Source organism: Vanellus vanellus, assembly GCF_965231255.1.
Source record: "Vanellus vanellus genome assembly, chromosome: 6".
Classification (NCBI taxonomy): domain Eukaryota; kingdom Metazoa; phylum Chordata; class Aves; order Charadriiformes; family Charadriidae; genus Vanellus; species Vanellus vanellus.
In genome coordinates this window covers 43,142,164-43,203,111 of record NC_138911.1, presented here as the reverse complement: position 1 = coordinate 43,203,111, position 60,948 = coordinate 43,142,164, and the positions used below count along the sequence as shown (strand labels likewise).

Genomic DNA, 60,948 nt, shown 5'->3' with positions numbered 1-60,948 from the left:
CGGGCGCCGCCACAGCCGCGGCGAAGCCCTCACAGCCAACGTTCCCTCCCGCCCGTGCCGGAGCCCCGCGCGCTTCCCTCAGCGGCCGCCGAGCGCGTGAGCCCCGCCCCCGCCCGCGCGCTCCCGCGCGACGGGTGCCGCCCGCCGCTCGCCGCCGCCGCCCCGCGCGCGCCGCGCCGCGCCGCCCCGCCCCGCCCCCGCGCGCGCAGCCCCGCCTGGCCGCTGGGCTGCGGGCGGGCCGGCGGGCGCGGAGCGCGGCGAGCAGCCATGATGGTGGGTCTCGGGGCGGCCGCGGTGCCGGGGCGGGGCGGGGCGGACGGGCGGGTGGCTGCGGCCGGGTCGCTAACCTGTGCGCTTATGTCTCTTCTTCCCCTACGCCCCCCTCACCCCTCCTCTGCCGCCACCGCCACCACCTTCCCCTGCCGCCGGCCGTGCCCCTCCGCGTCCCCCCGGCCCGCTCCGCCTCCTCCTCCTCGTCGCCCCCAGCAGGAAGGCTCGGACGACGGCCCAGATTTCCTCTCCGAGGAGGACCGAGGTGTAAGTGCCGCGGGGAGGCGTTAGGGACGCCGGTGCCGGGGGTGATTGGGGGGGAGGGCGGGCAGGGGTGGCCCCGCTCCCCTGGGGGGGCCTCCCCGGGCTGCCCGGGCCGAGCCCGCTGGGGGTTACCGGGGCGGGGACGGGGGATGCCGGGGGGCGGCGGGCAGTGAGGATCCCGGTTGTTTGTCTGCCGGGGGTCTGCTGGTGTGGAAAGAGCACAGCCGCCCTCTGGAACTGGTCCCTGCCCGCCCCTGTGTTTTGCCTTGATTTTTTCATTGTTCTGTCACCCAAGTTGTGGAAGGACAGTCCTTCAGTGCTTTCCTTGGAATAGCTTGAGTGGGGCTCATGTATGCTGCTGGAGGTGCCTCTTCTCTCTCTGATCCTTCCCGGCTCTGATACGTGCCCCCCATGTCCCCCCGACACACCCAGACCTGGTTGACCTGGTCCTGGTTGACCAGCCCTGTGGAGAGCACCGGGTTCCATCTTTAACCGAGAGCCAGGCCCTGGGTGAAGTAGTCCTGCCCTCTCCTCTCCCTCTAGGCCCCAGAGGTTCTCCCAGAGATGACAATGGGACGTTGACATTGCAGGCGCACACTGCATAATAAACTCTGTATTGAAAAGAAGTTCTGTTGGGGGGACAGGATGCCATGATTATGTTTCTTACTGAGAAAAACCTTTTTCTCCGCCCTGCTGTTTCTGGCCTTCGTTTCTCTTCTGACTGCTGCATCCATCTTTCTTTACCTTGCCTGCCTTACTTAAGCAACAAATCAGCTGATCTAGCATAACTCATTCAGACCAATTACCCCTATCGGTTAGTGTCTTGAGAAAGACAGACCCTGAGCGAGGTAGGAGAGCAGCTTCTGGGTTGCTTAGGTTGCCCTGGCCATTGCTTCCTATTAAAGCGGCTACATCCAGTATATTACTAAAAATACAAAATCTGAAAAGCACTGTGTTGGTATACCCTTTTATCCTGCACTCAAGTGTCGAATATAATGTTAAGTGCTAAGTGATTTTTGACTGTATGCACATGGTAGGAATTCAGTGCATTTTATGTTTCAGTTTATGACCAGAAATTAAAAAAGGAATTCTGGTATTGTATTAGGCCAATTCAGCCCACCATAGAGCTTTTGCCTTTAATTGCACAGCTACTTTAGTAAGAATACTGGATAAAAAATAAAGAAGGTGGAAATTGTTCTTTGAGTGTCTTCAGAACAAGGACTGAAGAACTTGTTAATTATGGAGTAACATTTTACATAGGTTGTCCCTGGTATTTAGGAACAGGCATTGAAGTGCACAGTTAAGTTGCCTTTATCTGAAGGTGCAGGTAGAGCATAACAATGCAGATCTGATCCCGTTTGAAACTTGTTTGTTTGGTTATTAGTTTTCCCTCTGAGGCTACAGGTAGTCAGAGTTCACAAGGTAATTTGAAAGCCTTAAGAAATCTCTTAGCAGTCTTGTTTGTGCTGTTGGACAACTTACATCATCTCAGTTGGCCAAGTGCAGTCCTTTTTTTTTTTTTTTTTTTTTTTCCCCTCCCCCATCTTCATCCAGAACTGCAGAATTAAACCAAAACAGTATCCTTCTCCTTTGCCTAATGTTTTTAGGTTTCTTATTTTCAATTGCTCTGGGGTTTTAATTTTTTCTCGGCTGTGTAAATCCCTGGGGCTAAAATGCAGGTTGTTACCTGCATGATTTTGATTGGGATACAGAAAATCTAATCAAAAGCAATACTGGCAGTCTGTTCATGAATGGATTTGCTGTGCTTTAATCTTCAAAACCATAACTTATTTTTTCATCTTTTTAGCAATAGTATCCCTGGTTCTGATTTGTCACCTTCCTCTGTTTGCGATTAAGAAATGAGTAGGTCAAGCCTCTATTTGAAAGCATGGGTGACAACTTCTGGTTAGAGTAATTGAGCTTTGAGTTTTGAAAATCAGTACTCTTTCCTCTCTAGATTTCAGATATCACTATAACAACTGTACTTTTAACTCTTCAGAATCATGTTGGTCAGCTACAGTTGTGTTAAGTTTCACGTGGGGGTGATGGGATGAAAAGAGGGCTGGAAGTTATGCTGATGCCACATAAAACACTAATTCTCAAACAATTGTGTTATACCATATGGAGCCTTTTCCGGAGAATTGTAAAACAGAGCACTGAGAATCATCTTTGAGGAAGTAGCAGTGGGTGGTCTGTAGAAGGAACTTATAATAAGTGGTCTGCATAAAATGAACTTGCGGGAATTGCTTTTCTAAAATCTCATTTAGGAAGATACTATTGAGTTCTCTTGGAGTAACTCAGTTCCTGTTGGGCTTTTTGTGTGATCTCTCTAATGTAAACAATACGTGCTTTGAAAGGTGGTATACTAGTACTGTCTTGTGTATTTTATATCTGTATAAACTTTAGCCGACTTGGCCAGTGCTCTTGTCTACTCATTTAGGGGAAATGAGCTATTCCTTAGAGCAGGTCTGCTTGAAACTTAATGCCCTGATGACACTTTGTAGTCTGTTGTTGTAAAAGTATTATTGTTTATCTTGCTCTGTGTATTTATCTGCCTGTAAAGAACCTGCTGAAAAAAAAAGGGTCCTTTTTCTCTAACATCTTTGAAAGAGCTTAGAGTATAGGAGTTACTGTTGTTAAGGGTTGACATTACCTAGAAATGTAAGGTTTGCTTGTTTCCTTTGTCTCTACCGGTTTCCTCCCATTATCATTTGAAGTATAATTGATCCTTAAGCAAGGGCTTAGCTGCTAAATCCTCTTCTTGCATTGTGTTCTTGTTTAGTACTGTAACATTGCTTAGCTCTTGTTTTGGCTTCTGGTATTTTCTAGACCCTTTGAATAAAATGGGCTTTCTTGGTATATAGCATAGGAAACCGTAAAGCAGCTAAATTAAGTTAGCTTTTGTTTTGCAAGTTGTTCAGCATGGGTGTAGAGCATGTATCTAAGCATAAAGTGACTGTGCTATGTTGTACGTATTAGATTGTTGGGAAGGGGGGCAAGATACAAAGGGACTGTATCCTACCTCAGTTTTTTCCAGAATTTAAGGTACTTTTATTTCTGTTTTCATCCAAATAAGACTTTTCATCCACATCAGGTTTTGTAGCATTTTATTTTTTTCATTTTCTCCTCCCTTCATCCCTAGTGAACCATCCTGTGGGGCGATTTTATTTTGGAAGTACTGATGAAGAGATTGCTTAAGTTGTGTGATGATATTGTTTGTGAATTTAATTCCCAGTAATGCAATATGAACCATTGTGTCACATGAATGCATTTAAAGTCCTTCAACTTTCTGATTGTCTTTGACACCTTTCATAAATGCTTCATTACCATTGTAGATTAAAATGTTCCCTGTTGGCAGTCAGGTTACACAGCATAATTTAACATATGATTAAACTCTTCAAAACTGTTACAAACTTAACTCAGTATAAATCAAACAAATAGTCCTTTGCAGTTAGTTGTATGTCACGAGTGAAGTTGTCATGTTTAGGTGGTTTGTAGTTTTCTAAGCACAGCTAAGCATTTTGTTTCTAAAGTTGTGAATAGTGCATATGGCCAGGGTGTGCTGCAGTAGCGACTGCATAGTGACAAATTTGAACAGCTGTTATACTGAATCTTAGAATTTTGTATTGTACCACTTTTATAAAAAAAAAAAAAAAAGTGGAAAAAAGGCATTTTAGTAGAAATTTTTGGTGGCCCATGAAAGACTACAAAAATACCGTTTGAATAATTCATATGATTTGCTGAGATTACTCTGTGTGTGTTAATATGTTCTGGGGGACCAGAGAAAAATAAACAGTACCCCAGACAGTGTAACCACCAAGAACTTTTTTACAAACTGAAAAATGTGGTGTCATGACATAAGGCAGACATTGCTATGTCAGATTATATTTTTGTTTCCTAAATTAGATGTTAAGCACATTGGAAACTCAGTGGGAGCTAGGAGATTCTGCCTCTGAGAAGTGATCTGCCATGGATCGTTGCATGATAATGTGCCTTTGTGTGAGGCAGTGACCCTCTAAACCTTGGGAAAACAAAACAAAAAGCGATGCCTGAATCACATGTGTGAATATGTTACTGTGCGGTGGTATTAACGATTTCCAGCTTTGCTGTAAGGAAAAGCTATTACTATTTGTGTAATAGCTATTGAACTGTTACATTTTGCTAGCCTAGCAGAATATGCTAGACTGTATGATTTTGGTTTGCTTTAATATGCTAATTCTAAGATGTGTTAGTCTGGTTGCTGCTACATATGCAGCAGAGTTGTCCATGCATTGAGGGTAGCAAGAAAACTAGAATGGGAGCTGACTGCTGTGATTTAAGATAAGGATTAAGATAGCTGGTGGAAAACAAGATGTGGCAGTTGATGCTTCTCTCCTAGTGCTGTTCCAGTGCCTTTCAGCATTACCTTCAAAATCTGCTCATGTGTAACCTTTGTACTGTGTATTGCCGATACTTAAAGCATTTTTGTACTTGAGTAGGGACTTCAAAATGGAGTCCTGAAAAATTTTGTGGGGAAAAAAATATGTATATTTGTATGGCAAAGCATTTTTGTAATGTAGAATGTGACATTTCTAGAAAAAACGCAGCATCAAAGAAAACACTGTCTCAGTAAAAAGTAAGCCTCATGAGCATGACGTTGAATTATTTTTTGACAGTGTGACTGGGGAAGATTTCAGAGGTAGCCATAGCATGTGTCAAAATATTCTGAATATCTCTTGATCATGGTGGTAAGATTGTCATGGGACAAATTGCTCTAGAACAAGAAGGGTGCGAGGGTGAGGGGACTTGGATTTCCATTTGGGGTCTATATGAGGTTCTAGTTTCACCAAGTACTGTTGAAGCCTTTGATCCAGTTACTGCCAAACATTGCGGTGCTCAGATAATCTTCCAATTTTTTTCATATTTGATCATTGTCTCATTTTATTTTTGATGTGACTTTGGAATGATTTTGTTTCATGTCTTGTGGAAAAAATATGCATATTCCTTGCACTTTTACCATTTCACATGCTGATTTTGAAGAGATTGAAATCTTGATTTGTTTTTTTGGGGGTTGTTTTTTTTTTTTCCCCCCCTCTTTCTTTTCAGAAAAATATTTCCAAGGAGACTTAGATCTGTGAAGTTCAGGATGTTATTTTTTAAGCTTTTTCAGTATATTGTGGGAAATGTTAAACAAAAGAATAGTGTAAAACAATGTGAGTAAACCAGATCTTTAATAGCTCTTGCTCCTTTAAATATAGGATCATTTTTCTCCTTAGTTGTACCTTTCCAACTCTTAGTACCTTTATAATTACCTTTACAAGTACATTTACTTACATCGGGTTGTCGGTTTGGGGGAGTCGGGGAAAGAGAAAAATGAAGAGAAAAACCTACTGAACTTGCTGCTGTCTGTAAATGTACTTTGTCTTGATCATCTCAATTATTAGCAAGTTAACAATATACAGAAATAATAATAGTGCACTAACAAGGAGTATGGTAAAGGAAACTATTCGAATGGTCATGTGTGCCATAAGGAGTACTACTGAAATTTCTTTTCCACTAGAAGTAACCTTTTAATGTTGGGGGTTTCTTGTAATCTATCTTCAGTTTTTTAAGGATGTTCAGCATTCAGGATCAGGGTTCTTCTTAAGAGAAGAATAAGGGAAATATAATTAACTTTTTTCATTTAAGCTAAATAGATTTTTCTTTGTTTAGCTTAGAGCAATAAATGTAGATCTCCAGACTGATGCTGCTCTGCAAGTGGATATCTCAGATGCACTCAGTGAGAGGGACAAAGTGAAATTCACTGTCCATACAAAGGTAAAAGCCTGGGTTTGTACACTGAACATTTTATTAATTATATAGAAAAGAAATTTTGCTTAAACTGTTTATTAAACAAGTGTAACACAATCTAAAGGAAATGAGAAGTAGCATTATCTCATGTTTAAGAGTGCGTAGCTGCAGTGCTTAAGAAAAAGATGGCTAAAAAGTTAAGAGGTTAAAAAACTTTGTAGAAAAAAGCTACGTTCAGTTTTTTGTACTGATGTGTTGTCATGCCATTCCTATGGTTATTAATTGGCCTATTTGCAGGTAGAATCTTTAGTATTCTTCAGTATAGTTTTTTATTAGTTTAGCCATGGTTTCACATTCTAAAAATATATTTCATAATGGAATTACATTCGAGAATAATTTTCAGTTACTGCTTGTTTATGGCTTTTCTTCCCTTTTTTTTTTTTTTTTTTAGATTTGAATGTTTATTGATTGCAGAATCACAGAATAGTTGAGATTGAATAAAATTTCTGGAGATGATTTAGTCCCTTCTCTTCCCTCACTCCCACCATTAAATCAGGGTGAAACAGAACCCATTTCTCAGGACTTGTCTGTGTGGGTTTTGAATATCTCTAAGGGTGGAGACTCCACAACCTCTTTGGGCAACCCATTCCAATTGATTGCTGCACTAATTAAGACAGCGGTAATTAATGCTCTATGAACTTTTTCAGTGAAATCCTTACTTGGATGATTGGGTTATTTTTAGGGGGATATTTTTGTTGTTCCTTCAAGGTGTTTTTCATATAGTAATGAAAAACATTGTGGGTTTTGGTTGGGGTTTTTTGGTGTGTGTGTGTTGTTTTGTTTTGTTTTGCATAATTCTTCCTACTTTTCCCCTTCTAGAGTTCCTTACCAAATTTTAAACAAAATGAATTTTCTGTTGTCCGGCAACATGAAGAGTTTATTTGGCTTCATGATTCTTTTGTTGAGAATGAGGACTATGCTGGTTATATCGTAAGTATTACAGTTCTTTTCGTTTATGTGGACTGTATCAGAAGTACTCGTGACTGCTTTTAAATACAATGGAAATGGCAGGTGTTCGTGCCTTCTAAAATCAGATCAGATGTTCTAATACTTCATTTTATGCAATTACACAAAATTAATGGTTGAAGCAAGCTTGGAGGAAAGTTATTGTAGTTGTCATACTTTCTTGCCTTTCACTGCTAAAGAATGAGTAGTTTAATCTGTACCCGAGTGTATTTTTAGTCCAGTGTGTTAAAAGTGTGGGAGATAGGCAAACTGTATAACTTGCTGGTATTGTTTTTGCAAGCTAATGTTTAACTTAGTTGCAAGTTTCATGTTGCCTTTGTTTTATGGCAGAGTGCAGTAACTGAGCTCTAGTAATTAGACTTTTCCAGTTTTCATCACGAAGGTCAGAATCATGTTACCATAAATCAGTTGGAGGGGTAAAAACCAATGCAAGCACCATCTAGAACTACAGGGAACCTTAATACACAACTTAACAATTTATGTTTTGAAGTCTATTTCAGGCCTCTGGGGAATAGAGGTCCCAAAACAGTCACATTACAAGACTGCCTATTAAAAATGGGTGTTGCTGTTCATACTTCAATTACAAATAGAAATATTTGTCATCATGGTGTGAAAGTTAGGTATTCATTTTCTGTTTTGGGGTCTGTCTACTGATTCAGAAGATAAACATCTATTTCTAATAGTGGGTACATTATGATGAGTATAATCTGTGATGTGTCATACCATTCTTGAGCTAGTCTTTTTTTTTTTTTTTTTTTTTAGTCAGAAAAGCTATTTGAAGTGACTAGGCCTTCAGTGTGGTAATAACTACTTTCAGACAGTTGATTGCATAGATGCTGTTTTTTTCTTTCTTGTAATGCATTAATGTAATGGGCAAATATCAGTGAACTAAAATTTAAGGATAGTTTAGCTTTGTTCTGTGTCCCTTTACTGATAGGAATTCAGGATTAGTTTGACTGTGGTGTTTTCTCTTTCAATTTTAGTATATTATATTACAGGATTAACCTAGAGGCTTGTTTACTGTGTGCTTTGTTATTTCAACAGATGTATCTTTAATGTCAACAGTGCTGCAAGAAAGAACTAGTGCCCGCAAGCAATATGGAATTTATTTATTTATTTTGTTTAAAGTTTTGGGGAGTTATAAATGGATGGTGTGAAAACAATTGTGGAATTTTTTTTTCTTTAAACAAGAAAAAAACCTTACCAAATAAGCTAAAACAAAACTAATTATAAAATAAGGATTTCAAATTTTAATTCATTATAGTGGGAAAGCTAGGTATTATTTGGTTTCTGTTGTAATTAAACTACTGAAGCCATTAGTTAAGTCTTTAGTAATCTTCAAGGACACTTGGCCAAAATTGGTATAGTAATGCAGCATGTCTAACTCATGAATGAGAGAATTTATCCGTAAATGCTGTAATGAATGATGAAAGAGAGAGGCATATATTAGAAAGCTGCAGGCAATTTACAGTTCCTGTACTGAATGAATGTTTTTTGACTGAGAAGATAAGCGGTTAAAAAAAAATTGATTCAATTCCAGATTCCACCAGCACCACCCAGGCCTGACTTTGATGCCTCAAGGGAGAAATTGCAGAAACTTGGAGAAGGGGAAGGATCAATGACTAAAGAAGAATTCACCAAGATGAAACAAGAACTGGAGGCGTATGTAGACTTGATTGCTACTTTTTTTTTCTTTTTTTTAATCCCTCAACTTTTAATGCTGTTTGCTGTCCCGTGTTTCTGATTTCACTGTAATGGTTCCTTGTGAGATATAGGCTTGAGAATTCAGTTGCTCCATAACCAGGGTTATCTTAGTGATCATGATCAGAGCCATTAGGAAAATTGTAGAAATAATTTCATGGAAGATATTCTGAAAAAGGAAAAAAAAAATCAACTTGTTCTTGAGCATTCTTTTATAAGGAAAAAAACACAGAACACCTGCAAAGGGAGGAGGTAACCTCTATATTTTTTTTAGTTCTGGTGTTCTACATTTTATAAGCATAATGAAACTTTTAAGTTTTATACGTGTAGTGATTGAAGTAGGGATTTTTGCATGTGGTTGGTACTGTAAACATAGATGCCAACCTTCTGTTCCCCAAGAAATATGGAGATTACTAGAAAATACTTTTTTTGACACTCCCTTGTTTTTGCACAAGGAGAATAACTTCCTGAAAAATAGTATTTTCCCTTACTGCTAATTTAATGTGTATTGAAATATCTGCTCTAAGGCTTTTTGTTCTTGGGTTACGCAGTGAAGTTTCTCCTTGCTTCATCCACTTTCCTTATCATGCATTCACTTCTTTGATCTTTTTCCTGTCATTGGTTTCAGTTTTCAAGTGTATATTTACGCTGCTTCTAGACTGCTTCTATCAAGAGCTCTGAATTGGCAAGAAAAGTACATAGAACTCTTAGAACTGCTGTTTTCCCTCCGAACTCCAGCTGCTGTGAGCACATGTCTTAAAAAGCTCTGTATTACTGTTATGTAAAGTGTAATTTATAGCAGAGTAGATATACACTTCATATGCAGAAAACTGGAAATTTAGCAAAACACTATAGATTTTAAAGAATCTGTGGTTTTCCAGCGGCCCTGATCATGATTCTCTTGTGGTCTGGTTAGGGGTTGGATAACACAGAAAACTTTGGGTTTCTTCTACTGCCACCTCCATCCTCTGCATCCTCCTTTTTTGTCTTCACTGAATGACTACTACTCTCACTGAGATCAAACATCTCCCAACACTGGCCCTGCTGGTTTGCTGGTATGTAAATCTTAACCTCCTTGCACATAGTGGAAGCAAAAGTGTTGATTATCATTTCACTGTTTGACCTCAGAATGGGGAAAAGAGACCCTTCCTCATTTCTAGACAAGTTACATCTTATTCATTGAATCTGCAAAGCAAAATGAATTTTAGCAAACTTGTATTGATAAGAATGCCTTCCTCTTAATTAAATCACAAATGAGTAATTGCTTTCAAGTTGAGTTGGCTGAACTGGGCAGCTATGCCTTTGTCATGGTTAAATGTGATTTTTTTTTTTTTTTTTGATTGCACCTACCAAATGCAGCACTGGATTTCACTTCTAGAACCACTATGAAGCAAGACAGCCCAAAAAGGCTAGGTGCTTTAACATGAAATAAAAGACTGCTATCTAAAGAGCTAAAAGAACTACATGAACATTTAAATAAGTAAGGAGGGTGCAAATAGGCAAGGGGATGGAGATGGGGAGGAAGGAATTTGCACATTGGCTACATAGTGCCTAGTGACTGTAATCTGTGTCTCAGTTTCTTGATTTTTGGGGAGTTGGGGAAAGGACAATAAAACGAGGTTACACTTTCAGCAAACCAGTCTGTGTTAGCTAGCCTTAAAAACCAGAATGTATTTGTTGAATCTGCATTAAAAGTCTCTCCATAATATGTTAGGGCTTCAAATTTCCCCCTAGTATTAACATTGTACTACTTATTTATCTATGTATCAAATAACAGAGTGATAACCCATACTATATCAGCTTATAATTTTGTATCCTTACTGAGGATCTCTTAAAGTTGCTCACTAGGTTTATCTCAAACTTAATTGCTTCATGGGAAATTCTTATGTATGTCTTGTTTCTTGTTTTCAGTGAATATTTGGCAATATTCAAGAAGACAGTTGCAATGCATGAAGTGTTTTTGTGTCGCGTGGCAGCGCATCCTATTTTGAGAAAGGATTTAAATTTCCATGTATTCTTGGAATATAATCAGGATGTGAGTATTGAAAACTGAATTGCTGGCAAGAGAAATCAAGATGTACTTTTATGGTAGGATGGAAAATTGATTAAGAGGGCTTTACCTCCTGGAGCAAATTGCATCAATTCCTTCATACCAAACATATTTGTATTGTAAAAGTTAGAAATTCATTTAGTCTGTAGGAGTTCATTTTGCTGCCACCTGGGGAACCAAATGCACTGTGTGCTCTAGCCTCAGCATCAAAAATATTAATGAGAATCCAATAGGTTTTGGATTTAAAAGATTAGCTTTTGGTGGTGATTTCCCATGATGTTATACTTGTCCACTCTTTGATTATTTTTTTTTTTAATTATTTTTTTTTTTTTTGTGGGGAAGGATGATACAACAAAGATGGAATGCTAATTTTTAGGATTTTGAGCCATGGTTTAAATTCTGTTGTGAACAAAACTAGAGAGGATTTCTAATGAAATGTTCTGATAAGTAAAGCCCTTTTGTTAATAATGTAGGTGAAAATTTGGTTAATTTTTTTTCTAGGTATTGGACAAGTGTGGCTATCCACATGTTACATACTGAGTTGCTATCTAATTTTGAGTTACTGGAGAGGACTTTCTGAATTCCTAATAGCTCTTTGGTGTTGGATTTGGTGGTTGCTCATATTCTGCAAACAGTTTTTAGTTGCTTTTTAAAATTGCAGAAATCAGCATTGAATGTGGAAAAAAAATCATTGCAAAGATTGGCTCAACTGAGTACATGCTTAACTTCAAAATATGTTTACAGACAATCCTCATGTTGCTTGAGGTGGAAATGCTTACTGGTTCAGAAACTCAGTTTACCCAAACTGGTAGAATTTAGATGGACAGGAAGAGTGTGAGGAGGCTGAAACCAACATTATCCTCAGTGCAGTGAGGGGTAAATGCTTCTGTAGTTTCTGAAAATCAAAGATCTGCCATTCTACACTTAACCTAATATAACCATATTTTGCTCTTTTGACTCAATAGCTATACTGTGCGTGATAAATACTGTATTATTGATAACTGAAATGTACACCTTGTACATTTGGTATTATCTGTAGATGCTAGAATGTTGCTGATTTTCCTTTTCCTCCCCTGGAATAGTATTTTAGGTGATAAAGAACAGTCTAGTAAATGAGGTAGTCTGTCATTCTGGGTGCATGGTGCCCTGTACCCATTAATGCAGAGTATAAGACTAAGCAGAGGCAGGAAAACTGGTAGCAAGTTGTGGTATGTAGCTCTGTTGTGGTTTTGTTTCTTAAAGCTTTTATTGCCTCCAGAAAATGAACTAACTTGATAAATGAATTTATTTTTCAGTTGAGTGTTCGTGGGAAAAATAAGAAAGAGAAACTTGAAGACTTCTTTAAAAATATGGTTAAATCAGCAGATGGTGTCATCGTTTCAGGAGTAAAGGTGATTACTGCTTAACATCCCAAGATTTAAAATGTATTAACATTGTTGTCCCCTTTTTTTAATGAAGCAGAATTTTACATAGCTACAAAAATGGGATTTTTGTAGCATTCTGAGTTAAGAATGAGGCAGAGCATGGGAAGGAACCTGTGGCCCTGGATGCAAGATAACCGAGAGCTATCCGATTGCTTCCATGAAAGAAGGCTTTCAGTACTCTTTTCCCCTGTTTTATGAAATTAAGCATTATTAAAATCCACAGATAATTGATAATCTGTCTTTTGTTCTGTCCTGTCATTTTATATAGTGGGAAGGTGCACTAGCTTTGGCAACTGCTGCACACACACACACACACACACACACACACACACACACAAAGTTGAAAGATTGGTTTTATAACAAGACTAAATTTTGCAGAAGATTATTTTGATCTCCTTCCCTTCTAGTGGTAACTTCCAATTTGCAAACAAATTAGAAGAGCTAAAGTTCCTAGTTGTAAAATCAGTTTTGAAACTGCTGGGAGGTGGATATAACCGTGCATTAATTACAACTTGGACAAAAATATGAAGTCCAAATAACCAGCAGTTTTAGTAATGAAAACACGTTGTTCAAAGCCCCTGTTGTAGGCTATTCTGTGGTATTGAGCATCTGTGCTATTTTAGAGAGCTTTTTGAAAAAATATAAACCAAATATATAAAATTGTAATACAGAAAATATTAAAGTTTAGCTGCATTTACCAGCTTGAAAGAAACCTGTCATCAGGATCAGTGTTCCTGAGCTAGAAATTCGTATTGTCTCTGCTGTGACTGCAGCATCTGTGCAACTGGGTGTCTTTCTTCCCCCTTCCCCTTTTCCTAGGTAGATGTCCTTTTATTAAGTTCTTGACATTTATTCTATTTTTTGTCATCAAAGTGGTAGTTAGTAGTGAAATTCTTTCCTTCACTTCAGGTTTAGTTATCTAGAGCTTTAAGATGCTTGTTAATAAAACTTCAGATTGTGATAAAATAAATGAAGAAGAAATCAGTTTACATAAATGGTGTTTTAGACAATAAAAATTTCATGTCACAGTAACAACTATATGCAGATGTACTCTGCAGTTGCTCTGTACCGAGTGAGTGAAATCCTGTTTTTTTTAAATTGTTCTTGTTTTTTGTAGGATGTGGATGACTTCTTTGAACATGAAAGAACATTCCTTGTAGAATATCACAACCGAGTCAAAGATGCCTCTGCCAAATCTGATAAAATGACAAGATCACATAAAAGTGAGTTCTTTTTCCAGCATGAAAATAGTACTAGTTAAAGTATACAGAAGTGATTAGTGGGGAGCAGTAATTTTTAGTTTTCTTTTTGCATGTGAGAAGTTACTTAACTTGTCCAAGTGTAGCCTTTGGATAGTCTAAAGAAGTTCAATCTGACTTTCAAAGTTCAGCCTTTGCAGTAATAGACCAGATGGAATAAGAACAGCCTGAAGCGACACTGAAGATAACCTGATTCTTCGTGCTGTCCCTTTGAAGAGAAACACGCTTTATGTAATAATATTTTTTTTAAGTTGGTGTGTTAGTCTTTAGAGTGTAAAGGTGGGTAATATAGCAGTGCATGTGATTTTACTCCTAATGAAGTTGTTCTGGATTAGGTGAGCTTGCATTCATCAGAGTGCAATTTCTTGGCACACTAGGCATTACGTTATCTTGCTGAGCTGTGAACTCCTGTTTGGGCCATTAGTTCTAGTCCAGGAAGTCAGGTTTCCATTTTCCAGCCTTTTAGAATGGAGACTGGAATGTGTATATTCAGTAGCTTGGTTTGCAGGACCCCTTTTCTTACTGAGGTGAGATTTTCCACTTAGCTATTGATTTCTCTTCCTGAGCTGCGTGCTAGCTAACATGATTTCTGGAAGCTCTAGATAGTCTTCTCAAGTGCAATGCATTTATTTGAGAAAATGGAAAATCTTTGGTTTAGGACTACTGTGTTTGGTTTAGGATTACTGTATTTTGAGAAGCTCAGAAAAAAGCTGACCTTTATTGCCCTTGATTTTATATTTTTGTGCCCAGATAAATCAAAACTGAACTACTAGATTCCATCTACTTTCTTGAAGGTTGTGTCTGATGAACAGATTCTGTATTTGCTATCTACAGTAATATAGTTCACACAAAACCAGACCACAAACCTTTTATGAGTCTTGATTGGTAAGGACTCTAAAGTGGATATTGAATGAGACATTAAACCAAGAATTTACTGAGCTCTTCAGATGCTTCTCCTCCCATTGTATGAAGACTGAGTCTTTTGTAGCTTTAGTATCTATGCTAGGAGATGGGGAGAGGCAGTTATGACTTAATGAAGTACTAAGGGACCCTGTGTCTTCATTCAGTTCCCATCTGATGTGGTTTCTGGTGTTTTGTTTGCTTTCTTAAAATGAAAATTGAACTTAATTCATGGTACTTAGGTGCCAAACTTTAGTTCATGAGCCAGCCTTTTGCGTTGGTTGTAGAACCAGCAAAAATGTTAGAAATTAGATTGTAGAGGATCTGATGGGAAAGGATTGAACAAACTTGTGACAAAGCTTCACTGGTTTTCAGACTCAAATCACGTAAGATGTTTATTGACAACTTTTATCAAACTGCTAATTGGGACAAATGGCACCTTTTGAAATTCTGGCTAGAGGAGTAGAGCAACGACCTGGGAAGCCCATTTTGGAAACTGGCAATCTGCAGTTTATGGATAACTTATGATCAACAGAGAACGGCAGGGCTTGCAAAGCTACTGACTTCCTATTTCCAGCCAAAAATCTATTTTAAAGTTTAAATGGGAGGAAAAGAAGGGATGGTTAATGGCTTCCTAATACCATTTTTCGCTATAACCAACTTCAGTGTTTCCCTTGGGATGTATGGAGTAATGAATTGGGTGGAAGGTGACCCACTCAATCTGTTAAAACAAGGTTGTGTTATTTAAAAAAAAAGATAATTCTGCTTAAAGGCATATAAACTTCAAAAATAACAAGTATATATATTTTCCTGTTCATTGCTTGGATCTATTAGCGTTTTCGTCATCTGTTGAGTTTATACTAAAAGCTCTTTAAAAAAAGCCATCTGTGCAAAGATTTGATTGTTATGATTACTATATAGCAATACCTCACTAGTCAAATTATGCAGCCTTCTTTACAAACCCTGCTTCTAATTGCATTGTTTAAAATGCTTTAACACTAATGCTACTTCAACCAGTGACCACTTGTTGATGCGGTAAGGATTTCCTGAAAATTAGGCGTGCGCTCAGGAAGGTGTTGTGCATATAGTGCTGTAGTTTGGAGTTTGTATTCAATTTACTTCTCTCAAACACAGCCTTACTCTTTGTTATTGTTTGACTGTGATTTTTTTTTCAGATAGCTTTATACTTTAGATTCAGATTTAAATTCAAACTTCAGCTATTGAGTTTGTACATCTTCCACCAAAATAAAACCTAACAGAGTTGCACAATAAATTTACCCAGTAGGTGCTAATTGTACTAAATATCCCTAGATAAATTACAGACTTCACAATTTGGTGAGAGCACCATGTTTGTTGTGTGAAGTTTTCCTTCAGAAAAAAAGTGACATGATTGAAATTTTATTTCTGCTTTTGTGTTAAAGCATATTCCTTTTGAAAAACACCCGCTCTGGAAGAAAGAGAGGAACTTCAACATTTTCAGAAAGAAGTGGAATGAAATAGTAAAACAAGTGCTTGTTTGTTTTTCTAGATGTGGCAGACGACTATAATAGAATTGGTTCTTCATTATATGCATTAGGAACGCAGGACTCCACAGATATATGCAAGTAAGTTATTATTAATAACTTACGGGGGAATTTGCTAAGCAGCAGTCTCAATGGTGACCTGCTGAGGTAGCAGGTCACTCTGTTGTTACAAGAAAAACAGAATTTATTATTGTTGTATCACATTAAGAGATTTTCTTCTCTAGTATTTCATTTCAGTAACAGGCTGCTTTAATATTTTTGCTTTAATATTTGTCTGGAAAAAAATGCTGTTTTCTGCAGTTTGTAAGAAATTACACAGATGAGATGGAAAATTCCTCATAGGATAAGAAAAAGAACCCATCTCTTTCACCTTTTTTTTTTTTTTTTTTTTTTTAAGTGCTTTACATGCTTTGACATGTGCAGCAAGAATGGGTCTCAGTCTGAGCATACTGATTTTTGTGGGTGTTCCCTGTACTGACATACCGAAAAATAGTTTCGCTGTTCTGGCAGTTTTACTGCCATTAGGAAAAGAAAGGAATTTGCAGAGATCCCTAAAACTCTGAAAATAGAAGATGGTCTCTGTGTACAGATGTTTGTCCTTTAGCTTGACTATGAAGTTTGGTGTATCTGAAAGTAAAACTTAGTTAAGTAGCTTAAAGATGTTGATGCTTGTGAACATGTACACATTAGAGTTAGTATGACGACAGGTAGATGAGTATGAAAGTTAACTTATTTTTATTAATTTACCTGAATTACAGTGATATACTTCCAAATGTGGTGATAGCTTACGTATCGATTACTTTGATTAGAGTATTGAGATTTGATGTAGTCTGTTAGGATCTGTGAGAAATGGCACCTGTCTTCTGTCAAAATGGTATGATTTGGCTGTAATTCAGTCTGCTGTTATACTGAACCCTCCTCGTATTGTCTCCTGTGATGAAGGTGTGCCATATTATTGCTCAACCTCCCTGAATTCAAAGTAGGGCATGGGTCATGTTTACTGTGTGAAGAAAAGTACATTCAAATTTGAGCAAAAGACGCTTGATAATAGAGTAGGACCATTAACCAGCGTGGTGGTGTTTGGGGTTTAATTCACAGAAGCATAAAGAATCTCTGAGGAGCTGTGCAATTATTCTTTAGTAAAAAACATCCATCCGTTATGCTTTGTTTGTCCCTTACCGTAAGTAGTACAATTCCCACACGTTTGAAGTACTACAATTTGAAACTATTATGTTCTCTGAGTTCTATGAATTACAATTCTAAGCAGTGCCTTTGCAGGGCTTTATTTGCAGCCTTTATTGCCTAACACAGATTATATTTTGATTTCTATAAAGTAATTAGACTGTTCAAATTAATGTTGTAATATAAGCTCTTTGCTTTGTGCAGGTTTTTTCTGAAGGTATCAGAGTTATTTGACAAAACAAGGGTATGTACTATGAAGCCTTTTTAGATGTATTCTTTGTGTACATCCTGGAGGCTGCAGGACATCTTGTGTCAATTAGACATTAATGTGTGGATGTTTTATGGATGCTTCTATATGAAGCATTTAAGCAATGCATGGTAGGGAATGAAAAAGTGTAAGATTTCAGTCATCTGTTTTGTAAAATAATTGGGGAGTCTTCAGTCTACTAAACGTTTCTAGGCAGTATGTAACACGCTAGTTAAGCTGCCGTTCCTCTAAAAGGCTTCAAGGCCTTCCATACTTGTTACTGGGTATCGCAGAACCTGTTACAGAAAAAAGAAATGTATTTCTGAATCTGAAAAATGGCAGTCATGCTGCTTTTTCCTGGAGCCAAGATCTGTTTCTGCAATTATTTGACTCAGAAATACTATTGCTGATGCTCCTAACCAGATTTTCAAATATCTTGTCTCTTCTGCCTTATTTGTTTGGCTTGGTAGAGCAGAAGATGCGTGCTATATATCAGGAAAAGCTTTCAGTGAAAAATGTGTGCATTTCTGAAACACAGACAGTTGTATCTGCATAAATAGTACTTTAAAGAAAATGAAGTTAACAGAATTACTTGCTTTGACCTAAAATATTGCCTTTTAGATTTTTTTTTTAATTCAGATTTAAAAATTGCACTTGTAGACTCTGTTTCTAAATTCACTGAAATGTCCATTTTAAATACAAGCAAGTAAGTTTATAGGTATTTTGGACCATTTAATACATGCAGTTACACAACTAGTCTGCAAAGATGCCTTAAAAATTTGTTTTCCTTTCATCTCAAAAGCAACACAAAACTTCTTGTGCAACTCTTTATACTAGATCAGTTTTTGTTTCTCTGCCGTTTTCCTTGTGTATGATCCATATAATTGAAATTAGGAAGAAAGCGTTGTTTAAAATAGAAAGCGAGTTGTCAATTACTGCTTGCACCAGTAGGTCATTGCTTACATTTTAGTATAAAGTCTTAATACTGCTTCTCATGATGCATCATTAAGTATTCTGTCACAAATGTGCAATCTTAGTTTTTGAAAAAGGCAATCTCTCATATAGTGTTGTATGTTTTATGGTGTATTTACATTATAAAAGTGAATACCCAAAGTCCGGATGTTTTTCAATTGATGCTTTTACTTACTGTTTTTCCAGAAAATAGAGGCCCGGGTATCTGCTGATGAAGATCTTAAACTTTCTGATCTTCTGAAATATTATCTAAGGGAATCTCAAGCTGCTAAGGTGAATTTATGGGTTTGGGGTTTTTTTCTGTTCAGTGAAATAGTGTTAAAAAAAAAAAAAGAGAGAGATAGGTAAGGAATCATCTCAAGAAATACACAGCAGTTAGGTTAAAATGCTACCACATCTAGCCTGCAATTTCTCCCTCAACTATAAAACCTGGATCTCAGTTGTATATCAGGAGTAACAATGGAGTTGTTTACTCTGCGACTGAGTATTTGGGACTGTGTGATCCACTTACCAAGGCCAGGTCGCGCGGATAGTTAAAAACAGTGGAAGAGCTGTTGGTGAATTGTTCATGTGTTTGCAAAGTGTTTGCTGCTTATAGATTGCAAGGAATTCTACTTTTTTTTTGTTAATATTGAAAATGGATACTCCAGATTCTCTGCAAGTGCTGATACAAAAACACATGGGCCAAATTTGATACTCTGTATGTACAGCAAATGTCATTCTTAGTGTTGCTTGATGTAAGATGATTAAGTAACATGACAGAAGGAGGAAGCATTTGACAGAAAATATACGTAGCTGGAAGATCACAGCAGTAACTGTTGCACAAAACATGTTACTGCTGTTTCTTGGGCCCTGTGTGTATTTCAAAAACATAATCTAAATATAGTTTGTTTCTAATCTAAGAAGCTGTGAAATTTCCCATAATTTCCCCTTCTTAGGCTTTTTGGAGTATCATCTAGGCCATCTGGTGCTAGCCTTTGTCAGACAAGATGCACAGCAAACGATATTAAATTACGTGTCTGATCCAGTATGGACATTCCTGTGTCCTGCTGGATCAAGTAAGGTGAATGCAAATAATTTAGTAAGACCTGAAATACAGCAAGAAAGACTAAAATTAACCTGATTTTTTTTTTTATTACTTGGTATATACTAAAATCCTTGGGTAGATTCTTGTAAACTCTATACATCCTTTATACTTTTTTTTTTAATAGGATCTCCTATATAGAAGATCTAGGTCATTAGTGGATTATGAAAATGCTAATAAGGCATTGGATAAAGCAAGAGCGAAAAATAAAGATGTGCTGCAAGCTGAAACTACTCAGCAAATATGCTGTCAGAAATTTGAGAAAATATCTGAATCAGCAAAACAAGGTATTTGGGTGGTCTTTGATCTTATGTTACTAATTGAAAAGTAACAGGTTTTAGGATACTGTTAATGAGAATAGATTTTTGTTCTGTTTCCTAAGCAGAACTGTTATCTTTTAATCAGTATCTATTTTAGAAAGTTCAAATGATATTTTCATTTGTCTCCTCGTAGCTCCATTAGGCAGTGTAAAGCCTAGGTTCGAATTATTTGTTAACCACTTTTTTTTTATCTGGATAGGATACAAAATGATAATTGCTAGCATTAAAGGCAAACCTAATTTTTTAATGTATTGTTGAATTTCCCCTTTTGGTTTTATGCATTCTTCTGTGAAGGCAGCAGTCTGTCGCAGAGATGATACTACATTAGAAGAGGGAGGGATCATGAAATGAGATTTCACTGAAGTTGCATAGTTATAGTAGCTCTAGAGAAAAGGAACCTTATTGACATGGTGCCTCTTTCCTGGAAACTTACTCTGTTTTTTAGGCTAAGATTGTTGTGAGTTAGTAGTCATCTGACTCATTATTTGGAGCACATTTGTTCAAGGTTTAAACACCATGCTCTTCTGTTTTTATCATTTAAAAGAGTTGTTTGACCCTGTAAATCTGGCTAATGATTCCTGTAAGTGAGACAGTGGAGGATGAGTGATCCTGTTAGCCACAAAGGTATATGCATAAAGCACACTTGCTTCCTCTGTTCTTCATGCTAGTTTTAGCTTAGTATCTTCCCTGGAGACTTTTATATATCAGCCTGGAAGGAACGGTGCACATGGAATAAGAGAATTAAATGTTTAGAAGTGTCCACATCGCAGTCTTTTCAAGAGAGCTTTGTGTCCACAAAAGGTTAGCTAGAGATGAGGAACTGCAATGGTGATTTGCTTTCATCCAACAGCTCAGCAGTATCTTTGAATGTGCTGAGATGAAACTTTTTTCCTGTTGCCTTCTCTCACCCTTTACCTCTTCCATCCTGAAGGAAAATCTGTTAACAGTTGAGGGCATTAGCAATAATACTGTTAATGAATCCATTTTTATTTTCTATAGAACTGATAGACTTTAAGACAAGAAGAGTTGCAGCATTCAGAAAAAATCTGGTGGAACTAGCAGAACTGGAATTAAAGCATGCTAAGGTAATTGTGATCCTTTTTGGCCTGTGTTTCAATTGATTTTAAATATTATATGCTTGAATAACTGAAATGGCTACATTAGTTTTGTGTCATGTGCACTTCATATCCAGGAAGGCAAATTTGAAGGTAAGCATCATCCAGAAAGGTGAACTTTCTTGAATAAAAGAGAGGAGAAAAAAAAAAAGTATAACTGAAATATCTCTGAGGTACTGCTATGCTTGAGGTGCCTTTGGGAAACTCCTCTCCTTGAAGACAGTTTTGGCTTGAGTTTTGTGTTTCTCTAGCTGTTTGATATTTATAACTGCACAGTTTGAATACCTGCCTATTCTTAAAACCTCATCTCACCATTTTACTATGAGATAGGAAGTGGTTTCTCCTGTTATCCAGATGTTGGGGACTTGGTGTATAGGATAGGCTAACTATTAAGTATGAGATCACACAGGCCTGTCTGAAGTCAGATCAGTAAGTATGCTTTTTGAACCTTTGCCTTTATAGTTTAAAGTGCTAGCAACAGAAGAATGTTGCAGATAGCCTCTTCAGTAAAATAAATTTTTTCAGGAAAAAAAACCTTTAAGGGTCCTGTACTATCCTTACATTTCACAATGTATTTTGATTCTTTTTAATCCATATGAAATTAATATTTTTTGTTAAATCAGGTTAGCTACTGTGATTTCATAGATAAATACAACAGTCTCTTACTTCGACAGTCCCATAGCAGGAGGCAGCTTTCTTTAAAAAGTCAACTCTTTAGCATTTCTCATTCTCATCACAAATCTGAAAGTGCATTGACTACCAAGCTTTGAATAAACTCAGGATATATCTGTTGAAAGGACTAGTTAAGAGGTGTATAGTGTTGCTGAGTTAACTTGTTGCTGCTTTGGACTCTTTTCAGTAGTGTTGATGGTGTCATTCTTCATTCTTCCAAACTCACTGTTTGTAAAACTAATGCCCTGTAAAAAGGGTGGGTTTGGGGACATTTTTTCTTTTTTTTACTCTTTGTAGGTGTAAGTTCAGCTTGATGGGATATTTAGCTGGTAAAGTAATCAGTAAGGTCTGGAATACTCAACTTCTTTTTCAGATGAACAGTGCTTACTTTAATGTGCTGTATCAGAAGTTCAACTATGTTTTCCCTAAAGTCTTAAAACTTCTCATAATACTTGGCATTGTTACAGCCTTCCTACTTCTCTGTGTGCAACAGCTGTCTATAGCCAGCCCTGAGTCTCCCAGAAATCTCCATGTTTGGTCATGAATATACTGGTTCTGGGTTTTAGTGAAATTAATAGCCCTAAGTGTCATACTTACAACAGGGTTTATTGATTTGCCATATTGTGCTTTAATAAGGGAATGAATCCACAGAGCTTCTGTCCTCCTTCAGTCATTGACTCTTCATCACATCTTGTAACTGACGGTTGCTTAAGTCCCTGCATGCCTTGGAGTGGAATGCTTAAAAATGTCTCTGTCTTCTAAAGTATCTGTAAAGAATCACTTGTATTAACTCTCTGTGCAAGTCAAAATCTTGTAGTAATATGTTGTTGAATTTTGACAGCTAATAACTGCAGACGGCAGGGGAAAAATGCTTATTTTCTGTAGCCTTCTACTTACTTGATACGTGCTGCTTGGTGTCCTCAGTTTTCCTGGAAGAGCTTGAACTTTTTTAGCAGTTCTTCATTTGTCTCCACAGCTCGTGTTTAAGACTTAGTTTTTCAGATAGTCTGTCTCAGTCTGTGACTTACCTTGTCTTAGTAAATTTGCTAACAAGGAGCATATAAGGCGGTAATAGAAGGTTTGAACTGTACTCCTGTTTTTGAAAGTGAACTTTTTTTTTTGCTGACCCTTTTCACCTACTTTAATCATGGAGCACTGTAAGATTCACTAGTCAGTTTTGAAAATTTAAAGCTTTACAATTTAAAATGTCATTTTGACTAAACTGTCACTAAGGTGACAGTTCTTGAAATACTAACAAATGTTGTGCCTTCTTGAATTAAAGGATATTTTCTTTCTCACTAGGTTTGAAAGATCTGGTTTTTTTCAAAGCCTGTGTTTCATATTTATTCAAAATAAGCTATTACAGATGGATCAGTTTGGTTGCTGCGCTTTTATTTCTACAGATTCTGAGTTGGATTATTACAGAATTTACAAGTGCAATAGATCATGTTTTTCAATTTTATATAATGGGAAATATTTTTATTATTGCTATAACCAGCGTATTTGAGCATACTCTTATGTATAGGTTTTTATTAGTCTGTACAGAGTACTGAAGGATAAAATGGTTTGCTGGAGACTTTCTGAGGTAGTTCCATAAAAGGAAGAAAGCAGATATGAAAATATTTGGGTTTTTTTTTGAGATAGCATTGTGCCCTGATGTTTGAAGAGCAATATTAGGGGAATATTAAGGTGTCTCCTTATTCCAGTGAGGACATTTTTATACTTGGTGCAACGCGAATCATGAACACTGCTCCCACTTCAGGGAGGCTAAGTAGCCCTAGTTTGGGCTGGGCTAAGCTAGGGTGTTTGTAGACACCTAAGAGCCAAAAAAGGGCTGGTAGAAGCAAAAAGAAAGCTACTTTTTCATGTAGGCAGTAAATTAATGAGGTCAGATCAAAAGCCCCCCCGCTTTAAGGTTCTGAACAAAATACTTTGCCTGATGCTGTGGCAGTCCCTGACTTTATGCTTTTGCAGCTACCGGAGGCAGGTGAAGTTTTAGCAGCCCCAAAATGGGAATTGCTTGGCTTGTCAATGGCACATGGAGCACAGCACTCCCAGACTTTGCAACATGACCTATTATTTCAGTCTAAGTGCTCTTTCCAGCAAAAAAGCTAACTGGGCTGAGAGGCCCGGGCGCAGCAGGTTACACTGCTGCAAGCTTTTGCTGCAAGTCGTCTACTGTGCTCTTTGCTGTAATGAGTACCTCCAGACCAGAGGTCGTGCAGATGCATCTGTCTGAATCGGTCTAGCCATGTGGCTTTTGGACTTGTAGTTACCTGGCACAGAAAGCACGGTGGTGAAATCTGACGCAGCAATGGGTGCTGGAACTCAGCTGAGGGGCTGTCTTTAGGAGGAATTCAGCCCCAGTGAAGGCTGCTGCATGACTTACTGTTAAAATTTATTTGCTCTGGGCAGAAAGAAAAACACAAATCCCAAAACAGAGAGATCACCACACAGAAGCAGTCAGAATGATCGAAGTATCAAGAGAAGGTTTTGAGAGACAGCGTGCATTTCCTGAGCTATGTGGCTCTAGAAGACTGGAGGGTGATAGGGAAATCGAGCTTTTAGTAAATCAGGGACAGTTTATATACAAATACTAAGTGCGCCCTCTATGCCCACTTATGTTTATACTACTTCCTTATAAAATACTTGTTTTAATCTGCTAAAATCCTCTTATCCTTTCCTGGCTGCAGCTCAAGACTTTTGAAAAAGCTAAAAATCAGACTGTGGGTTGAGATTGCTTTAAGTTGATGCAAGTGCAGAATACTGCCAGGAACGATGATGATGCATGACTATTCCTTTCCCTTATGTTGGCACTATTATGTGTGCAGCTGCATAGTAAGATGGAGCTAAAAGTTGCTCTGGGTTTTTCTAAGCTTTATTTTCAGTCTTGTTTTCACAGCATCCCTTATGTCAAAACACACCGTTTTGGCTGGGAGGGTCTGAGAATAAGAATGAGCTGCCTTCTTATTAGCAGTACGTACCCTAGATTTACTTAAAATAGCTGCCAAACTGCAGCTTTAGAGTCTGCTTGGTCTCTGACCTATACTAAGCAGATTGGTGTTTCTTTTCCTGTGGCCATTCTGTCTGACTATCCCTCTAGGTAGCGTTTAGCTTCTGTTTTGCTAACTCTGTATTTTTTCATGACTTCTTGCAGCTGTAGCTAATGTAAGACTTGATTAAGTGTTTGGGCATTCAGTGCAAAAGCTGCATTTAAACCTATTTGGTATTTTAAATAGCTGGATTTTGAGGTGTTCCTGTGTTAGACTTCATGTTCAAGAAGGGAGGTTTGATAGCTGGTGAAACTGCTAAGGTTATAATCATGTACTTAAAGCATTTATAGCCTTGGCTATACTTTTAGAATCCTTTGACAAATTAATTGCAACTAAGCCGCTTCCTTCAAATAAAAAATAAAAAGATCTAAACAGCTCTTTCCACAAATAATAATATATCTGCTGTTGCCTCTCTGGGTTTTTGTGGAAAAAGAATTTGTTGCATTAGTGGCAACAGATGTCTGTTTGGAACTGACAGAAGAAGGGAGTGAACAAAATCCAATGTTAAGGGATTTGGTTAAATGCTTTGTCAGTAATTCGTTCTTTCCTGAAAAGGATGTTTCTGTCACCATGGTTCTGCCAATAACTGTAATATCTAGAGCTTAGGAGCCTGGGTTGGCAGGAAATACTTTTCTGAATCTGAATTTATAGGATTTTCTTAAGCTATGCTGATGTAAGTCAAGTACGTCAGATGTTGCAGCCAGAAAGAGTAATGGCTCACAGCCTCTATTGTCCTTGATTTATTATAATTTAGATAAGGTCGTTCTTGTGAACTTTGTAAATTTGATGTAATGAAAATAAATTATTTGCCTATTTGGAAAATTTCAGTAGACTGGCTGGCTGAATCTGGAAATGACTAATGTATAAAGGACGCCTTGGTACTGTCTTTTCTTCAGAGTGCTACTTAGCGGCCTGTGAATTGCAAACATACCTCATGCTGCTGATGGGCTGTAAAGAGATGGCCAAAAGATTACTGTCATACTTTCGTTATAGGAAACGTGTGCAGTCCACAGTTACGCTTCAGACTGAAGTATTCCTTTTCATTTTTTACTTCTTCACAACCAATAATCAGCTGTTCAGTAACAGAGACCTTAGATTTATGAATCCTGTACACTTCAAAGATGAGCCACCAAGTCCCCATGCATCTTGTGTATTGAACTTGTTCGTACCACAGAATTGCAAGCCTTTTAAATAGCTTGTGACTGTCCTCACCAGTATAGGCATAAAAGGACAAAAAGCTGTTGAAGCTATAACTGAAATGGCTGTCTTCTGGAGAAGACTGAAAAGGATTCAGTAGACACGACTGGGAATCTTCTACTTTGAAGCCTTGAATTCAGATAAATCTGGATTATAAGAACCTTAATGGGGGATAGAATTATGATTTCTCACTATTTTTTTTGACTGTTTATCAAGGACATGCAAATCACAGCTACTGATACTGTTTAATTACATGCTTTTGTTGGAAGTTTTCTTTACAGGTTTCTTTTTGGATCCAAAAAAATTTTAGAAGGAAGCAGATTATTGCTTGTTTATAACTGGGTGTTCAGACTGTTTTGTTCTTGCATTTTATCTGAACCTGATAGGAATTGCGCTTAACACTGTCAACAAGATAATATTGGTTCTTACACAGAGATTTCAGATTTGGGAACAAATCTAGTACAGCTATTTAATAGTGAATAGCCAGTAGTTTAAAGTGATCTAAGCATAAATGAATGCACAAAACGATATGAATACTGTGAATACCAGGTGGTTGGTTTTTTTTTTCTGGAAAGTAAATCCTGGCTTACTTGTTGATCACATTTGCTTAATTCACAAGACTATGTCTTTAAGTGTCAGTTCTTTAAATTCATTCACAAATCTGAAAGTCAACCTGTATGTGTTTATGGTAGAGTCAGAATGCTTTAAATAGGATTAAAAACTGACCTACAGGTGTTTGAAAAGAAGGGCAGAACTTAGCCTTAGAGATAAAGTTTAGTTAATGTTCTGATAGCTCTGGCTCTAATGGCTAAACTCAACTTTGATGGTTAAATCACCTGGCCAAGCATGTAAATCAGTCTGTTGTCTTTCAAACAAGGTGTGTCCTTGAATGGAGCTGCAAGCTTTGATGGCTGCTATAGCGAGGAGGTACTGAGTGCTGCGAACTGGCTAACGCTTCTTGGCGAACTCAGTATTCAGTATAATAAGAATATTTCTGCTTTGGGAATACCATTCCAGTGACAGAGTAATGGCAATACTTTATAAGAAATGAAAACTTTGTAACTTTGAACTTCATTGCTAAGAGAGTACTCTGCAGGGAATAGTTTTTGTGGCCAGACTAGATCTTGGTAAGAAACTTGTGAAGAAACATGGAAAGGGTACTAAATGCTTATTTTTGAATCTCACGTTGGCTACATTTAGTTCCATGACGCAGTGCTCCTACATTCAAAAAACCTCTTTAAGATAAAAGTTACCTACAGAAATATTTCTACATAAGCTTAATACCTTTCTGTTCTCCTTTAGTGCTGTCTTTGCTATTTAAAAACCATCTTTTTGTCACAAGCGTAAAGGAAAGTAGGGAAATATGGTCATATTTTTCTTTATTTTCACAGGGTAACTTACAGCTGCTGCAGAGCTGCCTGTCAGTGTTAAATGGTGACACATAAGCTACGCTCCGTCCTCCCACTAACAAGGGCTGCCCTCCTCTGGATTTTCTTTCCATGACTTTAAATAGGCTTTACAGTTCTCTGGAGAAAACATTTGACAAAGTGCACATAAACAAGCTCCTTCTTTCAAAAGAATTAAAACAAACACCTAAAAGTAGCTCCAGACTATATGAAGCAACTGCATACGTGTTATACATACATACTCATGTTTATTTAATCATTATATGCTTTCATTGTTCAGAAACCAAATGCTCTGTTTTTGTGAAAATAGCCAATATAATTATGTTCATGTTACGAATACTATGATACGGCTGCCAATCTTATTTACCTTTGTAAGTAATTTCTGAAGTTCACCATTTGAAGCACATTGTTCAAATGGCCTAAATATTACCATTAGATATTTGAATATTGTTACTATAATGGCATTGTATACACTGTCTTAGTTTTTTTTTCCATGTACCGATATCAAGAAACTTAATCTTTTTTTCAATTGTGAACATTTCTTAGAAATTTTGGAGAACTTTGTGTAACCTTTATAACTATGATTTAAAAAGAAAAGCAAATGCATTAGTATGTTTGCCTTAACTTGTAGACTAATCCAATTATTGTAAAATAAACCATGAAATCGATGATTTTTCTAAAATTATGCAGACATTGTATCATCTGTAAGCTTAATATTTTCTAGTAAATCAGATTAATTTAATTAGCTTTTTCTCTATTCATCCTGTAAAGCCACTGAGTAAGTATTGGATTGGTCTGACACTACTCACCCAGTAATTTTTCACTTGCATTCTCAGGTTTATCTGTTTGCCTGTCCGTTTGTCTGTGACTTTCCTATCCAGTGTACTTAAATTGTTTCGAGCTTGGTGGCTGACGCTGCAGTTTCTTTGGCAGAAGAGCTTTTCAGAGAACTTCTTGGGTTTCTTTCCAGAAAAGGGGAAATAAAGTAGCAGAAGGGAGTTCAGAAAGTGCATAAATTATCAATGAAAGATAATACTGCCCCACTTTGATACAGATAAGAAGCTTTGCTTCAGAAAATAAAAAGTCAGGCTATCCCCAGTAAAGGAATGCCTGAAAAGGATCTCATTCTGCTAACTGGACTGAAAACCTAGAGCTGTAAATCCAGTTGTACTCGTTGTATTGCTTTGTTTCTCTTACTTGAACCATGAAACTTTTCCAAGAGGTGCTGTTCTGTTGTGTAATTTCGGGATGTCGTAAAATTAGGCTTTACTTGACGAATCGCTCTTCACAGGGGGATCGCTGCTCTATAGGGGTTTGTAGACCTTCCATGGAGCAGCAGCATTTTGGGTGATGGGGATGTTTGGAGATGCAGACCAACGTAAGTCGATGTCTCTGCGATTACAGCCTGCCCACGCTGCCGCACAGAGACTGTGCGGTTTGTTCTGGGCTTGTTTTTGGGTTTGTTTTTTTTTCGTTTTGTTTGGGTTTTTTCCCTCAAACGGGGTGAATCGCACAGTGTAGTAGTACACTTATACCCCTGCCGCCTTGCACTTCGGAACATTTCAAAGGCAGCCAAGTGTCCGAGCTGGATGCGCTGTTCGCAGTGTGCGGCGAGTCGCTCCCCCGCGGCCTCGCAGGTTGGTCACCGGGGCCGGGGTGCGTAAATAATACCGCCCAGCGGTGGCTGCTACGACGATGCTGTGCCGTTCATCTTCCAGATATAACAGGTATAATTCCTAAGGAACTCATCTATAAATAGACTCTAAGGGACAAAGATCACAATGTATATATACAGTTGACGAAATTGTACATATTTTAAGTAGGATGTGGGAACGGTTTTTAGGTTAGTCCTCGTTGTTCAGTGTTAACTGGCTCATTAAATTTTTTTCAAGCCTCTCGGTATCGGGTGTGTCTCTTAAAGCTCAAACCCTCTCGCGCTGTCAAGAAAAACGTTGAAAACGTGACCCGAGCGCTCGCAGCTCCAACGGATAAAAGGAACAGACCCGCCGGGTACCGGCACTGGCACCGGCGGGTGTAGCGCGGAGGTTGCGGGTTTACCGGGCCGGGCTGCCTCCCCGGCAGCGGCGGGGCCCAGCGCCGGGCCGCGTCCGCCGGCGGTGGCGGAGCGGTGCGGGAGGGGAGGGGAGGGGCGGGGCCGGGCCTGGCTCCCGGAAGTGGCGGTGCTCCCGGAAGTGGCGGGTCGCGGGCCGGCTGCAGCGGCGAGGCGGGCCGCCATGAGCTGCCTGCGTGAGGAGGACGACCCGTACGTGGTGGAAGAGCCCAGCGATGAGGAGCGAGCGCTCAGCAGGTGCTGGAGAGCCCCCGCCGCGGGCGGGCTCAGGGCGGCCTGCTGCTCCCCGGTCTCGCCTGGCGTCTCCCGGCCGGGGAGAGGGGAGGCGTAGCGGGGCCCGGCGGGGCGGCAGAGCCCGGGCGCTGGGTCCTGCGGGGCGGCGAGGCCGGCGGTGCCCCCTGCCTTGCGCGGCGGGGGCTCCCTCAGGGCCCGGGCGCTGGGGAGGGCCGCGGAGCGCCGGTCCGGGGGTTGCAGGAGGGTAGCCTTGTAGCAGCCGCCGTCGAGAGTTTCTGCCTTTAAACCGCAGTATTTACATTTGTGGCCTGACAAATGACAGCGTGTAAACACATCCCTGCTCCGGCAGGGAGCCTCGCTGACCGGAGCTGCAGAGGCACGGTGGCCGGCCACAGCCAGTCAGCTGAAGCTCCTTTGCATTAAAACCTGCGTTTTAATACCAACGAGCTAATAAAACATTTTAATAAATACATTTCCCATAAACGTGTGACTTAAGTGCTTCCCAGTTGCATGCACACAATGCAAATAGCCGTTCTCCAGATGACTTGGTCAATGTTTTTTAAGCTGGTTGTAATAATTAGGCGTGTAATGCTGAAATGTTTGTAGCTCAGAAGATGAGGTGGATGTGCTCTTACATGGCACTCCTGACCAGAAGCGGAAGCTGATACGGGAGTGCCTGACTGGGGAGAGCGAGTCTTCCAGCGACGATGAGTTCCAAAAGGAGATGGAAGCAGAACTGAACACCACCATGAGGACTATGGAAGGCAAATGGAAATTACCAGAAATGGGTAAATCACACTTAACATCTGCTTGCATATGTCATCGTGAGTTAAGTGTTGTCCAGTTAAGGTGTGAAGGTAATGTATTATTCTTGGGGCTAGAGGTGTGTGTGGTGACAGTCCAGTGCCATTTGAAGCCCACAGAAAACCGTAAAATGACCGATCACTTCTGCAGAAACAGTCACTAGGTGCCACTTCAGTGAATGCCTGTGTTTCATCTTTTCTAAGACTTGGATTTTGGTGTTTATGAACTTCTACTTTCCTGCTGTAGTATGATTTCTCTTTGTTGGATCAGTCCCCTTTTTTCCAATATCTCTCTGACTTCTGTTTTAAGTTGTTCTTTCATAAGTATTTAGAAATCTCTTGAGCAAGTTGCCGTCTCTTGTACTTTGTCTAGTGGCTTCAGATGCTTTCAACATTTGGAGTCCTTTCTTGAAGAAAGGAGTAGCATATGGTAGATTGAGATCCCAAATCAGGGAAAAACTCAGGAAAAATGTTAATCTCCCTTACCTGCTTATACTTACACGTTACATCAAATAGTAAAACTGTACTAAAGATCTGTGTGTTCTGGTGTTTGTGTACTATGGGTGCAAGAGATGGATTGTTTTGGCATTTGAAGAGCATATGTTCTTTTTACCTGTTACAAAACACCTAGTGAAATGTTTTTAATTTCCTGGAGGATCAACATAATACTCACTTGCAGGGACTTGACTCTGCATTCAGCAGGTTTAGTAGTTTTTACTGTGTGAGGGGGCAAGTCTGATCTCTAGGTTTTACTTGTGCAACCAAGATGATGTAGTGTAGTTATACCACCACATCCATCCAGCACTTAATAGGATTTTTGGTGCAGACTGGCTGCGACAGATGTGCTTGGCAATTCATCTAGGTCTTCTTTGAACTTCTGTGGCCCTGAAATTTTTTAGTGAATTTTATTGTAATCAAAGTTTGTGAAACGATGTGCCACACCTGTATTTCTTCCATATGACTGAAGATTTGTGGAGTGTCTGAGATTCTGTGGGTGATATAGGGCAGAGACGGGCATGTTTGGTGTGGCGTCCTCTATGCCTAAAGGGAGGGGTGCCTTGGGAGAAACTTTCCTTTGAACTGTACCTGAGGTTCATCTCAGAGGGATTGAGCAGCTTTGCTCTGAGAGGACCTGTAAATGAAATAACACAAGCGATGTGGATGATCAGGATGCGTGAATAAATTGGGAGAGATGTTACTTAACACACCCAGATAAAGCAGAGCACTTCTGGCTAGAGTAAACATGAAAATGAAGGTTTGTTCTTGGCTGTATATTTGCTGTCCTTTTGGTGGGGCATTCTTACCACTTCTCTATCTGATTTCAATCATAGGTACTTCCTCAAGTACTGGGCAAACTGGACCTGCCACCACTTCAAAATACTATGATGACATTTACTTTGATTCTGATTCAGACGATGAAGATAAAATAGGTAAATGGCTGGGGAGAGGAGAGAGGAGGACATCTTTACAATAGCACTCTCAGATCCTGTAGAATCCTCTTGGGGGGTCAAGGGGCTGTTGCTGAAGGCATCCTTTTGGGGGGGATTACTAACCTTTATCATCTCAATGTAGTTCCTGCAACTTTATGATGTATCCCAATGTATGTAAGGTGAGTTAATGCTTTGGGGTGGTGCATGTGTGGGAGAGATGAGTTAGACCTTTATGTTTTGGTTTAGATTTACTGCAAGTATGGAAATGGAAAACTGAAAAATTGATGTTTTGATTTTTTAAGTAGAGAATCATCATATGTCTGATGGATGTAAAATCTTCTCAGTTACACAGGACATCCGGAAAAACAGAAAACATCAGCAACGTCGGATTCTTTCCAATGATGAACTGCTATATGACCCAGAAGAAGACAATAGAGACCAAGAGTGGGTAGACTCACAGAGGAGGGGGTAAGAGACCGTAAATATTTGAATTGCAAGATGCTTAACAAAAACTGAAAAATTTAAATTAAAATGGTGAATCTAGAGATAAAGCCTATGCTGTCAAGTCCATGCAGTGAAAATATTTGTTATTTAGAATTTACGGCATATGAAACTTAATAACCCTGTAAAATTTTTATGTGTATGTAATGGAATTTGAGTCTTCAAAATTACACAGTTCTAAAACTCACAATGTTTTAAAATCAAGACTTCCTAGTCCTGTAAGCCAGTTTTGTCTGTAGATCTCATCTAAATAACCATGCTGTGGATGAAAAGGTTGTGAGATACTTTGATTGCTAAATTAGTATCTGTTCCTGCTAAATATTGTATTTCTAGTTTTGGAAAACTTAGAATTTAGCGAGCCACAAAAGGTTCAGATAAAACAGCACAAAGCTGCTTTACTTAACGTTTTGTGAAGGGTTAAGTAGAAAAACAGTTGTTGCAGAAGTAAAATTATCCATGTAAGGATAATATTAATTGCCTGAGAAGATTGCACTTGAGATACCTGCCTCATCAGAGGAGAGGTTTATTAGGCACAAATTCTCACGCCAGAAGTATTTGTCTCACCAAATGAAAATTCTGTGTACAAAGTAAATCAAAAGATGCTGGTATGTGTTTTTGCCCTCCCGTTTATTTATTGATGTGCTTTGAATTACTGAAAAAGGTGTCCAGAAGGAGCCAAATATTAATTGGTGTATATTAATATAAAAAAGGTTTGACAGTTAAATCAATATGTTCGACAGCAAGGGTATGTAATTTCACTTTTTGTCTCTCCTTCCTCCTTTCTTGAATCTGTAGGTACCGTAATCAAAGAAGAGTGCTGCAGCACCAGCCAAAACCTTCAGCTGTTCCAAACAGTGATGCTGTTTTGAATTGCCCTGCTTGCATGACAACATTATGCCTGGACTGCCAGAGGTAATTAGTGGACAATGAGGGGTGTTTTTGTGATGTTTTTTTTCCAGTCAATAGTATTTTTAGTGTATTCGATTTGATCAATTGATTTGATCAAGTCTGTCTTTCAAGGTGGTACTAATAAAGAGAAGGCAGGTGTATATGTGTGAGTCGGAGTTAGAGAAGGCAGGTGTATATGTGTGAGTCGGAGTTAGAAAGAGAAGGCAGGTGTATATGTGTGAGTCGGAGTTAGGGGTGAATGCTAGTTTGTAAGACCGATGATCAGTTTAACCTGCAACACAGAGGTGAAGAAGAACAGGGTAGAACTTTAGCATAGTGGAGAAGGTAAACTATTTAAAAAAAAAATCATGGAGACAAACAGGTAGTTCAGGCTGATTTTTTCATTTTTACTTTTTAAATATGTTGGCTTGATGTTTAGAGGCATAAAATTATTCCAGATTATTTTTGTGTAAAAATGCCTTGTTTAGGGCAGCATTAAACAAAATCAAGATAGTGTATTCTTACTTGGATTGAGCCTTAGCTGTTGTGGTTTTGAGTATAGTTACATTTAAAAGTGCCTGGAAAGCATTTAGGTTAGAATCCACAGCGTGTTTTGCAGCTCTCCAGTATCTGACTGAACTGCAAACCTAGTTAGTGTTGCTAACCCGTGCTAAGGAGAGGAGTCTGGGAGTAAAGGAGAAGGAAGTCTTGTGAAATGAGGAATAAATTACCTCTGATTTCTTCAGAATTTTTGGTGATTGAGGATGAAATTCCATGGCAGCCTAAAATCATCTAAGTACCGGGTGCTTTTGCTCACTTCCCTTTGCTGGCTCTGGTACTCCTTGACCCTGTTCTATAGCTAAGTATTTCAGTTTGCTAAGCTGACAGAAAACCATCCATTTTTATTGTCAGACTGGTCTTTTGTGAGTTTAATAAACTGAAATAGCTCAGCACAGCGTTTTACAGGCAGTAAAGCCAGCAGAAGTTGACATAGGACTTCTGCAGCCACCTGTTATGTTGGTTTAAGCTGCTGTAAAACTGCAGCCCAAGGGACATTCTGTTGAATTGAACTGAACTGCAGCTCTGAATTTTGCTACATACTCCAGCTATACTGTTGTTATTCTCATGACAGCTGAAAATACATTTTATATTTTATGATAGACATGCTTTTTCAAGTGTGATGTGTCAGTGCTTGTTATTTATAAATAAGGAATTTCAGGCTTGGAAGACATTTTAGGATCTAAGTGCCGGTAGCTGAGTCAGTTGCACTCACAACTTCATGATCTTTTGCCTATCATCAGCTATAGGTAGCAATGCATAATTCTGTAGTACCAATACCATTGTACTCTGGGGTGTTTATTTTAGCAAGAACCAGCGTGTTTTAAAAACACTTTAAAAACAAGACAGATTTTTGTAGTTGTAACTTTTGTTCTCTTTATAAAAATTCCTTTTTATTTCCTTTCAGCCCTTTGGCATGGTACTTACTATTTTTAATCCCATTTCCAGTGACAATAACGCATTTCTCGGAAGCAGAGTTTTACCAATGGTATGACTTGCATTTTCTCCCCTTCTCCATAGACATGAATCTTACAAAACACAATATAGAGCAATGTTTGTGATGAACTGCATTGTTAACAAAGAGGAAATTCTGAAATACAGAAAGAAGGTAAAGAAAAGAAGTAAGAAAATGAAGCACAGCAAAGAAACTGCCTCTATACAATCAAATCAAGAGGAGGAGGAAGTGTATCATCCAGTATTATGTACTGAATGCTCAACTGAAGTGGCAGTAATGGATAAAGATGAAGTTTTTCACTTCTTCAATGTTCTAGCCAGCCACTGCTAATGTGCAAAAGCAGGGGAAAAAAATCCTGCACTGTTTTTTAAGACTGTGTGAAGTGTCAGAAATGCAGATACGTTAGCCTTTTTTAAATGCGGTCTTTTAAATGTACATTTTCATCAGAGAACTTCATAATGGTTGGATTTTTGCAAAGTTTATGAAGGGAATACAGTTAACGGCATGCATTTGAGAGCAATATTCTTTCACACTGTCAAGTGGTTGCATCATTGAGGGTTTAAAATTTTGTAAATATAATGTAAGATCTGTGTATTATGATCATTCCCTGTATATATACTATCCATTATCTCAATATGTATTAGAATAAATACTGTGTAGTAACTGGTTCTCCATAGCTGCTTTGGTCATTTCTATGGCACGTGGGTAACAACTCACAGTTGGGATGTTTGGCTTCTTTAGGCTGATATTCTTCATAGATTTGCACGCAGGTAGGTTTGATAAAGAAGAAATTGTTGTTATATTTGGATTTTTGGCCCACTAAGATCTCAAAAATGGAAACTTTTATTTATATAGAGTGGAAGATTAGCTTCTATCGAGTTGGCTGGCATGGATCATTTAAATCACCATATTAATGCTTAGTAATACAGTTAAGAGTTTTAAATGTAAATATGTATATGAAGAAAATACTGGACTTTTTTTTCAATTGTCCTTTTTCTTTACGATGACACATTTTAAGAAGAAATTTATAGTCAGATCTATGACCATAGAACTAGTTTGTGTGCTTTTTCTGTTTCTTTAGTATATTTACAGCTTCTTCATGGACGCATAAAGAGCTTCTGCTACTTGATATTTAGACTTCTTGCTTAGTTTGTGAAGCCACTGCAGTGTTAACAATGGATCCTTCCCTCTCTTTCTCCAGGCATGTTCCCAAGAGGTGAGATCTTGTTTTGTATTAGTAAGTAACATCTCCTCTTTATAGCCTGATGTTTTGTAACACTTCACTTTGAATAAGGGTCTGAAAAAGATCTCATCTTTATGCTTTTTCTTTTAATAGTACTAAGGATAATTTGTTACGTGTGCTTTGAGGAATTGTCAGAAATACTGAAACTTAGGAGGTAGAAACCTGAAGAACATACTTCTTTTGTGCCTTAGATTATAATAAACTCCTTGGTGACTCCTTGGTTACTTTTTGCTGTATTTTACTATTTACACATACTCATTCTACACAGTGTTACACGAGAGTAGGAAGGAAAAAGTATGTTAGTTCTTGTGTCAGGATTACACGAGGAGAACACTGACTTGCTGTTTTCAAGTCAGCAGAAACTGAACCTCTGCTTGATGAAGTGGAGAACTGTTGAAGCCACTGCTGAACACTCGGTTGGCTAGTGTGGTATGCCTTCCTCTGCACATGCAACCTATGATCAAAATGGAGCCATACTTGTTTTGAGGCTTGGGGTCTGCCTGAGATCAGATCAGATCGTCTTTGCTACCAACAGTCAGACTGTCGTGTCTGACTTGTGCATTGGTAGCTATGGGTTCATCTCAGGTGGGATAACTTGTTACTGTGTGCCATAAGCTAGGAGGTGTACATGGACAGTTTTGTATGAAGAACTGTTTCTTCTTTGTAGAAGTGTGGAGGAGCAGACGTGATAGAGGATAGAGTCTGTGCTACAGGGGATGCTGGCCTCGATGTAGCTGTCTTCACATTCCAGTTGAAGTGCAGAGGCTCTGTGTAGTGCCAGGTTAAGGGTCTTTGCCCTGAGCTACTGGAAACATGAGCATGCGGGAATGTAGTTCAAGGGCTCAGGTGTCGGTGCAGGTGGTAGCAGGAGGAACAATAGGTAATGGCAGTCCCTAAGCAGGGGTAGAATGGAGCTGGTGAAGGAGGGGAAACTCTATACAGAGCAATGTTGTCAACTTTCTTAAGGGGCTAACTAGCAACAAAACTGCCTCATGAGTATGCACCATACTGAAAAGGTGTAAGGGGCCTGGGTACCACGTGGTGGGTTTGGGCAGATGGAGATTTTGAAGCTGCCATGCTTCTAGACAGTGCCTTTCTTCTCATCCCAGGTACTTCCTTGCTGCTGCTTCTTGCTTGCCTTATCACTTGAATTGCAGAGCTTCTTGTTAGGAAGCATGGAAGTAGGCAGGACTGGGACACATTTACCCCATATTGATAATGTTCTTGCAGCTTTGCATCGGAGTACTGCTTTAGTTGCACTGAATACACCACCTGCCCTTGAACTTTGTACATGTTTATATAGAAAGGAGGCTTTTGTGATTACCACCGCTTTTTTCAAGCAGCAACACCGACACAGGACTCCTCCAGCAGCAATTGCCACAAGCAACCCTGGTCTTGGGTAGGGACAACAGCTGCTGTAGCCAGTTCTGTGAGGGTATTAATTGTGTGAATGCTGTCATTTCTTCCTGTACTAAAATAAAACCGCATAGGTAAAGTGTGTCTAAATGTCTTCTGGTTGAATTAAATTCCTTTTCAGATTCTGCCACACAAACCAGTAGAGTCTTCAGTTGTCTCTGCGAGCTGGTTTTCTTTTTCACAGTTACCTCCTGGTACTGTAGTTGTATTTTGCATCTGTGTAAATAATTCAGATGTGCATCCTCCTGTGACTGTGTTTCCTTGTTTTTCATTGTACTAATAGCACAGGTGAAGGTAGGGTTGCAGCAAGAATCCCACCGTGCAGTGACATCATCGCAAACTGATTCACTAAGCAGGGTGAGTGTCATGGGTCAATACCAGTTTCTAATCGATGGTGTGCACGCTTGGCATGTGAGGGCTCCTGGCTGGTGGCCTGGCCCCAGTGCCTAGTGGTGCCACTTCATGCTCTGGTCAGTCATGGTGCCTGATGATTGTGTGCGTCCCTTTCCAGCAGGCTTTCAACTAGCGCTTTCTACACTCCACTGCCAGTACAGGCTGCCAACAGCCCTTCTAATTGTGCAGTCCCAGCCCCATTTCTGGGAATTTCTCCTTATCTGAGGCCAATTAGCAGCCAGGGCAGAGGTGTCCCACACCTGCTGGTTTCTGGTGCCAAGTGCCTCAGGGAAGTGCAAAGTCAGCAACAGTTGCAGTAACCAGTTGATCCATTACCTCTTTATTTTTCCAATTTGTATGGGATTAACCCAGTCGGAGTTTGTGGCTGTTACAGCCTCGTTTATCTGGGCCGTGGTTTTGGGTGGGCTTTCCCTCTGCCAACTGCAGACGCTGAACCGCTCCCGCAGTGCGTTTTCACCGCGCTTCCCGTGGGTCAGTCTTGGCGCTTTTGGTAATTCCCGAAACATCAACTTGGATTACACAGGACGAGAGGAAAAGAGGCAGCAGCACCATCCCCTAGGTATGACCCGGGCCAGCAGTTTACTCCCGCCTCACGGTCAGCTACCGAATTCAATCTGCTGGGACGCAAACCGCCGGTCACGGCTGGACTGTACCGCCCCGCAGGGTACCAGAGGGTGCGGGTGCGCCGCCGTGTGCCCCCGCCACACCCTTGCGTTGGGCGCCGGAGGGAGCCTGGCTGTGGAGACCCAACCGCCCCGCAGGCCCCGCCGCCTCCATTCCGGGCGGGCAGCGGCCTCCCGGGCGCGGGGCGGGGCCGGGCCCGGCGGCGGAGGGAGGGCGGGCCGCGGGCTGCCACCGCCCCCGTCTCCGCTCGGCCTGGGCCCGGCGCAGGGCCGCTGGCGGGCGGGGAGAGCGCGGGGCGCGCCATGGCGCTGGGCTCGGCCTGGAAGCAGATGTCGTGGCTGTACTACCAGTACCTGCTGGTCACCGCGCTCTACATGCTGGAGCCCTGGGAGCGCACCGTCTTCAGTATCCTTCTGCCGGCTGGGCCCGCCGTGTGCGTGTGAGGCGTCGGGGGCCGGCGAGCTGCCCTTCCCCCTGCCGGCGCTGCGCCCGGCGGCGGTTGCGGAGCTGCCCCGAGGCCGCCGGGCGGGTGTGGCGGCCCCCGCCGGGTGAGGTGCCGGGTGGGCGAGGCGGTGCTGGGGAAGCGGCCGGGCTGCGGCCGTGCTGAGGGCGGCTGGGCGCCGGCGGGGCTTTCCGGGGGTGTGAGGCGGCGGGAGGAGAGCCGGGCCGGGCCGGGGAGGAGAGCCGGGCCGTGGCGGGGGGGCGGGTGGATGGCCTGAGGCGCCGAGCGCGGCCGGTGCCCGCGGAGGAGCGGCAGCCTCGGCCCGGCACCGGGGCTCGTCCTCTCCTCGCCTCCACGGACGGACCCACCGCCGCGCTGCCCTCGCTGAGGGGTGACCCTCACGCTGGCGTCCCCCATGCTGCCCCTGGGCGTCTGGCCACCCGCTCCGTTTCTGCTCGGGCGTCGGTTCATACCTCGAAGTTATTTCTCCTTTTAATTTTTCTTCTGTAGGGTGATGGTAGTTCTTTCCCCTGTCTTCTGCACTGAAATCCCAAGCTTTCTGTTAAGCACGGGTGTCTTTCGTGGATTCTTTTGTATTCTTCCCCAGTGGGAAGTAAACGTGCATGCTGCAAAACCTTGCAAGCTTACATTGGCGTGGTGCTTTGGCACATGTGGGGTTTTTTTATTAGATGAATGTTTAATCCTCGAGCTGGTAAGTTTGCTTTGTTCTTTCGAAGTGGAAGAACTTGATGGATGCTTATGTGAAGGCATCTGTATAAAGACTGTTTATAGGTTTGCTTCTTTACCCAGCCCTTTCATACAGGCAGTATATTCTCTCAAGTGGTGTTGTGGCATCACAAGCGTTTTTCTCTTAAGTGTGGCTGTTTTGATCTTGACTTAAAATGATTTCTCATATGAATGACCCTGAGCCATCTCCAATTAATGCTGAGAGAAATTAACCAAAACATTAACAGAAGAGAAGAGTGTAAGTAGTAGTGAGAAGCTGCTTTTACTGAGATACTGGTCAGTTTTGTAAAGGAACTCACATTCGTTATATAAAAGTGGTTGCCTAAGTTACAGCTGTGCGATCAGACACTTTTTTCCTGTCTAAAGTCAGTAGAAGTGGGGATAACTTACTATTCCTCTCTCCTAGTATTTATAGACTTACTGCGCACAGTTGTTTAGGTAGGGGTTGCTACCTTCAAAATGTTGTCTTCCTTGCTAATGTACACAGGGCTCTTTTTATGCCCTGTCTTTATCAAAGAGGAAACTTCATCTTTGCTTTCCCTGCAATTGTATTAGTCACGAGTACTTTTTTTTTACTTTTGTGTTAACCTTGCAGCTTTTTAACTTGTGCAAAATAGTTAAATAAATGAAAGCTTGTATGCATGTTTACTTTTATAAAATGCTCATATTGCAGTGGAGTAATTGCCACTTAACTTACAAATGTCATGAGTGGCACAAGTATGGCTTGTGATCTTGGGGCAGCAAAAATGTTTTTTGTCCTCAAATTGGACGCTTTCGCCGTAGGTGGGCCAGGTCTGCCGGGTGCTGTTGGGAAGCAGCGCAGATGCGACAGCCTTGGGAGCTGACGGTGTGTGGCTCTGCTGCCTGTCTGGCTGCTGCTTGCGCTCCAGAATCAGAAGTGAGCGCTGATATGGAAACGTGGATTTATGGGTTGACCTTCATTTTAGTATCTCTTACTGTATAATTTTCTGGGACTAAAAATACACCAAGCGACTAGTATGCTCTAATAAGCACAACTAATGCCTCTGCTCTGCCATGGGGAAGTCGGTCACAGAGCGTTGGTTACACTCATGCTGTGGTGACTTGATTTCTTGAAGATGCAGAGCATGCACACCTCCTCTGGTTTCACCTGTGGAAACCCGAGTACAGCTGTGCAGTGTTATCATGCTTGTTAATCTCCAGTGCTTTTTATAGTGTTCCTGTCTAAGTTTACTAAATCTCTGCAGGTAGTTAGATGAAATCAACAGGTTATTATTGATTTCGAGTACTTTTGAATTTGTGAAACCTAAAACTTTGAATGGCATAATCTTTCAGTGACCTGATGCCATAATTTCTGTAGATAAAGCTTCAAGAAGGCTAGAGCTCGACAAAGGTCCAGTTGTATGTATAAATTTTAAGCGATTGTCTCACTTCTCTATATAGAGTTTTACAAAAGGTCCCTGTTAGGAGCTAATAAAGTTGTCATCTTAAGGTTGTTTAGCCAATAGCTTCATGTGAAATTTGTTTTGCAGTGTGGTCTGCTGTAGTAAAGTACTAAGAAGTGTCTGTTTATTTAAGTACACAACTTGACTCGAAGCTGTGCTGATTGTCTGAGAGTTTGTGAGTGAAACAGTTAGAAAGGTGCATGTTATGATGTTACTCATACTTTTTCACTCCCCCTGTGGTTTAATTTTCCTAAGTACCACCGAACAACACGTGCATTGAGCTGCCTGCCCATGAGGAAGGGTCTGAGCATGACATGCAGATGAAGAAATGAATGAAATAATGTAGTGACTTAGAGCCTAGAGGGCACTGGCAGCTAGAAATGGATTTGAGGTTTCCTGACTTCATTGCACTAACAGTACGGCTTTGATAGCAGATGTGTTTTGTGCATCATAAATTAAATTTATTAGGTCATTGAGGTCAGTGTCTAATGCTGTCTGCTTAAAAATGAGTGGGTCATCCACAAATAAGAACTCTTACTCAGTAGAGCTACTGATATTACTGTATTTTTGTTTCGGTTTGGTTTTTTGTGATGGTTGACTTTTATCTGCTTGGTTGAATGGGCCTGGCTTCTGCAAGACTTGCAGAATACCTTGGAAGAAGCACGTATATTCTCAGTGCCCATTTTCTGTTCCTCCATCATGCTTCCCATACTTTGGCCTGTCCTCTTGTGTCCGTGACAAGACAGTGGATAACTTGCAGGGCGCCCTTCTGTAATTCACCTAATCGCTCCTACCAGTGTTCTGGTTTTCGGTGTTCAGTTGGTTCTTCCCGTAGCTGTAATTGCTGAATACAGCTGACCCTGTCTGATTTAAAAAAATGTAATGTTAATAGTTATGTGATGTCTAATGCACCTTCTATTTCAAATGCTTTTTTCCTCAACTGTAATTCAGATTCCATGCTAGTTTCCATTGTTGGAATGGCACTCTACACAGGCTATGTGTTCATGCCTCAGCACATCATGGCAATATTGCACTACTTTGAAATTGTGCAGTGATGAAGAACGTAATTTCAAGAAGTAATCCGGCTTTGAAATCTGGTCTACAAAGAAGAATGAACCTCTCAGTTTTAACAAGACTTCTACTGATGTTGGAAAGACACAATTATGACTCTGAAGACTAGGGAACAAGATATGTAGAGCAGGGACGTGAGATGTCCCGTGTTGTGTTCATTCCTTTTAATTTTACAAGATATGCCCTTGTATAGTAGTTTTGTCTACTTTAACATTGTGATTGTACTTTGATATCAGTATTTTCTTAACTTTGTGACAGTTTCAATATTGCACTGTGAAAGCTTTTCTTAATTGTAATTTTGAGTAACTCTTAATTGCCTTCTATTTTTAATCGGAAAGTCATCTTATTAAATGGGGCTTAAAGCTTTTGCTATTGTATGGTATGTATTTGCCTGGATATTTCTATTAATGCGTTTTGTAAGAAAATACATCTAGATTCATATTAGAGACATGGATATATTCGTCTAACGCTATTTACAAAAGTTAGTTTGTATGACTGAACTCAGGTGTACTGTTTGCTGTCCAAACTTTGTTCAACAGTATATTTGTGCATATCACCTAAATTTGGAATTAGCAATTATTTCAAGTTTCTCTATTCCACCTGTTGGAGGAGGGTGGGGGAGACGAGGCATTGAGGCAGAGTGAAGACCGCATTCGTTGTGTTTGGAGTAGTGCTGTGGTTCTGGGCTTTATCTCATTGAGGGGGAAAGGACTTTTCTTTACTGACGTAGCCCCACATGAGGGTTTGGGATAGCACTTTAAATCAACCCTGTTTTTCTAGCTACCAATTCAATTGTACTTTTACAGGATGCTTTATTGTGTTCCCGATGGTTATGGTTTCTGCTAATTTTCACTCAACAGTGTAACTATGTCTAGGTTTTAAAGGGGTTTTCTATTGCTGCTAGTGTTCCAAACTTGTTCTTGCTACAAACAACCAAAACATAGGGGTTTAAGTGGGCTTGAGTTACAACTACAGCAATAAGTAGCTGAATACTTGGCTGAAGTCCTGTCTTTTTTTTTTATAGGGATTTTTTTCAGTTTTGTATTCTGAAATGTAAGATGGTGACACCTTAACTTTCCTAAGTGCAGGATTTTTTTTGTTGTTGTTTAAAAAATAAAAGTTTTAAAGCAGAGCTTTGATGCAAAACTTTCTTTGAGAAGTTAATGTGTTTCTGAATGCTGCTTGCTTTTTTCAGAATTTTCTAGAAGGGTAAAAATGATACTTGGCTAAAGAATTGGGATTTTTTTAATGGCCCAGTAGTAATACGTACTGTTACATCTTTTATGCAGCTTCTATTGAAATCAGGAATTATACCTAAGTTGTATAACTAAAATGTTCTATAAAGATATTGTCTTTTAGGTTTATTTAATTTTCTCAAGCGCACACTCATGAGCATAGAGTGGTTTTTTCTCTTGTATTTAAGAGCTTCATGTGTATTTGATTAAAAACTCTATTGTTGTCTTGGGAGCTATAAACAGTGGGCCTTCAACTTCTTAGGTGAACCCTTGTTTTACTGAAGTTGGTAGGAGTCTCCCACTAAATTAGTGCCTTCGCTTATTAATAACTGGCTATCTAAACATAGGTAGGGTTTTGGGGTGGTGGTTTCTTTTTAATGTATCCAGAGTTGTATGTGACTATTTTAAATATATAAGGAGATAACGGTAAGTTACTACATACTCTGAAGTAATGTAGCATAAATTCCTGCTATTTGTGGATTAAATTGGTACTGTGATGTTTCTTTGCAAACTACTGCTGTGATTGATACACATCTACTGCTGAGAAAGGGGTTTAGTTGTATGGGGTATGTAGGGGGGAAGCCCTTCTGTGCAGTGGCATTAGGAATGTTAACCACGATTTTTAATTGTGAAAGGTTTTATAAAAGGGCTTTGATATACCAACTTCTGTTAGCTGTCTGCTTCTTGTTGAGGAAAAAAAGAGTAACCATAATCTCCAATCACTTGTGTTATGTTGGAGTGGGCTTGATCGATATCGTACTTGAATTCAATTTGCTAATTTGAGTACAGTCTTTTTCAGCATTTCTTTTTTTTAATTAAAAATCAAGAATCTCATAGTCTTGGACAGCTCTTTTAGATTACAGATACTTTGTTAAAGATGTAATAATTTCATTAATAAAATACTATATGTTACTAGAGTTTGAATTTCTAGAAGAAAGTTTCTGCAATGTGTCCTTTTCATAAAGTTGATCTATTGAAGAGATGGTTCAAGAGGTGATAATGATGGAGTAAGTTTTCTTTTTTAAAGTAAGGGTATTGGTAGGGATTTAATTAATCATTGAATTTGAATAAAAAATGAATCATAACGCTAGCAAGTTGTTTTCCCACTGCAGTCTGCTTTATTGTCCTGTTAGTTGTGGGATCTGATATACCCTCCTTGTGACAGAACCATAAGTATTTTCTGTGCAAGCTGGAGGTTGAAGGCAGTTTAAATACCATTTGGAGGCAGCTGCTCTTTTATGCTTCTATTTAAATAGGGCGATAATAATTGAGCCATCGGTAATTTAGATAAAGTTGGAAAAAATAATTGTGAGAAATGAGGAAAAAAGAAAAATCTGAGTGCCTGCAAGTGGCTTTCTGTTAGTCTTTTAATAGTAATAGCTCTTGGGGGTTTAGATTGAGTCATCAGAAATAAGCATTTAAAAATGCATTAAATGTGCTTAATGCAGAACTGATAGTACCAGCTCCATCGGGCAGCCTCTGCCTGAGGCTGGCCAAAGGTGTGTCGCGGCATCCCGCCCAGCCCGGGTGGCACGGCTTGCTCTGCTGGTCGCCCTGGCAGGAGCCCAGGTAGCCTGCGGCCGTGGTGGTTTCCAGAGCCGGCTCTGCAGAGGCACCTGGGCTAACAGGAGGGCTGGGTGCTGTAGGAAGAATCATTACGAGCCTTTGCAGTAGGAGCTGCCGTGACCAAAAGAGGAAACCAAGGCACAGTGTTGAAGAAAGCCAGGCTGGAGCCAGAAACGGATCCGGGATGTGTGTCTACGTGCGTCCTGGATCAGTTTTTTTTTTTTTTTTTGAGATATGTATTACTTTATATATATAAACACACACATACAAACTGTTTATTTCTTGTGAGAAATTATTACGTAGCAACTAGTTTAGACATAGAGGCTGTCTTTTTTCTTTTCTTTTTTTTTTTTTTCTGGTTTCTTAACTACCCTGTGAAGGAAAACACCAGAGAATCCTAAGGTGAGACTTCCTTGGCAAAATTTAGCAAGAAAATAATTTGTGCATTTGCATGCATATTCAATATTAAAAAGAAATAGATGTGAAAGGAGCATAGTACTGTAAAGGTGAATCTTGTGTGATAGATGTGCATTGTATTACTGCAAATTGGTATGATGTGAAGTGTCCCCTTTCATTCAGGTGCAGTAATGAAGTGTGCATTATAAATACTGTTGGCTAACAACCAATAAAGGTTATATTTTGGTGAAGAGATGCAACTTAAAGAGATCTGATACCATGGGGTCAGTGGGTTGTGCACAAGGCTGCGGGAGAGAGCAGCCATCCTCTGAAATCCCAGAGCAGCGTACTCTGGAGTTTTGACCCCAGTAAAGGTTTCCAGTGCCAGAGGTTCCTTTTGCCTTCCAATTTCCCCGTGTTTTCTACAACCGCTATTGTAGGAAAACAGTTTCTTCCCCTCTTGCTGACATGTTATCCTGACACCAGTGGGGTGTGGGGGTTTTTGTTGCCTTTTTTTTTTTTTTTTTTTTAAAGACAAAAGCATGAAGCTTTCTGTGTGGTTTGCATTGTTTCTCTGTTTGATCTGCTAGGTCAGCCTTAAACAGCAGTCATCACTGAGCACAATAGCTGCTGTCTTTTCTGCCTTTTGTTTGTGTAATGATGGTTTAAGGAGAAAATCTGGCATCGTAGTCCAGAGCTGGATCCAACTCCGTCTCCGTGTAGTAGGGAAAGATGAAATTCTAGATCTGATCCAGATCCCAGTGTGGGATTTCAGCAGAAACCCCTCTGCTTTTTGTGATATACCTTCAGTATATCATCAGAAGATCCTCTGTCCATCTAAACTGTCATCGCATGATTGAAGACTAAGAAATTGTGAATATCCACTCTCCCTGAGAGTTTAGCTGGATAAGAGTTGAACGGGCCTTGAGGTAAACCTGATTCAAAGGCTGATCCGATTTCTAAAGTGTCATTAAAGTTGAGCTTTTTCTTCACAATAATTTTGCAATGGCAGCAGCTGTCCATCTCGGATGTTACGAGTACTTACAGTTAAATAAAACGGGGAATTAACGTTTCGCAATACCTTATCTTGACATGTTTAACACAGCGTACAAAAGCTGGGAGGTGGCCTCGGCTGGAAGTCAGACTGTGTTGAGGTGGTGCTGCTGCTGCTGTACCTCTTAACAGTGCTCTGGGGGTTCACTGAGCCATACAGCATGTACGCTGAACAGGATTCGGCTTATTTGTGGGTGGACTTCTTGTCGTGGTTCAAAAAAACCAACCAAACAAAAAACCCAACCAACCAACCAAAAAACACCCCCTCAAGCCCCCAAACCAAACTAACTTTAAGGCACTGGCTAGCACTTTATTTTGTAGGTAGTACTGCTTATTTTAATAGCGAATAAGCTGATGACATACATATACAATGGATCAGGTATTTGGACTTTATAATATGAACATATAGAAGCCTGCTTTATTTTGGAAAGAGCCCTGTCGAGTATCAGAGGCTCTTGTTTTACACTTACAACAGTTCCCTATGTTTTGCTGCTGCTAAGGTTTGTGGCCCCAGAAGCATGTAACTCCTTGGCAATTTTGGAGTCTGTTAAAGAGATTGCACTTCCTGTGTGGGGAAGACCCTCTGTTAACGGCATTCTTCATTCTGGAGGAATTTTAAAATGAGTTACAGCAATTCTAATCTAAAATTGGTTCATTGTGTAAAATCACAGGGAAGGTGCGTACAGTGCGATTGATGCCAAAGAAGAGAGACTGGAAATGAAAATTTTGTTTGTCTTGGGCAAGCGACAGGATGAACTGAGAGATGAAAATTCTTTTATGAAGTCTCTGGTTTCTGTGAAACTTCAACTTTTATGAAATAGGTTTTTCTAATGTTTTGGAAAATGTAGGAATTATTTCCCTAAGCACAAAGCGTAACCTTGTTTTCAAATCTGAAGCTGATACCTGTGCTACACCCCAAAACTTGCTAGGCAAAAGAAAGTAAATATTTCATGTAAATATAACAGTTATCAAGCTAGGAGCCTTACACTACAGAAAAGTTGGTTTAGGGGGTGATAGTACCACCCTGGTAATACGACTGCATATTTAGAGTGTGTGGTTGGAACGTGCGGACCAGTGGTTTCACCTGGGTTGGAGATCCTACGTGCCATAAAGGTGCCTGCTAGCGCTCATGGGATGTCACAGTGATTTATTTATTTATTTAGAGGTTTGGAGTGATGCTGTTTGGGATTAGAGACTGAATAATCATCCTAAAGGCTTTACTCTTATACCTTGTGTTACGTAAACGGATGTTTTGATGAAATAAACTGATGGAAAACCCTGCGGCCTCGACACCTGTCTTAAGCTAGACAGATAATCGTGGAGCAGTAATCGCTAAACAGGATATAGGACGTGCCAGTTGCAGACAGATAATGACAGAGCGGTAATCACTAAATTGGATATAGTACATGCCAGTTGCAGCTACAAACCAAACGTAAGGCGCTCGGAAAAGCCGAGGGAACAGCCATCCTCTGTGGTGGTGATTTTCTGTCACAGCCTGTTACTGGCTGAAACGCGCTTTCATAGGTTAACAGAAGACTCTTTTTTTTGGTCTTTTGTTGCTCGCTCTTAAGTGTGAAGGGTGTGTGCTATGTATCAATCTTGTCACAGCGGTAAGTTTCATTAGGCTGGATTTACGTTGAAGGTGTTTTAATGGTGAAAAGTTGACTGATTTCGTAGGTGGCTCTTCTAATCTTTATTGCTTGAGTTTTGGAAATGAAGCATATGATTAATAAACAGCGTACTACTACCTTCCCAGAAAAAAATGAATCGTAGTACTTCTTTTATTTAATACGTTTAAAGAGGTTAACCAGATAATGTTTGGGGAAGAAGCCCAAGATTCAATTTACAGTTGTAGCCAGTTGCTTTCTTGTTAAAACTGACAGGTTTGGGATGTGAGTCTTCATAAACCTGAATGTTTCTGTACAAGCTCCCTGCTCTAAGATCTGTCTGATAGTTGGAACTAACAGATGATCAACACTTCACTAATATTCATACGGTTACAATGTCATATCTGATATGTCCGGTTTTTATTCATGCCCATATCTGCAGGTGGAATTGTCTTGGCATTATCTTGCATTTTGTGCTCCCTGCATTTTGAGATGGGCGGTGTATCTCAGGCCCATATTTCACAATGACAGGAAGATGTACTACATAGCCCTCAAAATGTTTTTTTTTGGGAAAAAAATTGTGTTGGCAATGATTCATCTTATTTGTCTTTTCTGTGAAGTTTGTTTGCTCGTTTTGGGTATACCTACGGAAGAAAATGAACTAAGTATTTATGATCACATAAGAATTTAAACCAAAAATCCTCTGGTCAAGGAATGTGTTCCTCTCCTGCTTCTGTAATGATTAGCTGTTGTCCTCTCTTGCCATTTGGATTGTTTTTCCTTCAAGCTGTTCTTGCTTCATATCCTTCAAAACGCAAAAAATTGTTGCCTCAGAATACATCTTTCATGTAATACACACCAGTAAGGTTACAAAATTCTGGAAGACATCTTTGCATAATATTCTTGCTGACATAATGAGATTGTGTTATCAGATCGTCTGAGGAGTTATGCAAAGGCACGCTTGGTCTGAATGTGAATATCTAGTTAGGGGTGCCAGACTCATGACAGCTTGTTCTTTTACTTATGTTACCGGCTCAAAACTAACATTTTGGAGAGAAAACCCCCATCTCAGGACCCGAGAAGTTCATATGCTTGGGTAATACTTGACGAATTTTAATCAGAATTAGCAGATAGTTCCCAAACACATGACTGAATTAGTGGGTGATTATATAAAATTATTTCTTGGTCGTTAGCCTTGTTTAAAAAAAAAAGTTTTCGACCCCCCCTTGTGTGGTTGTAGAGTATTCCATCCAGTTGGCTGGACAAAAAAAATCATGCTCAGATCAGAGTGGCTGTGGATGAAATGTGCAGTCTGTGCCTGTCTTAGACCGCAGGAACAGGAACTGCTGAGCTCCTGGTGTCTAATCAAGTGGAAAGGTGGGCTCCACTGGAAAGTGATCAAGGGTCTTATCTTTACCCAGAGAATAGGAGACCCCTTCTGTGGAAGCGGGGCTTTCTGGGTCAGGCCGCAGCTGCAGGGTACGCCTGGGCAATGCGATGGTGCCTGGTGCTGAGATCCAAAAGTACCCTGTAGAAGGGCTCGTGCAACTTCTCTGCCTTTCCTTGGAAAGAGAGTTACATTAAGCCATGCTCAAGTTGAAAAGATTGAAAGTGTTTGCGAGGAGTCCTGAACGAGCTGAAGCGCAGAGAGACGGGAGCTCTGGTCTCTGCGCTGGGCTGCCTGGCGTGAGGTGGGCAGCCTTTAGAGGTCTGCATGACACCTTGGATTTCAGTACTGTTTCTGCTAAATGTGATGCGCACGTGTGAGCGCAGACGTTCTGTCTTGTGCCTTTTGAAGATCATAAGGCTTGTTCAGATGAGTGGCAGGAGTAGTTCAAGCCTTTCATTCCTTCTTTGGCTGGTGACTGCAATCTGGGGAGCAGATGCTATGCTGATTGGTGGTCTCTAAGTTGATTGATGATGGTAATATTTATTCCTTTTAAAGCCAACATATATGCATCCCATGATATACTAGTGTCATTGATGTCTTTACCTGCTGCAAGGAGCAGTCCTAAAATCTCTTTTGCCTGATATTTGAGCAACATTTGAACTCTCTGTACAGCTACTGATAAACCCTTTGCATTGTACATTAGAGTGGTTTCAAGCGCTGTATACTTTCTTAAATAGTTTCAGGCCTAGATTAGAAAGATGGTAGATGTAAGAGGGAACAGAAATTTATCCATATCTGTTTTGTGTCACCTGCTGAGTTACCACACGTGCTTTGCCAGTTGGAGACTGGAGTTACCAATGGTGAAGCACTGAGTTACAACAACGAAGGAAAACAAGATGTGGACAGTAACACTGATGATGGTGTGGTGAGGGTCTGCTGTGACCTCCTGCCTATGAGGGTGAATTTTTTTTTTTTTTGCAAAAGGCTTACTTATATAAGCAAGGTGCTTTTTAGTGAATTAGAAGGCCAAAAGAGAGCACACGAGAAATGGAGCGAAGTAAGGACAGGCTACGAAGGAGATGTGTAAAAACATTGCTTACACAACCGGGTGGCCTTACATGATTAAGTGACTTGGTATGTGGATGAGGGCAGTGGTGGATGTTCTTGTACCTTGACTTTAGAATGGCTTTTGACACAATCTCCCACAGCGTTTCTGTGTGGACCAGAGGAAGTCTGAGGAAAGTGAACAGCCTGTTTGGTGGTTTGAACTGGCTGGATCACTGGGCTCAAATCAGTTGCTCAATGTTTATTTGTCAGGTGGCTAAAAGCAGAGTGGTCTCTAAGGTGATACTGGGGCTGATGTTCAGTATGTGACCCTGATTATTAGACAATGTTCCTCTGTGAGGGAGGGAGTTAATACGCTGAAAGATAGAGCCTGGGTTCAGGATTTGGTTGACAGAAACCCCATGCAGTTTGACAAGAAGTGCAAAATTCTCCGCTTTGCTGAGAGAGATCCTGGGAGCTACAGTGGCATGTGCTGAACATGAGCCAACAGTGAGTTCACAACATAAATATGTCAGCCTGTATGTGAGGCTACAGGAGGAGAACACGGCCACCATATCAAGGGAAATTATTATCTTCTTCATGCTTTTGAGGCTGCGGCTGCAATACTGTGTCTGGTTTGGGGCTCTTTGGTTCCAGAAGGATGGTGAGCAACTATCCAGAAGATCATAGAATGCTCTTGGTTAGAAGTTAGGAACGGGTTTCCTAGAGTGGTTGTGAAACCTCTGTCCTTGAAGGTTTTCAAGACTTGGCTGGACAAGGCCATGACTAACCTGATTGGAACTAGTGCTGGCAATAGTCCTGCTTTCAGTGGGAGGTTGGACTAGGTGATCTCTGAAGTCCCTTTGAACCAGCTTTTCTATTGGTCTTTGAAGACTAAGGAAGAAGTTAAGTGAAGGAGTGATACCAAAAAATTCACATGGGTCATAATAGCAACTGAAGCAGTAGAGATTAGGAGAATTATGCAGAACTCAAAGTGTTAGAAACTTGTAGTATGGCAGTGTAAAAGTACAGGGAAGGTGCTGAGATGACAGCGGTGATGTGGTCCCAAAACGATCTTTACAGCAACATTGCATTTCCCTCAATGCTATTATTAGTCAATAAAAAGTTATAGTTAATAAAACTAAACCCAACAGAACAGAAAGCACTATTTTCTGAGCTTGAAATGAGAAAAAGAATCAGGAGAGGCATGTCCTGCAATATTTTGGAAGCCTGTTTCCTGTAAAACTGAACCAGTGTGTAAGCTGGGCAGAGTTATTTACCTTCTCATGAACTCTGTTTTCAGAATAGGTGTCTCATGTACTTGCCCTGTACTTTGTTGTTGTTGTTACAGCACTGAAATGACTTTTTTTTTTTTTCCTTGGAATGCGTGTCCTGAGTTGTCTTCTGGGCTTAGAGGTTGATTCATCCTTATCCACATCCAGGGACTTTTATACTTGAGACTTAACATGTCATAGTCATGAATGACTCTGCTGTTAAGAAATCAAAATGTCTCATCTCCATTTTCTGTGAAGTATTGTTTCTGGAAGAGAATGGAAAGAAGAATCTAATTTCCACTAATTCAGTTTGAGGCTGTTCCCTGTGGAACTTGAAAATAGCTTTTTTTTATGGGAGCTGGTTGTTCTCATGAAAGGCCTGAAACTGTAAACCAGAGAAAACAAGCCTGTTTTTGCAGTCAGTATTTATGGAATGATTTTTTTCTTTCCTTTTGGTTATTATAGAATTGCTGTTGATGTTTTGTGAATTCCTGAATGATGTGTGGTTAAGAAGAATTGTTAAAAAGGAATGCTTCATTGTGTCCCAGTCCTGGATCTTCAGCAACAAGAAAAAAATCACTTTGTAAAGAACTTTTTTTTTTTGTGGGTTCCACAACACTTAAAAAGTGCCACTTAGGTGCCTTCAGTCAGAGGACCTTTATTTTGTGTCCTTTTGCAGTTGAAAAGGGTGGGAGGCAGCTTCTACTCTCGGTGGGGGTGATTTTTAGCTTCTTTGGACTATAAGGGCTCTGAGATCTTGGCAAAAAAGAGGATCCATGTAACTTGAATTTCTTTTCTCACTATGTCCAGTTTAACGGGTGAGGGAAGTGGTTACCCTTGCTAGCTGAAGTTAGCACCAGCTTTACTTACCGAGCTGAAATGCAGTAGTATGGTCACTCACCTGGGGGAACCCAACCTCTGGTCCTTGTGTTCACGTCCGAATGAATTTAGGAGAGTACCAGGGAGACTGTAGCATCCATGTTACATGTTACACATGTGCAGATTAGGTATCCCCTGATCCATAGTGTGTGTTTGGCCCCAAGTACATTAGCTTCCAGCTATTCTTTACACCTGATTGAAAATTTCACGGTGGGAATGAGACAGATTTCCCACTGACAACTCAATTGATATGTCAGGGTAACTACAACTAATACCTGCAACCCCCTGGCAGCAACTCTAAATGCAGTGCCTTGTTTTAAATGACAGCACTCAAGGAATTAGACCTCACCTCTATGGTGTGGGTGAAGCTTGTGAAAATTGTCCCTGCTCTCCATTTAATTAGCCTGCCTGTCATACCAGCTTGATGTACTGGTATAACAAGCCAGAGTGTCAAATGGATTACAAACATCAAACAACAACTGCTATGCTTTTAAACGAGCTGTAAGTTTAAGGTTTCTAGTCAAATCAACGTTCTTACAAAGCCATCAACCACTGACAACCCCCCAAGAATTACCTTTTAATGAGGGTGCTGTCAGTGAGAGGGGGAGTTTGCACTAGTGAAAAGGAAATGGCATCTGTCCCTCTGGAAGTGGCTGATTCCCCAGCTGTTCCCAGCTGTGCAGTTTTGCAGAGCTCTGCTCCAATTAGAGGCTCATTTTGGGGACTTCTAGCACAGCAAAAAGCAGTGCGTGGTTTTGAAGAGAAGGGAGTCTATTTTCATGATCAACCTACAGCATTGGGAACCAATAGGTCTTCTGATTGTTCTTGTCCTTACGTGTCTTTTCAAGATGCTTTTTGTATGCATCATATGCTTGTACAAATAAAGGAACAAAATGGGTAATCTGTTGTGGGGTGGGGCTGTTACCCTTCTGATTATAAAGATTTTCCTAATTTCTAACCATAATCCTGCTTCCATCTAAGCGTATTGCTACCTGTCCTGTCCACTGTGCGCAGAGATGATGGATTGTTCCTTTTCTCTTTGCAACAGGCTTTTATATACTTGAAGGCTGGAGGGATGAGGCAGGCAATTAACAATATTCTGTAAACTAAATTGGCTCAAATATTTTCTGAAACTGGATGTTTTCTCATCTGAGGCCTTATCAGTGCCAACTAAAGTAGAAAAATTGCATACTGAAAGGCCTGAAATAATCCTGTTCATACATCCCTGCCTGATGTTTGCCTTGTCACAGTGGCATTATATTGACTTGCCTTTGGCTTCGTATCTATTGCCTTCCCATCCTCTTAAGAGCTGTTGCCTCGCCAGCCTTTTCCTGTCCCAAAGGCATTCAGTTGGGTGTCACTATGGAAATGCAATGCTTGACATAGGTTCCTGCTCAGTTTGTCTCCTCTTCCTGACTGCTCCTCCAGTTTGTTTGTCTTGAATTCTGTTTGCCGTCCAGTATACTTGCAGTTCTCCCTGCCTCCTCATGTGCAGATTTAATCGGGTTGTTTATTCCTGATAATTGTCCAAATTATTAGCGAAAGCACTGAATGAAGTCGGAAGTGGTGCAGTTATCCATGAAATAGTCACCTCAAAGCATCTTTCCTTTTTGACAGAGAGCCGTGGATAATTACCCCTTAGGAATAGTGTCTGATGACAAACCACCATCCTATGGTGGTTTGATCTAATCTTTGCTTCTGCAGCTTACTTACGAGATTGTCGTGTTAGGTAACATCAAAGGCCTTTACTGAAATCGAGTTTTAACATCGATTGCTTCTTCCCTGTCCACAAGGCCTGTTGGTCTGTTGTGGAAGGAAATTAGTTTGGTTTGGTATGATTTGTTCCCTACCGTTCCTCTGCTTTAGTATCTTTGGTGGGTTTACAGATGGTATGGTTTATTCTAGTAGTTTTCTGGTAATTGAACATGACAAGTTTTTAATTTCCAGCTCCTCTTTTTCCTCCCTTTGTGGTCCCAGCTGATGGGAGGAGTAGAAGATGGGGAAGGGAACAGTTGCATATCAGTTATTACGGATGGGAGGACAGGTGGCATAAGGCCACTGAATAAGTAGCAAATAGATCGTGTGGCCTAATCAGTTATAAAGCTTGATCGTTTCTGGCTCTTGGCACTGTGGTATTCAAAACCTTCCTCCAAGGAACAAAGGCATTTCTAAGGATGTAATAATTTTTTGATACTTTGTGTGAACGTATCTTTCATACAGACTTCTTGACTTCTATTGGCCTGCGGAAATCCAAGTATTTCTTTCAAAAAAAAATTGCATTTTCCTGATGCCTTATAGTTTGGAGATAGAAACTACATTTTCAGAATTAACATTTTATCATACTTGGTGAGTGATTGGCAGTCGTAAGCATCCATACATCCTAATTTTCCCTGCATTTGGTCGGATCATAGGATGATTCAATCCTGATGTGAAGTAAGGGCCATTTTAAATGATACAGTATTGGAAAACTGGTAATAACATGAAAGATGGGATTGCCTGGTATTGGATGTTCACGTCTTACTCAATGGAAGCTCCTAATTATGCCAGTAACACAAGATACCTGCATTTCAAAATTTTTATTATTAATTACTGTTTTCACAATGAGCCACTAGATTGTTGCAGTTATCATTTGTGTCCGAAGACAACAGAAAACTGGATTAAACCAAGTTCCTGTTCACAAAGTGTTTCTGATGGGAGATGGGGTCTTGCACGAGGCGTTACTAATGTCTGTTTGTTAGAAGCCACTTCTGAAGGCCGTGACTTGGCTGGAAAACGGGCAGCTGAGGAAGCTGGTTACCCAGAGGTGCTGGGTAACTGTTCCGGGCAGTTTGGCCTAGAGAGTTTGTAGATGTCCACAGCATTATGCTTTGCTTTGGGAAGAGGGGGAACTGACTTTCTTATCCCAGAGAGTCTGTGGGTATTATTTTTTTTGTTGATGCTTGTTAATATGATCATTAATTTTTGCACTTTGTGAGCATATTATTTCTATGATATATCCTACCATCCACCTGTGGAAGGAAGCAACTTTGCTGTCTGTGTTCCAGGTGTCTTAGGAAGCTGAAATAATTCTTTCTCTATAGGACCTTACTTTTTAGGTAGCTGACCTTGTTGCCCCCACCACCGCACTGTCACTGGTCAGCCTCAACTCCTGTTTTGCTTTCCAGAACTGGCTCCAACTGGTCTTTGAGGACTGGAAAGTATGAGGTCGGTGTCTCTCCCAGCCTCTGCAGCCCCAACTCGGTGGCCTGAGCACCAGACCTGTTGTGAGGTTCTCCTGATGTTTGTAAAGGGTAGGAGGTATGCTTCACAATAGTGTGGTGAGTTAGATGTATTTTTAATATGGATCTAAGTACTTGTGGTCAAGCCTGGGCAAGTAGGCACTAATGAGAGCCAAAGCAATGAAACAACAGCATAGAAATACGTTGCATTGCCTGGTAAGGAGTAGTACCAAGGCGAAAAGTCAATATCCTGGCTTCTGGATTGCGAGCAGGCTTATGGGATTTATATGCTATCTTTAATTGTGCTTTTGTCTCGGCCTGTGAAACCTCGGCAGGGGAATACGGAGTCAGGTAACAGCTCTGTGCTTTGAAGATGGTGGACCTGAGTGAGGATGGCTTGTGCCCACAGCTGCATTCAGCATTCCAGCAGGAGTGTGCTCCCTGTGTTTTCTTCTTGTGATGCACAGAGAGCAGAAAGGTTATGATTATTTTCTGGCTTGTGGGTTTAATGAAAGCTTTGAAAACCTGGTCTTGTTTATCCCCACTCCAAGCTGACTTTCAGACACTTGCTTTTTTGGTCTGAAGAGGTTATCTACATTGAAAACCCCATCTATGTTACAGTGGCATGAACCCATACTTTAGGTGTGTCAAGTCAAATCTGACATAGCTGCAGTGCTTAAAGGGTAGACCTGAAGGTGAGTTAAACACAGTGTTCCTTCGCATCTCTCTCCTCTTCCTGACCTGCCATAGCTCTTGCAGTGAAAAAGGAGATGCAGGGATGAGTGTGCCTGGGCACAGCACAGAAGAAAATACTCTGATCTCATCGCCATCTCCATTTTGCAAATATATCCAGAGCACAGCAGTGACAAACTCTTATTTATCCAGTTCCTAATTCCCCTTAGAAATGTGTTACATGCCAAAGTTTATCTGGAGTCTCCAATGCCTCGTTTTAGGTCCAAACAGACATTAGCGGCATTAAGCTCTCCACTGCTCCTCGGCTTTTCATGCATCCCAGCTGGAGTTTGTTTATATTGCAACACAGTGCCAAACGAGGCACACCCAAGAGCAGCCTCTGCACACAGTCAAAATCTTTAATAAACAACATGAGGTTAAGCCCGTTCTTTATGAAAAAAAAAAAAAAAAAAAAAAAAAGGTGGGGGGTAAGTCCTTTCAGTCTTGAAATCCTGCAGGGGTATTTTTTGGTTGTTTTTTTTTGTGTGTGTTTTGGTGTCTTTTTTTTTTTATTTATTTAATGACATTTTGGAGCCAGAATCCTTATTTTGGGGAAGATGAAAATTGACAAGACTGCTTTTTTCTGTTTTCCTCCTGGTTTTGTTCTGCTGTTGTCCCTCTCTCCCCTCTTTGCTCACTCTTTTCCCTTTCAGTTCCTATACTGTTTTAAATTTATGCCCTTTCTGGTTGTACTGAAAGTCTGTTTCCTGGTTCATCCCATTTTTAATGCCTTTGGTTGGTTATCCTTTTCCTTGTTTTAAGGCTTTTGAGGCAAGGACATCTGTGTTTTAGGTTATGGATAATATGCTTTCCATATTTATTACCCTACTGTTCTGGTTTTATTTGGTCTGGTTTTAAGCATACCCTATAAAATAACAACTTTCCCCTTTTGCTCACCAGCTCTCTTTGAGCTTTCGCAACACCTAGATTTATGCTTGTGTTGTACTTATTTGCTGGGGTTGTTTTCATACAGCAGCTGTAGGTATTTTGGTTTGGAAGGAAGTGTGAAGTGCTGGTTACAGATTACCCAGGAGCTCCGCTGGTGAGCCAGAGTCCGGTATGTTGTTCTGGCTTGGTCTGCCCTAAAATTGCTCCTGACTATTACTTGCCGCCTCCTCCAGCCCACAGCTTTTGGATGCTAATGGAGGTTTCCCCTCATTTTTAGGGAAGACTTGTACAACCAGGTTGCTGACTCTTGTTTTCGGAAGCGTTTGGTATGGGGAAGGAACAAATCCCTGCTTTTGTCTCTTTCAAAAGCTCATATAAATCTTAGCTCTGTGGTGAAACCTGGTAGAAGTATGTGTTTTTACTGTGTCAGTTAAGGTTTGTTTGTCACCATCAGTGCTCTTGTCTTTAAAACACAAAGAGCAAATGACTTGTACAGCTGAGATGCATCCCATTCCATGTGGGAAGTCTCTTGTAGGTGCAGGTTTTGCTGTCGTAGCCAGTATGCACAGTATGATGATGGCAGTGCCCAGGTAAAGCTGTGCGAGTATCTGGTTGGTTTTTTTTTTGTCTTCAAAGCCCAGCTGTGCGGAGATCTTGGCTTGTCTGGGCCCATCTTTGAAGCTGAGTTTTGCTCGCTGTGCCTTCCTTACCTTTTGGGATTACTGTGAGGCACTGGCCAGACTGGGCTGCAAAACCTTCCAGCCAGGGGCTGATGGCAGCGCTGCCTTCCTGGGACAGGGTCTCCAGGACCAGCAGCCCCCGGCAGCTCTGCTCCTGTCCCAGGAGGTGATGAAGCCTCTGTTGGAGGACCCCGCTCGACAGGCGATTCGGAGCAACCTGAGGCAGTGGTTTTTAGAGAGTGACGGGTTGCAAGCCCAGAGGAAAGTACAGTTATGATCAGTCTTTAGCGGGGAAGTTAAACAACGCTGGGGAAGAGAGCTGCCGAGGGGGGATCCCTCGGCTTTGTGTCAGGTTGCTTACCCTGACATTGACAAACAGGTAGTTTTAGCCTCGCTGGGGACATCCAGGTGGTCTATGCGTGTACCTGGCCCACACTGAGCCTGTGCCATCACCTCGCTGCTCTACCTGAGCTAGCTCCATCGGCGCGGGTCTGACCTGGGTATGCTCCTACCACAGCTCCAATTGCACTGTGGTTTTATGTCTCATCTAGGAGGTATTTTACCCGGCTGCTTGGTCTTAGGTGTTCCCGCTACTCTTGGGCAATGAATCCATGTATTTGGACAGAGGGGACTGGTATGTGATACTGTTCAACTCTGTGGCAAGCACTTTCGGTGGTGAGGTGATCTTGAGCAGACTGGCCGGTGAGATGCCTCTTTTCTGTTTCCCTCTGCTCAGAAGGGTGACAGTTTACTTAATGTTTTCTGAGGCAGCGTAATGATCAGCATACTAATGGTCAAAGCCAGGCAGGCTGCTGTAAGGGGGAGGCAGCTCTCACTTCTCTGCACATTTGTGGGTTTTTAAGTCAACAAGATGTTTGTTTTGATGAATGGGCCCGCCCCAAAAAAGAGAGTCAGGGCAATGTTAGGATAGCAAAACCTGAGATCCGTAGGAAAAATGAGGCTGGACATTGCCTTACTCATCTCCCAGCCAAGCGCAGCACCAGCTATGCAGCTCAGCATCCACTATGTTGAGCTAGACCCATGTCTGTCTAACCTGAGAGATCAGCAGTGACGGCGATTTTGTAACATCTCTGCGCAGTCTATTCCCCTGCTTAGGGGAATATGCATATTTCAAATTAATGAGTGGATAAATGCACCTTAGTGACTCCACTGTCACCTCCTCTTGGATTTCGTGATGGCCATGGAGGAAGGAAGCAGATGTGGGTGATGAAGTGCCTACCTCTCGTAGGTCCATCCCGCCATCCTCAGGGATGGGGGCTGATGCTGCACACGGGTGGCCTGGCTACAATGCTCACATCGTATGCCATACAGAGTTAGCTCTCAGCACTGCAAAGAGTAGGTTGAATCTGCACTGGCCAGATTTTAGATGTTTATTGCTTTCTGAACTTAATATTGAGGGATGGGTTAGCTCAGTAATGGTGAACCTCACAGCCTGTCGTGAAGCTCTCTGGAGGCAGAGAGACAACACGTGCAAACTTGTTCCTCATCAGCATAATAACAGTAATGAGGTTACAATGTCAGCAGTGTTAATGGAAATTACAACAAAGCCAGGTATATAAAATACAATGCGATAATCTACAGCCAATTAAGCTTCATTGTAAAGTGACAATGAACTTAGCTGCAAATGATTACAAAGCTGCAAACTATGTGAGACATCAGTTTGTTTATATTAGTACATTACTGTGTTTATCAGGCTGGCATGAATGCACCGGTTTTATCTGAAAAAACAGGCAGCGCTTTCCTAAATTTGGCTTTGGTTGTTGATTTGTACCTCTTGAATGAGACCCACCACTTTTAAAGATCGTGGCAAAACATGTATAATCTTTTGGCAACTTCTCACACAGTGCTTGCTGCCTAACTTTTACTTTGACAATATTGTTTATATTCAGAGTAATCTCCATCCCTAGGTGGTACTGGAGGTACAGGAAAACAAAAAGGGAGACAGTAACCCACAACCTTTAAATGAGATTTATCTCATGTAACTCTTGAGATTTAAAATCTACTGCTTAGGTGAGATGCTGAGTTTCTGACAGTTCTTGCTTTTTCCTATATATATGAATTGTCTCCTTTCTGGTCTAAGTGCTAATTCAGTCACTGAAAATAGTGCCACAGGACAGACCCATCTAAATGATGGTGGAAACGCTTAATTCCAGTGTTTCAAGGTTAGCATCATCATGCTTCTGTCTCGATCCCACTAACAGTTCATAAGGATTCAAACCTTTTAAAATGGAGGATGACAGCTGTGACTCATGGCCAGTGTATCTTGGCATTTACCCTGATGAGGAGATCTTTGTGACTCATTTGAGAACAGGCTGAGTGGCCTGATGTGCAATTGTTGTACCTCTGAGAGCGAGCCTTTTCCTCCTCAAAATAGGTTCCTATACAAATTGTTCCTGTACCAAGTCACTCAGCGCTTGGATGACTCAAACAATGAAAATAGCAATGGGGTACTGAGCCCACTCAACTAAGTGCCATAAAGGCTGAACTTCTCTCTGTTGATGTTCTGCCTCATGTGCTATATTGCTCGGAAAGAGCTCCCTTGATAAAACTCCAGGAGACACCGATACTATTACTTCTCAAAAATACATGAGAGGCAGCTGCTCATCAATAGATTCATCTAGACCATAATACTTGTCATTTCTTCAGAGTATTGACACATCACGGCGAGCAAAATGAGAACAAACTGATCTTTCCCAAGATATGCCAGGAA

At 40.5% G+C, this 60,948-nt stretch overlaps 3 protein-coding genes across 4 annotated transcripts; all 3 read left to right on the top strand.

Annotated features, from left to right (window-relative positions):
* The first annotated feature begins 210 nt into the window (after positions 1-210).
* Positions 211-28,116, top strand: SNX6 (sorting nexin 6). 2 transcript variants are annotated; one of them, XM_082484983.1, is made up of 14 exons: positions 211-273; positions 490-537; positions 6,226-6,330; positions 7,183-7,293; positions 8,870-8,991; positions 10,942-11,065; positions 12,376-12,471; positions 13,622-13,727; positions 16,192-16,267; positions 17,573-17,612; positions 18,774-18,860; positions 19,799-19,958; positions 20,991-21,076; positions 27,420-28,116. In XM_082484983.1, exons 1-14 carry the CDS (start codon positions 268-270, stop codon positions 27,471-27,473), a joined length of 1,221 nt encoding a protein of 406 aa, XP_082341109.1. In that variant the 5' UTR covers positions 211-267; the 3' UTR covers positions 27,474-28,116. The 2 variants fall into 2 exon arrangements, with proteins under 2 accessions (XP_082341109.1, XP_082341108.1); XM_082484982.1 differs by having other exon boundaries at positions 224-273; positions 487-537.
* Positions 28,117-29,650: 1,534 nt separating this feature from the next.
* On the top strand, positions 29,651-36,335 carry EAPP (E2F associated phosphoprotein). Its single transcript, XM_082485586.1, has 6 exons — positions 29,651-29,742; positions 30,346-30,527; positions 31,874-31,972; positions 32,317-32,440; positions 33,269-33,385; positions 34,940-36,335. Exons 1-6 carry the CDS (start codon positions 29,669-29,671, stop codon positions 35,202-35,204), a joined length of 861 nt encoding a protein of 286 aa, XP_082341712.1. The 5' UTR covers positions 29,651-29,668; the 3' UTR covers positions 35,205-36,335.
* A 2,487-nt stretch (positions 36,336-38,822) lies between these two features.
* Positions 38,823-42,637, top strand: SPTSSA (serine palmitoyltransferase small subunit A). The gene is made up of 2 exons (XM_082485211.1): positions 38,823-38,976; positions 42,136-42,637. Exons 1-2 carry the CDS (start codon positions 38,874-38,876, stop codon positions 42,237-42,239), a joined length of 207 nt encoding a protein of 68 aa, XP_082341337.1. The 5' UTR covers positions 38,823-38,873; the 3' UTR covers positions 42,240-42,637.
* Positions 42,638-60,948: the final 18,311 nt, after the last annotated feature.

Excerpts from the sequence above, each read along its gene's own strand:
- SNX6 (XM_082484982.1), top strand. Across the intron at positions 6,331-7,182 it reads AATTCACTGTCCATACAAAG|AGTTCCTTACCAAATTTTAA; the intron begins GTAAAAGCCTGG and ends TTCCCCTTCTAG. Across the intron at positions 8,992-10,941 it reads ATGAAACAAGAACTGGAGGC|TGAATATTTGGCAATATTCA; the intron begins GTATGTAGACTT and ends TCTTGTTTTCAG.
- EAPP (XM_082485586.1), top strand. The coding sequence starts at position 29,669 with ATGAGCTGCCTGCGTGAGGAGGACGACCCGTACGTGGTGGAAGAGCCC. Across the intron at positions 29,743-30,345 it reads GAGGAGCGAGCGCTCAGCAG|CTCAGAAGATGAGGTGGATG; the intron begins GTGCTGGAGAGC and ends AAATGTTTGTAG. Across the intron at positions 31,973-32,316 it reads AGACGATGAAGATAAAATAG|TTACACAGGACATCCGGAAA; the intron begins GTAAATGGCTGG and ends AAATCTTCTCAG.
- SPTSSA (XM_082485211.1), top strand. The coding sequence starts at position 38,874 with ATGGCGCTGGGCTCGGCCTGGAAGCAGATGTCGTGGCTGTACTACCAG. Across the intron at positions 38,977-42,135 it reads CTGGGAGCGCACCGTCTTCA|ATTCCATGCTAGTTTCCATT; the intron begins GTATCCTTCTGC and ends ACTGTAATTCAG.